The sequence below is a fragment of the Gopherus flavomarginatus genome, chromosome 6, assembly GCF_025201925.1.
Source record: "Gopherus flavomarginatus isolate rGopFla2 chromosome 6, rGopFla2.mat.asm, whole genome shotgun sequence".
Lineage (NCBI taxonomy): Eukaryota > Metazoa > Chordata > Testudines > Testudinidae > Gopherus > Gopherus flavomarginatus.
In genome coordinates, this window is record NC_066622.1 from 95609548 (window position 1) to 95669652 (window position 60105).

General features: G+C 41.6%; 2 protein-coding genes across 7 annotated transcripts; both read left to right on the plus strand.

The window, feature by feature from the left end:
• The first annotated feature begins 7748 nt into the window (after positions 1–7748).
• STOX1 (storkhead box 1) lies at positions 7749–50039 on the plus strand. Of its 6 annotated transcripts, none has more exons than XR_007775143.1 (5): positions 7749–8052; positions 33696–33848; positions 42348–44727; positions 44964–45085; positions 46348–46440. XR_007775143.1 is itself a non-coding variant. In XM_050959324.1 (4 exons), exons 1-4 carry the CDS (start codon positions 7749–7751, stop codon positions 46505–46507), a joined length of 2997 nt encoding a protein of 998 aa, XP_050815281.1. In that variant the 3' UTR covers positions 46508–50039. The 6 variants fall into 6 exon arrangements, 4 of the variants coding, with proteins under 4 accessions (XP_050815281.1, XP_050815282.1, XP_050815283.1 ...); XR_007775144.1 differs by having other exon boundaries at positions 46390–46429; XM_050959324.1 differs by lacking the exon at positions 44964–45085 and having other exon boundaries at positions 46348–50039.
• LOC127054014 (uncharacterized) lies at positions 37765–39815 on the plus strand. Its single transcript, XM_050959630.1, has 2 exons — positions 37765–38497; positions 39118–39815. The coding sequence occupies exons 1-2, from the start codon at positions 37948–37950 to the stop codon at positions 39609–39611; spliced, it is 1044 nt and encodes a 347-aa protein (XP_050815587.1). The 5' UTR covers positions 37765–37947; the 3' UTR covers positions 39612–39815.
• Positions 50040–60105: the final 10066 nt, after the last annotated feature.

Consider the following 60105-nt stretch of genomic DNA (forward strand, 5'->3'; position numbering starts at 1 on the left):
TAACTTTTTAAATATTGGTAACATTTAGATGGAAGTGTTTTTCAGATTTCACTCCTGGCATCAGTATCTAATGTCTTAAGAACAGACGCGTTCTTAATTCAACATCTGCAACCACCACGTGTCCTAGGAGAGTAACTTCAAAGCATGCAATAAAAGTTTTAATTTTCCTCTTTATTGGGCTACTGCAATTTCATTATTATTAACACATGGATTTTTTTATTAACAAATTTCCTTTCCACTTCAATGCTTTTTGAGTGCTGAAATTGTTTTGGATTAATTTAGGTTTTATTACAATTGAAAGTTCCCTTATTGGTTATTTTAAGTGAATATTTTCAATCAGTAAGACTATGCCAGAGGAGCCGTACTAAAAGATAGTGTTCTGTTGCATAAAGAAGTCTGTAGAAACTAAATTCTCATTATCTTGAAGAATTAATATATTCATTAGAAAAGTTAGTTTTACAAGTATCCTTTCCTTATTGATATCTTATAGCACAGTCACCATGTTTGGGGCTGTACAGAACATATGAGTCAGTCCCTGTTCTGAGAAACTTTCGTTCTAAAGTAGTTAGTGTTCATCCAGGCCAGTTAAGTGATTCGGTCACCATCTACCACATATCTTGTGTAGCTGTGGTCCAGAGCTCTGACTCTAGCAGCCTATCAGCAGTCCACAAGCCTCATCCTGTCTTTGAACACCTGGTTACTCCTTGCGGGCTGACCTTAGTACCCTTCCAGGCCTGAATTCACCCCAAAATTGTCCTACTGCAAGAACCACCAGTCCCTCTCACTGGACCTTCAGAGAGCGGGTGTTAGGTTCTCTGCCTTTACGGAAACTGTAAAACACTCCAGTCTGTTAACTTTCTAGAAGCAGACATTTTACTGAATCTACACAGCACTGATGCTTTATAATGAAAGCAAAACAAGTTTATGAAAAAAGAGTATGGGTTAAATTATACCAATTAAAAGATAAAGGAAAGTGCATAAGTTACTGCAGCCTCAGGATATGTTTGACCTTAGGGATACTTAACCTAGTATTTGATAAGCCCTTTATAGGGAACTGCTCTTTCAGAGCTCAATTTCACACACAGATAATTTACCTTTTTTTTTTTTTTTTTTCTGATCAAGTGTTACATGATTTAGCAATTTGATATTTTTAAACTTGTGAAAGGTTTTTTTTATTTTTAGAAATTGAATATTTGGTTTAAGATTACCCCAAAAAATCTGCAGATTAATCGCTGACTGACCATTACTCTAGTCCTAAAGTTACAGAGCGAAAAGTTGCAATAAATTAGTTTTTACAGTTTTAGAGCTGGGGAGGCAGAGGATAATCCCTCAAATGTCCTGTTCAAGCTGCCTGGATAGAAGTTACACAACCTTCATAGCAAAATAGAGTATTTTTTAGAGAGTCCACCGATATCAAGCACAATGAGGGTACTGGACTGGAAGCTCAGTGCTAGTGCTGCAGTTGAAAGTGTGTTGAAAGCTACCTGTCATAGCTGCTAGAAAAAAAACATTTATGGCACTAAAACAAAATCATGCCAAGATTCTGCCATAGGAGACAACTCACAAAGTTTCTTCAAGCCAGTACTGTACAGCCAGCGGGTATATGATGAATTATCATTCCTGGACAGATATGGTAGAAGCATAAACTGTTTGTGGTAAATGCTGAGAGATCATCATTTAGATTAATGATGACAACAAAAAGTGAACAATAGCATCTGCGAAGCTGCATGTTCTGTATGAAGACTGACTTTTTGTGAAACAATTTCTGCTCCGTGTTTTGTTTGTTATTATGGAGGAACTGGGGGGGGGGGGCGGAAAGCACTCCAGCTAAAACAGGAAGTAGCACTGGTGAGATCATAGCAAAAGCTCTGTTATGCTATAGGCAAGTGTCATAACTATAAAGGGAAGGGTAACAACCTTCCTGTATACAGTACTATAAAATCCATCCTGGCCAGAGGCACAAAATCCTTTTACCTGTAAAGGGTTAAGATTCTCAGGTAACCTAGCTGGCACCTAACCAAAAGGACCAATAAGGGGACAAGATACTTTCAAATCGAGGGGTGGGGGACGGGGAGAGAAGGCTTAGTTTTGTCTGTCCTTTGTCTGTCTGTTCTGTGTGCTTGCCGGAAACAGATCAAGAAAGCAAGCAATCCGACTCCATTAGGATTAGTAAGTACTAGCAAGGGAATGTGTTAGCTTACTTTTATTTTGGCTTGTAATTTTCTCTGTGCTGAGAGGGAGGTGTATTCCTGGTTTTCTTTTTGTAACTTTAAAGTTTTGCCCAGAGGGAAATCCTCTGTTTTAAATCTGACTGCCCTGTGAGATTATCTTCCATTCTAATTTGACAGAGGTGCTTCTTTTAACTTTTTTCTTTCTAATAAAGTTGTTGTTTTTTTAATCTGATTGGGGTTTTCTTTTAGTGGTCTAAAAAAACTCAAGCCTGGTTTGTGCTCATCTTGTTTATTCTCAAGCCTCCCCAGGAAAGGAGGTGTAGGGCTTGGGGGAATATTAGGGGAAAGTAGGAACTCTTAAGTGGTCCTTTTCCTGAGTTTTTTGTTTAATCACTTGGTGGTGGCAGTGTTACCTAATCCAAGGTAAAAGGGAAAATTTGTCTACTGGGGATTTTTTAACCTAAGCTGCTAGAAATAAGCTTAGGGGGTCTTTCATGTGTACCCTAGGTGCTGAATTTCTAATCTTCTGGGGGTATGTGTGTGTGTGTGCTCTGCTCAGTCCCTGCCCCCACTCCATCCTTTCTCCCACCTCTGATCCACCCCACCCTGCTCCTTCCCTGCCCAGTTCTGCCCCCTCCACCATGCACACTGCTCCCTCACTCCTCCCCCCTGCCCCTCCTAACACCATGAAACAGCTGATCTACAGCAGGCAGTAGGCACTGGGAAGGATGGGGGGGCAGGAGGCACTGTGGGGAGAGGGAGGTTCTGGTAGGGGGCTGCTGGTGAGTGCTCAGCACCCACCATTTTTTCCCCCATGGATACTCCAGCCCTGGAGCACCCATGGAGTCGGCACCTATGGCACCCATAGAGAGAGACATCTTGAAGAACCTCAGTTACTGCACAGGGTGAGTAACCTTCTCTGTAAGTGACAGTATTTTATGTGTAGGCTCTTACTTTACTTACAAAAGAAGCATTACACAGTTGGAATGTAAAACAGTTAAGCAAGTAGTCTGCTGCTGCATGTTCTGAATAAAGAACTGAGATGGGAATAGGGTACAAAGAATCTTAGCTCTGAACAACTCCATTGTTTGCTAAAATTGAAAAATGTTTTCTAAAATGTAATTTTTGTATATATTCACCTCTCAAATCAAACAGAGCAACACTCCCTTATCTCTGCTGTGTAGAAGGATTTGTTTATGTGGGTGGTTTTTGTTCAATATGCTCTTTGTTCCTTTCATTCATATTAACAGAAGGTCACGTGGGTAAAAATTCCTGCTCTGCTCATCACGCACTAAGGGCAGAAAGGACTAGAGAACAGTGACCTTGTTTTCTTAGTTTCTTTGAGAGAGTTTAGATGAGAGCCAGCCATATTTGCATGTAAAAAAAGCAGGAATTGCTGCCACATGTCACACCTGAGGGATGTACAATTGGAAACTAAAGAGATGTATTACAGTCTCAATGAACTAAATTGCAATCTCCATCTGACTTGATTTATGTGTGAATTTACAATTTTGCCCGTAACGGGGATGGGAGGAGGGAGAGATTAACAGGCAATTCTATTATATATTCCTTTTAGTACATCAGTACATTTAGTACTGAAATGTTGACTGTAATTGGGAAAGATGATTGAACTGTCCAAACCCAGACAAAAGGTGGAACTACATTAGTTTTGAGCTTAGTTTTTCTCAAAAACAGAGAAAACAACTGAAGGCATAATTTCTTATTAGATCACTGCAAAGAGACCCATTTACTTCAACAGGCATTAGACTAGGCCTCTAGTGAGTAATACATTCCCTTCTGACCCGTCTATGGTATCTCTTATGTTAATACAATTCAACAAGTTGGATATTTTCTTAGCAAAATTAGTATTCTACCACCCACAAATTCATAAATATCTTGGGAATGTGTCCAGGTATACAAGATTGAGCAAATACCTTAACAATGTCATATTATCTGAAAAAGATATATATTTGTGGTGTGTTTTTATATCAATTTGATATTTGTCAATTACTGTGTCTTAAAAAAGAGGCATTTCTTTGAGAGAAAACCCATGGACCATAATGTTTCCTCACCCTAATATCCTTCCTGAAATAAACTTAGTAAACTTTTATGCTTGGATTGGAAGCTTTCAGTTGTCCTTTAGCATCTGTTTGGTTTTTTTTTTTTCAAACATACATTCTGTACTGAGGAAAGAAAAGATTACTGTCAGAAAACATGCTGATAAAGTTGCTGGGATAGGGTGGTTATAAATCTGTCTGTCTGTTGCTACATTCTCTGATTCTCCACTGTATTCAATTTTATGTCTGCAAGCAGCATACCATTCACTTTTTTTCTTCTTCCTTGGTGATGGATAGCCTAATGAAAGTACATGCTATGTAATTATGATCCACTGACAAAAAGAGAAGTTGCCTTGTAGTGAGTAGTGTGACCCTTGGGGTTGCAAGAGATTGGGGGTTAATGAGAGATGGCAATATTTGTTCTCTGTGCAATAAATGTATCCTTGCATTTACTTAACATAAATGGAGTCAGTTAATCCTTTTTTTCATGAATCCACTTCAAAGTAAATGTAGATTTTGTTCACAAAGAGGGTAGTTTTGTGGAGAGCGGATTAATTTAATGGAAGCTACAACTTAATGTACAACCCCCCCATACTCCCACAGTGCACTTTACTCAGAATTTAAAACAAAACAAACTTTTTTAACACTACTTTCTAAAATGAACAGTGTCATTATCACTGCCTACAATAATAAACTGCTAGTAAGATGCACTGAATAAACAATTTACTGCAAAATGTTCAAACAAATTTAAGAGCTTCCTTAAACCATCAACAGCCATGAAATTCATGATTAAGGCTGGGACAATGTTGTTAGCTCATAGTTTGGCTAGGTCTAACAACACTTAGGCCCTGATTCAGCTCAGCACTCAGTCCCATCCATAGCCACAAGCACTCCTCTCTCCCCAAACTGCATTTTCTTCCATTTCTTCACAGATAAAAGGAACCTCAAAATACCACAAAGGGCCAGCTCTCCCAGAATAGTAATCTCAGTAAGGGAGGTTGCTCTTCACCATTTCTTGGCCCTTTCATGCTTAATCCATTTTATTACACTTTAGATTCAACTCATTAAACCAAATTCTTCTGAAGTCATTTAAGATTAGATTCAGCCCTGACCTGAACCAGTTTTCCATGCGCTGCTCCTCAATGAGGGCTAGGTGGATGCCCAGTTGGACCATTCAAGAGTGCTTTTAAAAGTGCAGCTAGAATACTGTACCAGTTTAAACAATGGCTGGATGATTTTCTGCTCAGACTTTCCAAAATTTGTTTTTGGACAGACACACAGTGTGGGAAATTGCCACTTCACAAGTGATTAGCTTCACAAAAGCTAGGAACATAAGAACAGCCATACTGGAGCAGACCAAAGGTCCATCCAGCCCAGTATCCTGTCTACCGACAGTGACCAATGCCAGGTGTTCCAGAGGGAGTGAACCTAACATGTAGTGATCAAGTGGTCTCTCTCTTGCTATCCATCTCCACCCTCTGACAAACAGAGGCTAGGGACACCATTCCTTACCCATCCTGACTAATAGCCATTAATGGACTTAACCACCATGAATTTATCCAGTTCTCTTTTAAATGCTCTTATAGTTCTAGCCTTCACAACCTCTTCAGGTAAGGAGTTCTACAAGCTGACTGTGTGCTGTGTGAAGAAGAACTTCTTTCTATTTGTTTTAAACCTGCTGCCTATTAATTTCATTTGGTGACCCCCTAGTTCTTGTATTATGGGAATAAGTAAATAACTTTTCCTTATCCACTTTCTCCACATCACTCATGATTTTATATCTCTCTCATATCTCCCCTTAGTCTCCTCTTTTCCAAGCTGAAGAGTCCTAGCCTCTTTAATCTCTCCTCATATGGGACCCTCTCCAAATCCCTAATCATTTTAGTTGCCCTTTTCTGAACCTTTTCTAGTGCCAGTATATCTTTTTTGAGATGAGGAGACCACATCTGTAAGCAGATTCGAGATGTGGGTGTACCATCGATTTATATAAGGTCAATAGTATATTCTCAGTCTTATTCTCCATCCCCTTTTTAATGATTCTTATCATCCTGTTTGCTTTTTTGACCGTCTCTGCACACTGCATGGACATCTTCAGAGAACTATCCACAATGACTCCAAGATCTTTTTCCTAACTCATGGTAGCTAAATTAGCCCCCATCATATTGTATGTATAGTTGGGGTTATTTTTTCCAATGTGCATTACTTTACATTTATCCACATGAAATTTCATTTGCCATTTTGTTGCCCACTCGCTTAGTTTTGTGAGATTGTTTTGAAGTTCTTCACAGTCTGCTTTGGTCTTAACTATCTTGAGCAGTTTAGTATCATCTGCAAACTTTGCCACCTCACTGTTTACCCCTTTCTCCAGATCATTTATGAATAAGTTGAATACAATTGGTCCTAGACAGGGGCAGCTCTAGCCCCCAGCACGCCAAGCGCGTGCTTGGGGTAGCAAGCCACTGGGGCCACTCTGCCAGGGCGCCAGGCAGGCTTCCTTCGGTGGCTTGCCTGCAGAGGGTCCACTGGTCCCGCGGCTTCGGAGACCTCCCACAGGCATGCCTGCAGCGGGTCCCACGGCTTCAGATGACCTCCCGAAGCCAGCCTGCCTCCTGTGCTTGGGGTAGCAAAATGCCTAGAGCCACCCCTGGTCCTAGCACTGACCCTGAGGGAAGACCACTAGTTACCCTTTTCCATTCTGAAAATTTACCATTTATTCCTACCCTTTGTTCTCTGCCTTTTAACCAGTTCTCAATCCATGAAAGGATCTTCCCTCTTATCCCATGACAACTTAATTTACATAAAATCCTTTGGTGAGGGGCCTTGTCAAAGGCTTTCTGGAAAGCTCTGCAAGCAAAGCTTTGATTCAGGTTGTGTGCTGCAAGCCTCCCTCCTCCTATTTGTATCAAGGACTGGCTGGTGGGGCTGGGGGTAAGCAGACTCCATAATAAACAAAACTTTCTCTGATGGGGGAAAACATCCACCAAGGTGCCTGCCCAAGAAAGTAGCCTGTTTGTCTTCCCCGGATTCCCAGGACGGGTCGGTAGGGTGAGCTACTAGCAAGTGGAACTCACTTCGGGGGACAGCGAGGAAGAGGCTACAGCTGCATTTATAAGGCAAGGTCCCAAATATCAGGCTGTCTGGTCACCCTAGTGCTCAGGGAGTGATCTCAACCTGGGACTGTCTGGGCAGGTGAAGCCCCGCTCCCCCCTGCAAAGCGTTATCAGCAGGGTGGGCGCCATCTCTTTCCTCGCGGGGCCTCGCCTCGGGGAAGGATGTGGGGTGCCTGCGAGGCTCCCGTGGGACAAGCGAGGCGCTGACCCCCCGGCGGCTCTGGGTCGCGGACACCCCGCACTCATGGGGGCACAGAACCGCCTCGGTCACGGGCCGAGGCCGGGGCTCCCGCAGGTGCCTTCCCCGCCGTTCCCGCCCCCGCGGCGCTGTCCCCGCCCCCTGCCCGCAGCCCGGCTCCCTCGGCGCCTCGGCTGCAGCCGGACAATGCGTAGCCGGAGCCCGCCCGAGCATGCCGCGTCCGCGCCGCGCGGTGCAGCTGGCGCCCGGCTCGCTGGCCCTGGTGCTGCGCCGGCGGCGGGAGGCGGCCGAGGAGCCGAGCGGCGCGGCGCTGTTCCGGGCCTTTCGCCGGGCCAACGCCAGGTGCCACTGGGACGCCGGGCTGGCGCGCGCCGTGTCCCGCGTCTCGCTGCAGGGCTGGCTGCGGGGCGGCGTGCTGCTCCTGCAGGGCCCCGCCGCCCCTCTGCAGCTGCTGCGGGACGCCTGGCTCCGCAGGGCGCTGCGCCCGCCCCAGGGGTTCCTCATCCGGGCAGTGGGTGAGTCTGAGGGGAGCGCTGGGCACCCCCAGTGCCAACTTCTCGGAGGGGAGGCGGGTCCCCAGGTCGGGCTGCCCTGTTAGGAGGTGACCCCAAAGGGGCAGGAAGGGGGCTGGCCCCAGCGCACGTTGAGGGGTGAGTGTGGCTGCTCACCAAGCAAACCTCGTAAGAGGGCACCTGGAGAGAGAGCAGCTAGGCTGGCAGGAGGGTGCCCCTGCCCTGTGGCTTAATCCCACTTGTGTGCGGAGGGGAGGGGTAGTTCTTCCTGGGGCTGGGGAGCCTTCCCTAGGCTTTCTGCGCACCCTTCTTTGTGGCCAGAGGCTACTGGCCTGGCAGTGCAGTCTAGTGCTAAACTCGTAATAGGGACACACACCAAAATATTGTAAGTTAAAATGAATCACTTTCCCCGGGTAGAAGACGTCTGGTGTGAGGCGTGACTTGCCTGTGTTGCTGGAAAACAGCAGCCGGGTATTAACGAGGTCAGAGAGATGCTGGTGTTTTTTTATTGAAATGAAGTTGGGGTTGAGAGAGAGAGAGAGAGAGAGAGAGGGTGCTTCACAGGGAGCAGCAAAATGTTCTCAGATTCCTGGAGAATAATTTGTGGTTGTTTAAAATAATTTTCATGCAGGTAACATTGATGGACTGACCCTTTCTGGGCTAGTAATCTGTTTGTAGATTGAGTAAATCTCCCCTTAAGTAATTTCCAGTGTGGACTCTTGATCTTGTTAATATGCATGTGTGTAGCCCCAACCTGAGAGTCTGTTATTCACCAGCATAGGAGTTTGCAGGATCAGGGTTTTCTACAGATTCTGTGATGCCTGGACAAACCAGTACATATGGGCATTAATTTTTATAAAGAAAGAAAACTGGCTATTTGTTTGTTTGATTTTCACTGAGTGGAAAAGATGTGACTTTGTGTAGTACTTTTAGCTCCATATCTGATACTAATGGATACAACTAGGTTTAACATAAAGGAAACTTTGACAGTACTAAAGTACCAATATTTGCTGTAAGTTTTAGATGAAAGTACTATCATCCTGATCCTTCACTTGGATCCATGTGGGTAGACTCCTGCACCTGTGGAGAGCCCCATTGAAGTTCACTACTGAAGTGTTGGTGGGAAAATTATTTAAAGATACCCTGAGCAATCTGTTAGCCAATGTGGTGGGAAACCATTAAAAATAAAATGACTTGGAGATCTGAGAGTAGTCATATCTTCATGCAATGAAATTGACCTGAAAATATTAGTTTAAATAATTTAAAGCTACTCTACTTTTTTTTCCCACTGGTGTAGTCCTCTTAATTTAAATAGGGGTGGTTGTTTTTTTGTTTTGTTTTTTTGCTTGGTGGCTTTATTGGCTTTCACTTCTATTTTGTTGCATGTATTTGCTATATTTTTAAGAAATAAATAAACTACCTGAAAAGTGACATGTTATCTCTATTTAATGAAGCCAGTGGCTTTTTCAGAAGAGCATGGTAAAATGCTGTGAAGAACATCAACAAGTTTAAATAACAAATTCAGATCCTCTCTCTCCCCGCCCTTTCTGCTATGCTTAATTAAACCATTTTGTAGTTTGTGATTAGAATTTCTGACTTGTGGGACCTAGTACTAGGGTGGGTGTAAATAAGCAAGGAAAGACTGTAGTATTAAGCATGAAATCAATGGGAATTTTGCTACTGACTTCAGTGAAGCCAGGATTTCACCTCATCTGTATAAACTAGGGCACGGGTGGGCAAACTTTTTGGCCTGAGGGCCACATCTGGGTATGGAAATTGTATGGCGGGCCATGAAAGCTCATGAAATTTAGGGTGCAGGAGGGCTCCAGCTGCGGGTATGGGCTCTGGGGTGGGACGGGGGATAAGGGGTTTGGAGGGCGAGAGAGGGATCATGGCTGGGACAGGAGGTTGGGGAATGAGAGGGGATCAGCGGGGCAGGCTCCAGGTAGTGCTTACCTAAAGCAACTCCCAGAAACAGCAGCATGTCCCCCCTCTGGCTCCTATGTGGAGGTTTGGCCAGGCATCTCTGCATGCTGCCTGGTCTGCAGGTGCCACCCCTGCAGCTCCCATTCGCTCTGGTTCCCAGCTAATGGAAGCTGCGGGGGCAGTGTGCTGAGCCCCCTGGCTACCCCTACACTGCGGGGGGAACGTGCAGCTGCTTCGGGGAGCCGTGCAGAGTGGGGTAGGACCCCACTCGGCTCCCCAGCTGGAGCACCAGAGCAGGGCAAACCCTAGACCTTGACAGGAACTCAAGGGCCAGATTAAAAAGCCTGGAGGGCCGGATGTGGCCTCCAGGCTGTAGTTTGCCAACCCCTGAACTAAGGGAACTACATACACGTCAAAGGTGATATATCTATTGTATGCAGCACTGGTTTGACTTTAAATTGTAATTAATAGTGTCCACAATGTTTTAGTTAAACGAAGATATCCAAGATTTAGGGAAGACTTAAAAGCTATCAAATGGACTTGAGACTTTTTATTTTAGTTTGAGTTAAGAAGGATTCTGGAGGAGCTGTTTGTTTATTTATGGATTTATGGTGTGTTTTGGGAGAGAGTGATAGTCCAATGTGGGAGGTGCACTCAGCAAATTTAGGGTGAACTTGTTTTCATTATTGGATAATAGTAAACATCTACTTAGATCGTAAACTCTATGGGCAAGGACTGTCTGTTATTCTGTATTTGTACAGCATCTTGTACAATGGAATCCTGGTCCATGACTGGAGCTCCCAGCTGTTTAAAAAAAGTGGACAGAAACAACTGAATATTCTAATCAGATTGCATTATAGAGAGCAGCATGTAGACCTCAATACCGTTTGACTTATGCAATTAATTGATATCCAATTAATTAAACTAGTGGCCCACGCGATCTAATGAGGCCAGATTGCAATCATGATTATTATGCATGAAAGTATTGTAGCCTGATTATGGGAGTGCTCTTTTTCATTGAAGACCATTCAGAAATATGAGCAAATGCAGAATATGGCAGCCCATTTGTTTAATTGTGATTCACAAATGGAGCAAATTACACTTATGCTCCAGAGACTGCACTGGCTCATGGTTTTTCAGGTTGAATTCAAGGTGTTGATTTTCATCAATGAAGTCCTTTATGGTTTGCATCCTGTGTATTTCAAAAAGTTCTTTGTGCTTTAACCTGACAATAGAGAGAAACTGGGACGATGGAGATGCTAATCCCTACATTTGTATATCTATAGTTGGAAGGCAGGACTTTCTCAGGGGGGTACCCTCAGTTCTAGAATTTGCTTTGCCCTTGCACCAATAGAACCTAAAGTTTGTTTGACCTACAGAACATGTTACAAGGCCTATCTATTAGGCTTTTTCTCAGTTGGGGGAAAAGGATTTTTTTTTTTAAGGTAGATTGTGGAGTTCTTTAGGTCATTTTTGAGATGGTTAATTAGGATAATTTTTGGGTCTGTGTGTGCTTATAGAGAGCAGCAAATTTGCAAAATGAATATATAAATATCCAAGTATGTGATAAGTGAGATACTTAAGTGTAGTCCTTGCTCTGTGTCAAAATCTACATGTTTGCTTGTTTAATTTGAGTTATTTGCATTTAACCTAATGTCTGCATTTTATATGTGTCCCCACAAGAACTGTTGTTAATAGAAAAATGAGCTCAACATGCTAATTCCTATTTTAAAATCATGGGTTTTTTTTGTTTTTGTTTTTAAGGACCTAGTAAATTTGTTTACTTTTTCACTTTGGTAAACTATCCTCGGTTATGCTTCCCTTAGCTGTCCTATTATCTGTTTTAACACACATTGGGGGGGAGGTGGGGAATAATTTTCTTAAGTCTACATTTACCACGATAATCAGTTTTTGCTGCTTTCTCACAGGGACTTTGTGTGTAAGCAAAGTTGGCTCGAGATCTGTTAACGGATTCACTGACCAGTATAAATAGGACCTTATTCAATTAAACGTGATTTGTTTAGCACTGATAGAAAAAGGTACTTTATATTCTTATAAATTAGGTTCTTATTTTGTTATTGAGGGAAATATTCATCAAGTGGGTTACTCTCTGCAGGTAGACTGACTGGTTTCTGTAAGCTAAACTTTTTTGCTCCTGCTAATATCATCCCTGGCTTTCTATCATTAGCATAAGTATTTAAAGTGACTCTAAAAATTGCGTTGTGAGATGGGAATTTGAAATTTTTCTGATCTCAAATTAAATGTGTTTTTATGAGTTAAATTGTTATATCATCAGCCCTGCAAATTCATCTGGCTTCTTTTAAATATCGGATGTTTTGATGGTAGCCAACAGTCAGGGCTGGCTCCAGCATTTTTGCTGCCCCAAGTGGTGGCGGGGAGCTGCGATTGGCAGCACTTCGGCAGCTCTGCAGCCGCCACCGCTTCATAATTCAGCAACAGGTCCTTCCTGCCAGGAGGGATTGAGGGACTTGCCCACTGAATTGCTGCCAAAGAGACCGGACGTGCCGCCCCTCTCCATTGGCCACCCCAAGCAGCTGCTTGCTGCGCTGGTGCCTGGAGCCGTCCCTGCCAACAGTACACAAAGGATCGATGTGGCCAGTATCACATCTGACTGCCTTTGACTTCTGTAAACCCAGTGGATCAGGTACCCAGTTTGGAGCCAGAGGAATTTTGGCAATTGATTATAGAACCAGAATAAAATCCAATTCACTGTCCCAGAGCTGTGTTAGTACTGCAGTGCCAACAGTAGTAAAACCTTTCTTCAGGGAGTAAAGCAGGGCTTGGGTTGTACTTAAAAAATATGTTGGCATAGCTATGTCTGGCATACAATGCAGACAAAAGCCCTACTATACACTCAGACAAAAGCCCCAGTATACACTCTTAGAGTATACACTCACTCTAAGAGAAGAGGGACATTTATGGGGAGTTCCAGGACTAAGGGGCAGCATGGGAGGAAGCATGTAGCTGTTTGTGGGTTGTGAAGATTATGCATTGCTATTGATGTTGTGGCAGACATAGGTTTTTAGGGAAAGGTTGAACTCATCCACATGGACTGTCCTCAGTTAAATTGCACAGGGGAGCAGCATGAAAGAAAGCAGAGTTGTTTGTGAACAGACGTCAAAGATAGGAACCATCATCAGCAGAGGGGAGGGGTTGATTCAAAGTAACAGTTGATTAGGTTGGAAGGAGCAGAGTTGTCTAGAACAGTGGTTCTCAACAAGGGGTGTGAGGCCCCCTTGGGGACCACAAGCAGGTTTCGGGGGGGGCCACCAAGCAGGGCCAGCATTAGACTTACTGGAGCCCAGGGCAGAAAGCTGAAGCCCTGCCACATGGGGTTGAAGCCTGGGCCCTGAGCCCTGCCACCTGAGGCTGAAGCCGAAGTCTGAGCGATGTAGCTTTGTGGGGGTTCCTGTGGCATGAGGCCCCAGGCAATTGCCCTGTTGCTACCCCTTAATGCTGGCCTTGGATTTTATATGGAGAAAACCGTTATTGTGACACAGGAGGGCTGTGGAATTTTTATAGCATATTGGGGAGGGCCCTCAGAAAGAAAAAGTTTGAGAACCCCTGGTCTAGAACCTTGAAGGAGGAAACCTGCTTGAGTTTGATGCACAGTGGAAGGGGAGTATTCAAAAAGGGGTTTATGTGATCTAAACAAAGGACAAGGAAGATAGCTGTTTGATAGTGCAAGACTATTAGTATTGCAGTATCACCTAATGGTCCCAGTTCAATCTGGGCTCTATTGTGGAGAAACTGCACTTTTTACTTGGACATTTCTTTGTAAACATGCTGGACTGGAAATGCACAAGCTTAATGGTAAGAGCATATAAAAGCGCTACAGAGGAAAAAGCCATTTGGCCTAATAAATGTATTCTCTCTCGTTAAATCTATTATTAGATGTTAATCTACCTCCCAACTTTCATTCAATTCTCTCTTGCTCCATAAAAATGTCTAGTTTCCTGTAAGTTATATCTAGGGCCCTACCAAATTCACACCCATGAAAAACACATCATGGACCTTGAAATCTGGTCTCTCCCCATGAAATCTGGTCTTTTGAGTGCTTTTACCTTATACTTTACAGATTTCACAGGGGAGACCAGCGTTTCTCAAACTGGGGGGTCCTGACCCAAAAGAGAGTTGCAAGGTTATTTTAGGAGGGTTGCAGTATTGGCACCTGTATTTCTGCACTGCCTTCAGAGCTGGGCGGCTGGAGAGTTGCAGCTGTTGGCCGGGCACCCAATTCTAAAGGCAGCGCCCGGCCAACAGCAGTGCAGAAGTAAGGGTGGCAATACCATCCCATGCCACCCTTATTTCTGAGCTTCTACCTTCAGAGCTGGGCATCTAGAGTGTGGCAGCTGCTGACTGAGGTCCCAGCTCTGCAGGGAGCACCACAGAAGTAAGGGTGGCAATATCATACCATGCCATGCTTCTGTGCTACTGCTGGCATGGCTCTGCCTTCAGAGCTAGGATCTGGGCCAGCAAGCTCATCTCTCCTTCTGCCTAGCTCTGAAGGCAGTGCCGTCGCCAGCAACAACGCAGAAGCAAGGGTAGCAGTACCCCAGTCTCCCTTACAATAACCATGCGACACCCCTACCCTCCCCCACACAGAGCTTCTTTTTGGGTCAGGATCCCAACAATTACAACATCATGACATTTCAGATTTAAATAGCTGAAATCATGAAATTTTTGATTTTTAAAATCCTATGACTGTGAAATTGACCAAAATGGACATGAATTTGGTAGAATATTTGGTAGAAATATTGAATGTTCTTATACATTGACTTGCACAACCATAAAATATCTGATTTTATAATATGTTTAATGTTTAAAAATATATTTTATACTTTGGTTGAGGCACCCTAATTTTTTTAATTCCAACTCTGTATAGGGTTTATAGAATAGTAGAGCCAGTTGCAAATTTTTGTGACAAAATGTTTTTTCATCAGAAAATGCGTTGATCAAAACTGAAACGGTACATAGGAAAGGATCAGTGTTGACTATTTTTCTCATTTCAAAATAAAGTTGGAAAAATTATTGAAATGTTGCCACTGGCATTTTTTGATGACAGATGGCGTTGGTTGCAATTTTGTTACTCTGTCATGCTTCCATTGAGAGAGATGAGGAAAATAGTCCCCATGGGAAGAGTTGAATTAATTATAAGTTCATTTTCATCACTGCATGGTAACTGTGAATTGTAGAGGTAGGGATAACATCTTGGTGAAGGACACAGAAGTAAAAGTATATATTCAGTCCCTCTTAAAGAAAAAAAGCTGCAGCTATATTGAGAGTATTTTAATAAATGAAGGGGAGAAAATTCAGTGGTTCTTGCCAGCTCATATTTAAAATTGCATAGATTTCTTCAACAAGTGGGCCATCCAGAAATAGGTTGCCAATGCTGTTGTTCTGCTAGAGTGATTATTTTGGTAGCCCATTGTCCATCTTCTCTGGCTGTTAATTAGAGGTTGCCTCCACACCATCCAAGCCTGTTGTCTCTCCTCTGATCATCCTATCCAAATATAGTTTGTTGAAAGTGCCTTCTAGATGCCAAAAGTCAGCCCCCTCTTGATTGCTAATCTCAGATGGAAGAGGATGATGGAAAGCCTTTGTCAGCCCCTCTTGCTTGTTCCTTGTCATCTGCAATGGCAGATCCAGGGAATTACAAGCAGTCCTTCCAATGATAGCAGTAACTTCCTGTCAGAAAGGAAGTAAAGTTGGAAAGCTGCAGACAAAACAGAAGTTTTAAAAAGTGGCTTTTTTAAAGACCAAGATTAGTTGTCTGTCTTATGTTCTCTTTTTTAAAAAATGCAGATTTTAAAACAATATATTTTGTCAACATAGGATATCACTTTCTAATGAGAATAAGATGGTGTATTTGCAAGTTCCTTCAGAAGGCGATTCAGTAATGTGGAAAACAAGTAGAATGAACAGTTTTTATGCTGCTTCTGTACTATCAATTTGATACCAGCAAACTTCTCACCTGGTGAGTCAGGTACATGGTGAGAAATTTGAGAGAAAATGTAGCCTTTTTTTAACTAGAAGGTGGAGGTTAGGAGTATTTGAATACACCTCCACTGTGATCTAACGCGACCCAATATAACATGAATTCGAATATAACGCAGTAAAGCAGCTCTCCAGGAGGGAGGGGCTGCACGCTCCGATGGGTCAAAGCAAGTTTGATATGTGGTTTCACCTATAATGCGGTAAGAGGACAGCGTTATATGGGGGTAGAGATGTACTTGAATTAGAGAACCTGCTAATTATACAGCAGTGGACCTGAAATGTTGAAATTCTTCCCAAGCAGCCCATTTAGAACACCTAATATAAGTGCCCTGCACTCTTCATTTAGACCCTGATCCTGCAATCAGATTCACACAGGTGGACCCTTACTGAAGTCAGTGGGACTCCACATAGATGCATGGGTCCATCCACTTGCAGAACTGGGGCCTTGATTTGACCTGAAGCCTGGTTGTAAGACTAGCTGAATGTAAGAAGTTCATCCCACCTGAACTATATCTGATAGGATAAATGTGTAGACATATTAAATAATTACAAGGTCACTTTACAGGCATAGGAACACAGGCATAGGAACACAGAGGAGGGCCAGGGCTTTACTATACCAGTACAAAGCACAGCTCTGCCATTATAAGCTGTGGCCACACTAGGCATGCTTTGCTGGTATAGTATACCAGGCCTGGTCCACACTACGCTGTTAAACCGATTTTAACAGCGTTAAATCGATTTAACGCTGCACCCATCCACAATACACTGCTCTTTATATCGATTTAAAGGGCTCTTTAAATCGATTTCTGTACTCCTACAAAACGAGAAGAGTAACGCTAAAATCGATATTACTATATCGATTTAGGGTTAGTGTGGACGCAAATCGACGTTATTGGCCTCATTGTTTTACAGTAGCTACCCACAGTGCACCGCTCCAGAAATCGACGCTAGCCTCGGACCACGGACGCACACCACCAAATTAATGTGCCTAGTGTGGACGCGCACAATCGACTTTATAATATCTGTTTTATAAAATCGGTTTAAGCTAATTCGAATTTATCCTGTAATCGACTTTATAATATCTGTTTTATAAAATCGGTTTAAGCTAATTCGAATTTATCCTGTACGTCTACACTACAGGATAAATTCGAATTAGCTTAAACCGATTTTATAAAACAGATATTATAAAGTCGATTGTGCGCGTCCACACTAGGCACATTAATTTGGTGGTGTGCGTCCGTGGTCCGAGGCTAGCGTCGATTTCTGGAGCGGTGCACTGTGGGTAGCTACTGTAAAACAATGAGGCCAATAACGTCGATTTGCGTCCACACTAACCCTAAATCGATATAGTAATATCGATTTTAGCGTTACTCTTCTCGTTTTGTAGGAGTACAGAAATCGATTTAAAGAGCCCTTTAAATCGATATAAAGAGCAGTGTATTGTGGATGAGTGCAGCGTTAAATCGATTTAACGCTGTTAAAATCGGTTTAACAGCGTAGTGTGGACCAGGCCTGGTATACTATACCAGCAAAGCATGCCTAGTGTGGCCACAGCTTATAATGGCAGAGCTGTGCTTTGTACTGGTATAGTAAAGCCCTGGCCCTCCTCTCCCCGAGTGAGCCTTGTGAGTCAAAGTACAGCTGTATAGCTGTGTCTGCACTAGGGGCTTCTGCTGTCACAGTGTGTTGGTCTTCATACCCTGACTGACATAGCTATTCTGACAAAAGTCTCTAGTGTAGACCTGGCCTAAACAGAAGTGCTGGTATTTGAGAATTGGCATTGTTATATTGGCTGTACATTGTACAGTTTATTTGGCAACTCATGCATGATAGTATTGACAAACAATTCTACAAATACTAGCAACCCAGTAACATGAGTGTTTGACTACCTGACATTTCTGTACCAGTTGCTTATATTTGTATTATTAATATTGAAATTAAACTTTAATTTGTGTAACTGCAAATTTCTACTCAAAATCAACTTTGATATTTTAATCTTTTAAAACTGATTTACAGATGATATATTTTTTCAAAGCATCATAAACTGAGAAAAAGAGCTTCTAAATAATGTAAACTGTGTGTACAGTAATTAATATCAATATTAGCAGCATAATATTACAACATATCATTAAGGAAAACCTAGGTGAAATTATTGCTTTTTGAGCAACACACTAATATTTTGAGACTTTTAGGAAAGCTCATGATTCTTGAGACCTTCCATTTGCTGAGTTGCTCTGTAATGTTACACATGGGAACACACAAACTTAATGAGGATAGCAACTCAGCAGGAGATTGTTTATGTGCTTCTTAGATTCCTTTCTCTTGGATTTCCTTACTGTGCACTTCTTTCATGTCTGTTCCAGACTTTGATCTGCTCTGGTAAACAAGGTTACAGGTTTAAAAATCAAGGTTGATTAGTTTTGTAACCAAGTAAGTTACTGTGTTTTTTTCTCTCTGTGTGCTGACTTGAAAAGTTTTGGTGGCCTAAGAAACATGTTGTACATGTTGTATTTTATACAACTGTGTATAGGTAATCAGAATATAAAGAATATTTTCTAAATAATCTCAATTTTTTAAACTGTTACACCCAAATTTATTAGCTCTAGTGCTATTTCCAGTAGTACCCTGAGTCTGAAACTGTCAACTTGTGTGTTCTGTTGTTTTGATCTCTGATTATACTGCTAAATCTCAGGAAGAATGTCTTGTGTTTTTTGAAAGATGACTTATCCTGAAGCAAGATGGCTTTGAAAACGTATCTGTTTATTACTTATTCATCTGATGTTCCTAATACAATGACTATGAGAGCCTGGTTTTGATTTCAAAGACTCAGTAGCTCAGAGCACTCACAATTCCGTTTGAAGTCAATGGCAGCTCCAATGCTCGGCACATTTGAAAATCTGGCTCTTCATTTAAAAAACCAAATCAAACCAATAGAAATGTTACCATATGCAATAGATGGCCCATAGCAAAGCTTGTCTGTGAAATACATAATTATCCCTGTTCATGAACATCTGTGCTTGATGTGTAGTATTGTCTTAAAATTAATTTGTCTTGAAATTAAAACAAACCGTTCTACAAAAATGATTAGGTATGGAAAAATTAAAGTGTATGGTCAGTCTTTCTTTTGCTGGAAACATCTAGCCCCTAGAAAATGTTTCCTTTGTTTAAAGATTCTTCTGATTTTTTAAAAAAGAAAATGAAATATTGCTTGAATTTTGTTCTTGGTCTTTTTTGTTTTTACATTGCCATTCAGAAGTTCCTGATTCAGACTTTAGCAATATTAATCCCCAACTCAGAATAAAAACTACGGTTTGTACTCAAACTTTATTTTGGGCAAGTCTGTTTCATTTCCTGGCATGCAAATAAGATTATAGTATGTGGGTTGCAGAAAACTGATTTTTAAGAAGTACATATTTCCATTATCTTGTGTAAATAAGGAAGCGATGATTGCATTAACTAGTGTTACTTTAAACTTTAACTATCAACAGATTCCTAAATCACAGCATCTCATTTCAGCATTTATTTAGCTAGTCTTACCATGTCTGACTCACGTTATACTGGAGGATGCTGACTTTCATGACCAGTATGAACAGATGCATTTCAGTTGTGAAAATTGTGAATGTTTGTTGAAGGCCCCTGGGAAATCCAATAGCTTTTTCAGATGGCTGTTGTTTTGCATGGCCTCATTAACAACGAGTTGTAAATGTAACCATGTCCTTTCTTTTTTAAATTGGTGTAATCCAAGGGAGCTTCACAGCTAACATAGGTCAGAGGTGGTAGTCGTGGTTGGAGTTGTGCAAGCAGGGTACTCATAGCTAGAAATACGATTGCCTGCATTACCTTGGTGTGTAAAGATATCTAACAAGATCAACAGGCAATCTTAGACACTTCAGAAGCTAACATTAGGGTTGGTGTACTATATTCCTAACAGATTTGGTTTATGAAGACACAAGCAAAACCAGTATTCCTAAAGCAGTGTCATCTACGCAGACAGGCATGATTTTTTGTTAAACCTATTTTTTTAAACTGTATTTTATTTTGTTGTTGTGGATGTGACACACTGACAGTATCCTGAAGAAAACATGTGGAATTAACTTTCCTGAATTAAATTAAGCCTTCTTGAATTAGATTAATAACTTTGGGATACATTGTGTTAAAATGCAATTGTGTATGTGTTGTTGTGGAATTGTGTGTTTTTATGGGAAGGAAGAGACTAGCAGAGGGTGATTAGGTAAATTCACTCAGGTTGTAACATCTCCAGAGAAATCACCTTTCTGGAAAGAGAGAAGAGGGAGTTTTAAAAAAAAAAAACAAAAAATTACTCCTCCTCTTGAGCATGTTCAGTGGACCCCTGAAATTTTTACCAGAGCCCAAACGAAGCCCTGTTCCCTTTGACATCGCAACACGCATGTTCTACAATTGGATTGATCAGGTAGGTTTAGGCAGGAACGGGGGCCACTACTGGGACAGGTTACAGTTTTGGAGACTGAGCCCACGTCCAGACTAACCCGCGGCATCGGCGGGTTAAAATCGATTGCTCGGGGATCGATATATCGCGTCTAGTCTAGACGCAATGTATCGATCCCCGAGCGCGCTTACATCGATTCCGGAACTCCATCAACCCGAACGGAGTTCCGGAATCAACACGGAGAGCCGCGGACATCGATGCCGCGCCGTCTGGACGGGTGAGTACCTCGATTTTAGAAATTCGACTTCAGCTATGTTATTCACGTAGCTGAAGTTGCAGATCTAAAATCGATTTTAATACCCTAGTCTGGACGTGGCCTGATATAGGTATACAACAAAATCCTTCTTGAAATGACATTTATATCAGGAACAGAAGAAGATTGGAGGCACAAAACTGCTCTGTAATTTTTTTTTCTTTTTGAAGAGATCCTCTTCAAATTTGTATCTTTCATTTATAAAAGAAAACTACACTCTTTCTCTGTTGGGAATGTTAACAGATATGCTGTTGCCTGATTAACTGAGTGCAACAGAAAATTATCTCCAATTATTAACCAACAGGAGCAGCAAATTTGGGAAACTGTGCCTCTCTCATACTTCAATGCATGAAATTCAGCATCTGAGATTTGAATTTTTTTTTTTACAAAGGGAAACTAAACGCAAAAATATCCTTTTTTTTTTAATGCAATGTGATGTTTAAATTATACTTTTGCTCACATGTAATCCATTTAATGGATTGTGTCCTTAGTGTGCAAAATTAAATTACCATCAGTGTGCCCTGATTAAAGTAATTAACAGCTATTACTTGGCCCTTGAACATAATAGAAGAAAAATTTATACTTAAGATAAATGGTTTTTATAGAACATGTTCTCTCAAGCCCATCTGATGATAAGTTTTGAGTTAAATCAGGTTATTTTTAATAGGTATTGAGCTGCAGAATATGAATTACAAAGAGATTCAAACCCATTTCAGAATGAAGTTGAATCCCCAATAAAGAGTGGGGAATTATTTTTAAAATGGAACTGGCTTTAGTCATTATCTGCTTTTTTAAATCCTGTGTTAATCCTATACTGATGTTAATGGATGATACTGATTTATTTGCTCCTTTTGACAGGCTTCCTTTTAAAACAGAAGAAAGCCATTCTAATCTATTGAAATGAAGTGTCTGAGTATCATACCTGGCATGTAAAAGCATAAAATTAACTGTGTAAATGTATATCTTTGTATCAGTTTTTGTCACTAATATTGTAACTGGAGATGTTGGTGAAGCTTCACTTTCCTACTTCAGTGTAGACTAGAATAGAGAAATGATACATACAGACCAGTCTAACTGATTGTGCTGTCATCAGGCTGTGGAATTTGATGTATTTAATTTGTTTGAATAATTTGGCACTGAACTGGAGTTTTACCATCATTGATGTAACAGCTGCTCAGACTTTACGTTACATAAAAGTACTTACAATTAAAGAGAAGATAATTCTCAAACCAGAAGTCTAACCTAAGTTCATAACGTAGGCCTCTTTGCTCAGTTCACATTTTTACTCTGACACTCCCTTACTACATTGTATGTGATGGTTAATTTGGAAATATTTAACTTTGCAAAACCACTAAATAAAGCTCAAGATAAAAATAGCAAATATATCAGACTGCTGGTGAGTGAGTGGCCTTATTAAAATAATTTTACCAGCTATTTTGGTCTGAGGGAACTGTGGTGGTTATGTGGCTTATATACTTCACCAGCTAAAAATTTACAGAGGAGTTGAACTGTGACAACTACGAAGAAGCTGGACGTCAGTACCTTAATCTGCATAAATATGTCAATGGTTTTTAAAGAGAGATTTTTCTGTATCTTTTTTTCAAGAACAGTCATGTTAGAAGAATGTTTGCCATCTATATGATCAAGACAGAGAACACTTAGGGATGATTTGCACCAAACCCTCAATAATTTTCATAGAACTTGTCATGGGGAAACTGTCTGAATAGTGTGTGCTCTTATTTAATGTAGGTGATGCAATGCTTTCTTAGATTTAGAGTATTACTAATGCAAGAGCAAAGCTTAATAAAAGCCAAGATTCAGAAAATTATTTAGCAGGAATGAAAGTCTGTTGAAATGTTATGGAGTAGGTGATGATGAATAAAATAGAATTTATTTTATTCTAAGTTGGCTTCTTGTATATTGATCTATTACTTGGAGTATAGATTACAGTACAGGTAGAGTATGTAGTTAGCTGTAAGCATCAGGACATGTATCAGACTCTGGAGCAGAAGGTTAGGGAAAAAGGCATATGAAATAGAAATTGTAATTCAACAAGTTCACCCCCATTTTAAAATCATTACAACACCAAATAAAACCATGTTGCTAATTTTGCTTTGCAAAGTTGTATTTCTTTTGCAATATCTGGTCTTTATCTGCAGCATTTGTATTCTAGTACTGGACTGCTCCTTCTCAGACTTACTTTTGCTATATTATGGCTCTTTGAGATGTACAAGCATATTGAAATTCCATTAAATCACAAAATTGTTTAGTTATTACCAGGAGAACATTGCAGTAAATTTAGCTGATCCTGCAGAACATTTGGTAGGTACCACATTTACCGAGTAGTGTAGTTGATCTTTCTGATATACGACAAAGCTACCACTATGTATGCAAAAACTGGCCAGTTCTGCTGAAGGTGTCACCTAAAACTGAGAGATTCTGCAGACCTGTAACTCTGTATCACAAGCTCTAATAGACTGTTTGTTTGTTGCAAAGATGTTTACTGGGTCTCCAGAAATTTAGTGGAGAACTTGTCACACATTTTCCCATTTTACACACCCACCAACCAAACAGCAGGAAATGTTATGTCCTTCTGGCTAAAATAAGTAAACTGAAACTGCCCTGCGGAATAGGAGAGAGAAGATGGGTGCGATCATATCTTTTATTGGACCAATATCTGTTGGTGAGGGAGACAAGCTTTCTTCAGACCTGAAGAAGAGCTGTGTGGCTTGACAGATTCTCTCTCTCCAACTGAAGTTGGTCCAATAAATGATATAATCTCAACCATCTTGTCTCTCTAATATCCTGGGATCAACATGACTACAACTACAGTGTGTACAGCTGTGGAATAGGAGACTAATAGGTGCTGATTAAGGAGGAAGAGACAAGAAAATCTCACCTAGGGTTCTGCAGTCTAAACTAGGGGTTCTAAGTCTGTAGGTTGTGATGTGAAAATAATTTCCTCAATGAACTTTTGTGTGGTGGTTATGATGCTGCTTGTCTTCCAGCAGTGCTTTCTAGCCAAAGACTAGAATAGAACTTTGAGTTTCAAAAATAGACTACTAGGTCCTCAGAGGCCCCATTTATGCTGGGTCCTACACCATGTGACCTGATGGGTTTTTAAACACCAAGGTTTACCTTAATTATCCTTTTTTAAACACTTTAATTCTGTCCACGTTGACTAGCTGTACTTTAAAAACACTCTAGACTATGCAGTTTATAAACCACCCAGTGTTTAGAAGCTTAAACCCCTAGAGTATCTTTGTATTCAAATGTGGACCCATTGCCAGGTTCAGCAACAGGTAAATGAAGAGGTCACTTCTGTATGTTCCTGACCAGTGGTAAGATGCCAATTTAGAACTGTTCCCTTCCTGGTGGGGTTTTCACTAGGTAGACTGTGCTTCCTGGGCCCAAAAAGGGGAGCTGTCAACCCCTACCTAAGCTGAGATTGGAGAGGGAGATGAATCAGTTACATTTGGGTAAAGGTGTGTACTGCCAGCAAAGCCTGGCAGGTTTTGTTGGACAGAGTAGCCAATATAAGAGGTGGTACATGAGCCCATTATGTCACTGCAGGGCCAAAACTCCCTTCGGCCAAAGCTGGTGAAGGCTCAGTTGTTGAAACACAGTGTAGATGAAATGAAAATTTTAACCCTTATGTTGGCTAGAGCTCTCAAGGCAAATCTGGATACTAGCCTCTTTAAGAACTCAAATCTACATCTGCATTTGATTGTGGCTCACTTGTCACCCACAAAGAGGAGGCCAGCTTATTGGAAAACTTATCCCATAAACTTTGCAGCACAAATGCCAATTCTATAATTACTCCAGTTTAATGGTGTGAAGGTGATGTCTTGGTGGAAATAGTTAATACTTATATACCCAGTGAAAGAAGGGTGATATTTATCTACATCCAAAAAAGAGGGTGAAATAGTTGGAAATAATTCTAACCCTTAGATTCTTTACTGTATATTAGGTATATTAAAGGAGCTAGAACCTAGGTTATCTATGGACACTAAACAACCTTGGTAGTCAATTTACTGGGAAAGATAAATCTTCTTCTATTGAAAGTGACAGCATTGTCCCTTCTCTTTTTCTCCACCTGGATCCCTTGTACACTCCTTCTGATGCTTTCTATTAAGAACGTTAGACTCTCACTGTCACATGCTTTTATTTTTCTGTAAATGAGAAAAAACAGGTGTGACCCAAATTAGGTCTTTACCGTTGGGTTTGTCAAAAAGGTTTGGGGTTTAGCTCCTTTGCTGAGGTATGCAGAGCTTGTGGAATTAGAAGCAGAATTCTTCATGCTATTTTGCATGCTAATTATCTTGTCAGCTATTGTAGGTGGAACACAGAACCTTGAGCCTCTGTCTTAGTAGGTAAACATGCAAACGAAAAAAAGCTTCATTTTCTTTTATAATGTTCTTATCTGTATTTGGAAGTCTATCAAGTGTTCTGTTAAAGCTTTAGGCACTTGAAACCAGCTTTGTGATAATTTTTAAAGTATTGTTGCCCATTGCCATATGTGGTCCTTAGAACATATTTAACAGACTCATGCTCTGAAAGCCAGAAATGTTTCAGCATGAAATAGTTCTTCTCCTCTTTTTGCACTTTTGACAGCCATGCCATACAAATCAATTTGTATTTCTCACATCACTTGGGTTCCTCTTTTGGAGCCTGATCCAAGCCCATTGGAAAGACTCCAGTTGATTTCCTTGATCATGCCCTTTAGATGCTGTGTTGATATCTTGCTTCATTTTCATCATATGTGTCTGTACATTCCAGATGATTTGTAATGAAACTAAGCAGGCTGAGGTTGCTATTATGCGCTAACATTAGAGTAAGAATTCCATGGTAACTCTAAGGACTAGGTTTTCCAAAAGTTCTCAGCACTGCAGTTGGCACCAGACTTTCAGGAACTGCTGATGCTGAGAACTTCTGAAAAATCTGGCCCTAAAAGTATAGCACTAGGTCACTGGTTTTAAAATTTTTACATAACAGATTAACCTAAAAGGGGCTATTGTTTTGCATATTGTGTCACAATTTGGGAATATTTATTCTTGAAATAATCAGTAGTTGAAATATAATGTTTGTTTAATATGCAATCTTCTGTTTTAGCACAGATTAATAAATATGTCCCCAGAAGTCAGTCAGATGTGTTGAATCGCCACATTAACAAGAAGTTTTTTAAACTTTTAGGTATTGTACACAAATATAATTTCAGTGCTAAAATGCTGAAAATTATTAGTATTTTTGTTCTTGAAGCTCGTACGCTCAAAGTTTTGTATGCATATTGATCTTTTTTTCCACCAGTCATCAGGTATACAAATTCTTTAATGCAGCAGTACATAAAAGAACTACTTATACAAGACTAAACTGTTACTGTTTATATCAACAAAAACTTGGACATTTCTTAAACCTGGTGTGGCACGTATGGGTTTTTTATATGACAAATACACTTAAGCACATTAATTGAATAATTAAATTTATCATTACAATCCCTTCCACATAATGCTCGCCCTGTCTCTGAAATACATAGAACTTTTATACTTAAATGCATCTTTTAAAAATCTTTCAAATCAGTGATTTTTTTGTTACATTTTGCACAAGTTTCGATGTTCATTCTTCACCAACACTTTTTTTCCTCTTAAAAAGTTTCCTATTACTTTTACCTGTAAATATTGTTGCTCCTTGATTGTGCATAAAGGCATGTCTCTTTGCTGACATGTTACATTACAGTATACAGTGTTTCTCGGTCTGCAGGCCGCTTGCAGCCCAGTCAGCACACAGCAGTGGCCCATGTGAGTGTGTGTGTATATAATATGGATGCGGACCACATAACACACACAGAGATGCATGTGCGGCCCACAAGGGTAAATAGATTGAGAACCACATGTCTACAGAAAGGCACAAAACTTGCATGTTAATGGAGTTGTGCCTGTTTATGCTAGGACTAAACTTAGTCTTTTATATAAAGATGCAGCAAACAGAGAACATCGACAGTAGTAGGGTTATCATGCAAATGTTTATGGGATTCATGGAATGTTTAGCATGGTCAGTTTGTTTAACTCTGCATGGTTACTTTTGACTAAGGATAATTGAAATGTTGATCTTGCATTTCACTTGGCTTACAACATTCATTTTGTGTCATATAACAGATATCAATATATTCAGAGATGTGGATAACTTAGTTGTGTTTTGGTTCTCTTCAGAATGAATTACTTGTTATCCTAATACACCAGGTTTTTGAAATCTAAGGGCTAAATTGAGCTCTGGTGTAAGAAGATACAACTTCATTAACTTCACTGGAATTATGCTGGCTTACACCAGAACTAAAGGTGGACATAAGTATTTCTTTTTAATGCCTAAACAGGCAGAAAAGCTCCCACTTGTTACGTACTATTAAAACCCAGTAAACCTCCCAAGTTACAGAGATGGAACAAAAAATCCTTTTACATTGGTCAAGAGTATCTGGAGGCTTTTCTGTTCATTTAGTACTGTTATCTAAGGCTTGTATTACAGATGACTTTCCCACATTGTGAGTCAGTACATACTCCAAAAAGGTACTCTCAGGTTTCATGTAGCCAGGTAATTAGCTGAGTTTGAGTAGACTGGTAAAACCACTTGAAGGTCAGTACAAGACTTTCTGGCAGACTGCCTAGTTTGGAGTCAGTAAACATGCTTATGTCGAAGTGTTAATCTGTGCAACATGTTTCAGAGTGGTAGCCGTGTTAATCTGTATCAGCAAAAATAATGAGGAGTCCTTGTGGCACCTTAGAGACAAACAAATTTATTTGGGCATAAGCTTTCGTGGGCTAAAACCCATTTCATCAGATACATGGAGTGAAAAGTGTGTATGTATGTATGTATGTATGTATTTATATATTACAGCACATGAAAAGATGGGAGTTGCCTTACCAAGTGGGGGGAGTCAGTTTAATGAGAAGTAGATCAGTATTTTTATATTGTTATACATGAACACCTCCATGCTTGCTTTCAAAGTATTTTGTTTTTCTTCATATTTTAAATAATGTTTTTATTTCAGAGGTAGAGGAGCACTATGATCTACACTGAATTAAAATGTGTGTGTTTTCTGGTAATATCAATCTGTAAATTGCATTATAAATGTGCTAAAAATTCTGCTGCTGTTTCAAACAGTTTGAATATGTACATTTACATCAGAGTGGGGTGTTCTCTCATGGGTGTCTGTGGATTGAGGCAGTAATGCACATGAAAATAGTTATCAGAAGGCAATCACCACATTACATGTGTTTTGCTATGTTGCCTGCCTCTTGCATGGCAACCTGATTGTTCATGGAAAAAAATTGTAAACAGAGAAAGGCAAAACAGAAAACTCCAACATAGAAATGAGTTGCAAAAAGAATCTTGTAACCGGAGGGCTAATTATACACTAAAGAACTGAAATGGCTAGCTATTCTAAAAGGCTGTTATTGAAGGTTTATTTTCCTTTCCTACACAAAGAAAGCTTCCAATGATTTATGCACCTGCAAGTAGTATCTTAGCAACATCACTGAGGAAATAATGCTCAGTTTTTTCTAAACACTTTTTGTTGAACATAATCATAAGTTGTAAAACAAAGGTCCAGAGCAATTTAATAAAAGTTCTTCAAAGTGCTGCTCCTTATTCCTTTTATGTAAGAGACATATTCAATGCTGAGTGTTTTTCTGGCTACAGTATGATAAGGGTCAGATTACATAGTCATCCAACTATCTATCCGGTTTAGTTAAATTAAACCTGAATTATTGCTTAACCTGATCTACACAAACTTAGCATGTAAAGTCACACTTCTTCCTCTATAAAAGAAAATTAACCTCTTTGGCTCTGGAATCAACTTTCTATCTCATAAAGTACCCAATGGGGATTTGCTGTTACATTATGCATGCCTTAGCAGTTGATGGTACTATGGGGTGTATATGCACTACCAGCGGATGACAGAAGAGAATAATTTATCTAATCAAAAACATACAGTTTTGCTCGGGGAAATAATGTGCTGTTAATCTTACCATGTGTCAAACCTCTGCTGTATAGTCTTTTGGCTACTTGTCACAGTGATGGAAGTATAGGATAGTCTTTGTTGGTTTAGGGATTGATTATGGTGATAGTTGTTGTTTATAGGCTTTTATATCCCGCTTATCACTATAGTATCAGAACTCCTGACAAATGTTAATGTGTTTGGCCTTATCCCTGTCAGGGAAGGGGGAAAGGATTATCATCCCCAGTTTACGATAGGGAAACTGAGGCTAACTAATTTGACTTGACCAATGTAGAACCATGAATAAGACCCAAATCTGCTGGTTCACAGCCCAAGGTTTTGCCTACAAGATCATCGTTCCTTGGGCTGCAATCCTGTAAATATTGATGCACATGCTTGACGCACATATGAGTAGTGCCATTTAATTCAACCCTAAAGCAGTTTAATTAATTGAGACTACTCATGTGTGAAGCATGTACATAAGTGTTTGCAGTACTAGGGCCTAAATCTCCATATAGGTGCTTAGCCGGGCTGTACAAAATAGCAAAAGAAAATCCCTTTTGTGGCTTTTAATGCCATTTTACTGAATGCTGTGATGTCCTCTGACTTATTTCCAGAATTTTGAGAGCCCAGAAACTTTTAAGGTGGAATCATGACTGTAAACCTCTTTGGGTCATGGAATATCTTGTAAAGGGCTGAGTAATTTGATGATGCTGTATATATGTTTTGTGCTGATGATAAACAACTTTTCTGTTTTTATTTCTCTTTATCTATAAAGTGCCTTTTCTGAACAGGAACTGAGATCCACTTGATGGGGATGGGCCTGAGAGTCTGGATACCTGGGTCTTGACCCAGACTTCCTGTGTGACCTTGGACATGTCACTTCGGCTCCCTGAGCATCCATTTTCTGTTTGTAAAATGGGGCTAATATTTACCTACACTCTAGGGTGTGTTTTGAGGAATAGCATAAATTATACAATGCTGTATAAGTACAAAATTATTGTTGCAACCGGATGGTGGCAGAGATAACAGAACTGAGAAGTTTTCTGGCTCCCTGTTTTATGCTCAGTCAACTAGATAATCCTGTTTCTTGGGCTTTGTCTACACATGGGAAACTTAACAATATTTTTCTACCAGTTCTAGCAGTGGTTCAGATGAACTGGTCTTAAAATTTGTGAGAGCAAAGATGTTATCTTTTGGTATGTCTCTTTTCTCTTCCATCCCAATTTTTTGAAAACTTTGATATACAACTCACCTATTCAGAGAATCAGAGGGGTAGCCGTGTTAGTCTGGATCTGTAAAAGCAGCAAAGAGTCCTGTGGCACCTTATAGACTAACAGACGTTTTGGAGCATGAGCTTTCGTGGGTGAATACCCACTTCGTCAGATGCATGTAGTGGAAATTTCCAGGGGCAGGTATATATATATGCAGGCAAGCTAGAGATAATGAGGTAGTTCAATCAGGGAGGATGAGGCCCTGTTCTAGCAGTTGAGGTGTGAAAACCAAGAGAGGAGAAACTGGTTTTGTAATTGGCAAGCCATTCACAGTCTTTGTTTAATCCTGAGCTGATGGTGTCAAATTTGCAGATGAACTGAAGCTCAGCAGTTTCTCTTTGAAATCTGGTCCTGAAGTTCTTTTGCTGCAGGATGGCCACCTTAAGGTCTGCTATAGTGTGGCCAGGGAGGTTGAAGTGTTCTCCTACAGGTTTTTGTATATTGCCATTCCTAATATCTGATTTGTGTCCATTTATCCTTTTTCGTAGCGACTGTCCAGTTTGGCCGATGTACATAGCAGAGGGGCATTGCTGGCATATGATAGCGTATATTAAATTGGTGGAGGTGCAGGTGAATGAACCGGTGATGGTGTGGCTGATCTGGTTAGGCCATACTCTATCAAAAAAACTGAGGAACCACCTGATCAGCATCCTATACAGCAAACAGGAAAACATCAAAAAAGAGCTCTCCAACCTGGAGACTCTCATCAATAACCAAACTTCCATACAAACGGACTTCACTAAAATAAGACAGGAGATCTACATTACTCACTTCACCTCTCTACAAAGGAAAAAGGACTGTAAGCTGTCTAAACTCCTACCTGCCTCATGGGGCCACAACCGTGGTACCCCCAACCCACCCAGCAATATCGTCAATCTATCCAACTACACACTCAGCCCAGAAGAAAAGTCTGTCCTATCTCGGGGACTCTCTTTCTGCCCTGCCACCCCCACCAACATGATACAGTTCTGTGGCGATCTGGAAGCCTACTTTCGCCATCTCCGACTCAAAGAATACTTTCAGGACAACACTGAAGGGCACACTGATACACAGGTACCCTCCCATCAACAGCACAAGAAGAACTCCACATGGACTCCTCCTGAGGGTCGAAATGACAGCCTGGACCTCTACATTGAATGCTTCCGCCGACGTGCACAGGCAGAGATTGTGGAAAAACAGCATTGTTTACCTCATAACCTAAGTCGTGCAGAACGCAGTGCCATCCACAGCCTCAGAAACCACCCAGACATTATCATCAAAAGAGGCTGACAAAGGAGGTGCTGTTGTCATCATGAACAGATCTGACTACCAAAAGGAGGCTGCCAGACAACTTTCCAACACCAAATTCTACAGGCCACTTCCCTCAGATCCCACTGAGGAATACACTAAGAAACTACAACATCTACTCAGGACACTCCCTACACTAACACCGGAACAAATCAACATACTCTTAGAGCCCCGACCAGGGTTATTCTATCTACTACCCAAGATCCACAAACCCGGAAATCCTGGACGCCCCATCATTTCGGGCATTGGCACTCTCACTGAAGGACTGTCTGGATATGTGGACTCTCTACTCAGACCCTATGCCACCAGCACTCCCAGCTATCTCCGTGACACCACTGATTTCCTGAGGAAACTACAAAGCATTGGTGACCTTCCAGAAAACACCATCCTAGCCACCATGGATGTAGAGGCTCTCTACACGAACATCCCACACACAGATGGAATACAAGCTGTCAGGAACACTATCCCTGATGATGCCACAGCACAATTGGCTGCTGAGCTCTGTGCCTTTATCCTCACACACAACTATTTCAAATTTGATGACAATATATATCTCCAGATCAGTGGCACCGCTATGGGCACCCGCATGGCCCCACAATATGCCAATATTTTTATGGCCGACCTGGAACAACGCTTCCTCAGCTCTCGTCCACTCATGCCCCTTCTCTACCTACGCTACATTGATGACATCTTCATCATCCGGACCCATGGGAAGGAGTCTCTGGAAAAATTCCACCACGATTTCAACAGCTTCCACCCCACCATCAACCTCAGCCTGGACCAGTCTACACAGGAGGTCCACTTCCTAGACACCACAGTGCAAATAAGTGATGGTCACATTACCACCACCCTATACCGAAAACCTACGGACCGCTATGCCTACCTTCATGTCTCCGGCTTCCATCCCGGGCACATCACACGATCCATTGTCTACAGCCAAGCACTGAGGTACAACCGCATCTGCTCTAACCCCTCAGACAGAGACCAACACCTACAAAATCTCCACCAAGCATTCTCAAAACTACAATACCCGCAAGAGGAAATAAGGAAATAGATCAACAAAGCCAGACGTGTACCCAGAAGCCTCCTACTGCAAGACAAACCCAAGAAAGAAACCAACAGGACTCCACTGGCCATCACATACAGTCCCCAGCTAAAACCTCTCCAATGCATCATCAGGGATCTACAACCCATCCTGGACAATGATCCCACACTTTCACAGGCCTTGGGTGGCAGGCCAGTCCTTGCCCACAGACAACCTGACAACCTGAAACATATTCTCACCAGCAACTGCACACTGCACCATAATAACTCTAGCTCAGGAACCAATCCATGCAACAAACCTCGATGCCAACTCTGCCCACATATCTACACCAGCAACACCATCACAGGACCTAACCAGATCAGCCACACCATCACCGGTTCATTCACCTGCACCTCCACCAATTTAATATACGCTATCATATGCCAGCAATGCCCCTCTGCTATGTACATCGGCCAAACTGGACAGTCGCTACGAAAAAGGATAAGTGGACACAAATCAGATATTAGGAATGGCAATATACAAAAACCTGTAGGAGAGCACTTCAACCTCCCTGGCCACACTATAGCAGACCTTAAGGTGGCCATCCTGCAGCAAAAAAACTTCAGGACCAGACTTCAAAGAGAAACTGCTGAGCTTCAGTTCATCTGCAAATTTGACACCATCAGCTCAGGATTAAACAAAGACTGTGAATGGCTTGCCAATTACAAAACCAGTTTCTCCTCCCTTGGTTTTCACACCTCAACTGCTAGAACAGGGCCTCATGCTCCCTGATTGAACTACCTCATTATCTCTAGCTTGCCTGCATGTATATATACCTGCCCCTGGAAATTTCCACTACATGCATCTGACGAAGTGGGTATTCACCCACGAAAGCTCATGCTCCAAAACGTCTGTTAGTCTATAAGGTGCCACAGGACTCTTTGCTGCTATTCAGAGAAGTTGCTGGGTATTTTGCTTTTTGCTTAGCTTTTCAGAGAAATATAGATTCTACATTTTATGTAAGCTGTCATTCAAGTAAGCCAGAAATAGTCAAACATCCTTTTCTCTATTTTTAACTCCCTTCTTAACTCGGCTTATACACAACTTTTACATTGAATTAAAAACACCTATGGTAAATCTCATTTTACGTAAAAACCTTTATTCTCTAGTTGCAAACATCAGTGCATTACCGTCAGCTTGCCAGGAGTCCTATTTTTATTCCTTGAACAATATTCTTATTAATTAGTTTATAAAAGAGTAGGGAAGGGGAGACTGGAGGATGAGGGGGCTAATTCTGAGACAACACAAAAGTATAAAGGGGAGGTAGCGGCAGCTTAAGTGTCTATCACATGAATAATAGTAAACTAAACAATATCCCAAATAAGCAATTTTTTTTTTTTACATTTTAGGTGATGTATCTCCAATTCACATGAATCCTATTTCTCAATCCCAGTTTGTACCTTTGGCAGAAATTCTTTGCTGTGCTATATCTGATATGAATGCAGCTCATGTTGTTGTTACCCAGGAAACGTTAATGGATCAGTTGGTGAAACATTATCCAGGTAATATGTTGCTAATTTTTTCCTTCAGAAGCTAATAGATTGTAATTCGTATGTTGCTGACAGTGCGTGTAAACATTCATTAACAATTTGTCTGAATTTGGCAAAATGGAAGAATATAAATGAACAGGTAATCACACAGTAATTTATACATCCACCTGCACTATCTTTGTAAATCTGCGTACAGTTTAGTAAAATGTATTTTATTTTTGTATAGAATTCTTCCTACAAAGTATCACTTTACATTGAGAAATAGAAAGAATATAAGAATGCTATGAAAGTATATCTGTGGCTAAAGAGGGAGAGCACATGAAATTGAAAGAGGTACTAAAAGAGGCCAAAAGGTAGAGGTATGTGAAAGTGTGGGGCTCCTAACTGGAGAACCTAAAGCTTTTAGTCACCCTCTTGAATGGATGGAAACGTGATATTTGACTTATGGATAGGGTGTGGGATTGGCAAAGAAGAATCCATGTGAATGGTGTGTGGCCACAGATAAGATTGGCCTCAGCTTCAGGTTTGATGGCCAAATTTTTCTTTGCCCCAAAAAGGAAATTCTAAATTCATCACTCACTCTAAGACCTGGTCTACACTGGGAAGTGGTCAATCTAAGTTATGCAACTTCAGCTACATGAATAACGTAGCTGAAGCCAACGTACTTGGATCTACTCACCACGGTGTCTTCACTGCAGTGAGTCGACTGCTGACGCTCCCCAGTCGACTCTGCCTGCGCCTCTTGCCCTGGTGGAGTACCGGAGTCAACGGGAAAGTACTCGAGGATCGATTTATCGCATCTAGACTAGACATGATAAATTGACCCCTGCTGGATTGATTGCTGCCCGCCAATCCGGCAGGTAGTATAGACATACTTTTTATCCTGAAATGCTCATTTAGGGTATGTCTAACAAGAGAGCAGCAATTTCTCCTGAGCTCGCAGGGTCAGGAGCACCTAATTACAATTTATTTTTTTAAAGCCCCAGGTGTTGGGCTTCTCCTGAGACCTTGTCCACTTAGTTCCCCCAAGAGTTCAGTCTGAATCCAGTCTCATCACTCAGGTTTCTTTATCTGGCATACAGCAAAGCTACGCTGAGTTGATCAGACTCCAGCATAGGAAGTGGGTATAGAGTGTACCACACATCCAAAGTTACACAGAAAACCTCTTCCTCTATATACATTTACACATTACATTGCATTTATTATACATTGTATCACCCATTTTGGGATTGTCTTGGTCATTTTGTGGAACAAATCCCTGTACAGCATGTTCTCTCCACCTGCTGCCCGTGTTCGACTTTATTCTTTACCGTATCCTTACACTCCTGACTTTTGTTGTCCATGGTTATCTTGTTCTCAGTAAATGGTTCCCTGGGTGTTTCCCCTCTTATATGAGCTAGTTCAAATCTTTTGTCTTTTATCTTACTGACCCATTTATTTATGTTAGCCAAAATATTCCATTTTCAGCCTGCTGATCTAGTTACTTCCCTAATCCTGTCTTCCAAAGTCTTGCCAATACTACAGGGGAAAGTCAATCTAAGCTATGCAATTTTGGTTACATGAATATCGTAACTCAAATCAATGTAGCTTGGACCTACTTACTGCAGGGTCCACACTATGTGACATCGACAGGAGAGACTCTCCCATCAACTCCCCTTTCACATCTCAATCCGGTGGAGTACAGGAGTGGACGGGAGAGCGATCTGCAGTTGATTTAGCAGGTCTTCACGAGACCCGCTAAATTGACCACCGATGTATGGATCACCATGTATTGATCTCCTGGTAAATGTAGACAAGCTCCAAGAAAGGAGGCCTCCCCCATGTTTAATTACTCATGTCCAGCCAGGTCTACATCTGGTACTCCATGAAAGTTGTTTGGTCTGATACTTGTCATCTCTCCTGACCCTTAGTGCTCCTCTAGTCCTGCTTAGTATACAGACTACTCTGGTAAGCAGATATCCATCCTGCTTGTTTGCTTGTAATACAAAAATTAGAGGTTTCTAACTATAGGCTTTTAGTGTGTCACCACAGATTGGGCTAGAGTCCTGCCAAGAACTTTAAATAATTTTAAATTGCATCACAACAGCCCCAGATGTGACCTTAGCTCAGATGGAAATGACACACTAAATCAGGGGTCGGCAATCTTTCAGAAGTGGTGTGCCAAGTCTTCATTTATTCATTCTAATCTAAGGTTTTGCATGCCAGTAATACACATTTTAATGTTTTTAGAAGGCCTTTTTCTATAAGTCTATAATATATAACTAAAATATTGTTGTATGTAAAGTAAATAAGGTTTTTTAAATGTTTAAGAAGCTTCAATTAAAATTAAATTAAAATGCAGAGCCCCCCAGACCGGTGGCCAAGACCTGGCAGTGTGAGTGCCACTGAAAATCAGCTCGCGTGCTGCCTTCAGCACGCGTGCCATAGGTTGTCTACCCTTGCTCTAAATACTTGTATTAGATGAAGGGATATCTCACTCTACAGACTGCCATAGATGGTACCGTTTTACTAGAAACTGTCAGTCACACTAAATAGGACTGCAGTGGCATGGAATTTTGAAAAACCGAGGACAGCCCCCCAGTTTTCAGTAGATTGTCAGGGATTGTGACCCATGATTGAAAAACATTGATGGAAATGGTAATCAGCAAGGTAAATCCCAGCGGCAGTTGAAAACTTGGGTTTATTCATATTTGATGAATTGAAGAAGAGAATTGCTATATCGGATTTAGTTGGGCATCCTATCTCCAACAATAGCCAGTACTATATTCGTCAGAGGAAGATCAAACAGTTCCTATAATGTACCATTGTGTAATAAGGTGTCCATAGGGAACTCTTCATAATTGCTGTCAATTATTGGGTGACTGCAGAGTTTGTATCTCTTACAAATATTTTATCCTATTTAATGTAATGAGAATATCCTCAGTTACCTATACAAATGTTTAATCCTTTAAAAACAACAGCAGCAAAATGTCCTAAATTCTGTAGGTAGGATCTAGAATCCCATTACAATACTGATTTCTATGAGCATAGCTTGAGGGGTCAAATGTTGCGGTTCCTAACACTTTAAAAGTTCCACGTCATCAGTGCCCCCCCATGTGTTCCTACTAAATACTGGAACAAATTCAACCGAGATGTGGCTGACCCCTTTCCTTCCTCCTTTTCAAAAGTTGGCTTATCTCATTACTCAGGAGTTGGGGTTGATGAAGATGACCTGTTGTCTGCCACTTGCATCTGTTAGTGGTGAATTCAAAAGACTTGCTAGTGTATCTTTTTCACTGCCCTCTATTGGAGAGAATTGATAATTGCTGTCCTTTACTGGATGGCCTATAAATAAGCCCCTTCATTTTCAATTTAAACCAGTTTTTACCAAAAAAAATTCCCAGGTTTTACAAAAGGTATTATTGATTTTTTCTGATTTTCACCTTACTTTTGTATCATTCAAATATATAAAAAATAACTTGTTTTATTAGAAAAATACAGTACATTGCATGAGAGATCTGATACGATAATACATTAGTCTGTGTACATGCAAAGCTGCCTGTTGAAGTAAGGCTACGTATTAGTTTACAAGATACACACAATAAACAAACAGGCATGCATGCAAACTCTAAAGAATATGAGCATCTGAACATACTGATGAATCTCATGCCCACCACAAGAGGATTTCTGCTAGTTCTAAGCATAAACTCTATTTACTAAGCACCAGGTAATGAGTTCTGTTCATAATTCTGCATCTGTGAAGTTTAGCTCTAAGGTCAGGTCCAGACTAGAGCTTTAAATCGATTTTAAGAGCTCTAAATCGATTTAAAGCTGTAACCGTCCACACTACAGAGTGCATAAAATCGATTTTAAGGGTCCCTAAAATCGATTTTGGAACTCCATCTAAACGAGAGGAGTAACCCCAAAATCGATTTCTTAAAATCGATTTTATGATAGTGTGGACAGACATCGAAGTTAATGGCCTCCGGGACGTATCCCACAGTGCTCTAGTGGCCGCTCTACACAGGTAAAGGTACTCTTCTGCTGGCCAGGTAAACAGGAAAAGCCCCGGGAACTTTGAAATTCCATTTCCTGCTTGCACAGCGTGGAGCTCTCAGCAGCAGAGAGTAGAATGCAGTCTCCTGAAAATAGGAAAAGAGCTCCAGCATGGAGCACACAGGAGTTACTCGATCTGATAGCTGTATGGGGAGAAGAGTCAGTGCTTTCAGAACTGCGCTCGAGCAGACGAAATGAGAAAATCTTTGAAAAAATTTCTAATGCCATGCGGGAGAGGGGACATACCAGGGACTCGTTACAGTGCCGAGTGAAAGAGCTCAGACAGGCGTATCAGAAGACCAAAGCAGCAAAGGGCAGGTCAGGCTCTGCCCCCAAAACATGCCAGTTCTACGACGAGCTTAACGCAATATTGGGGAACAGCGCAACGACGAACCCCCCCTTGTCTGTGGATTCAGAGGTGGGCGTCGTGATTCCTGCCACTACGGAAGATTTATTTGATGGCGATGATCAGTATGATGAGGACCAAGAGGAGGAGGCTCCAGCAGAGAGCACAGAGCATTTTATCCCCCCAAACAGCCAGGATCTTTTCCTCACCCTTACTGAGGTTCCCTGCCAGCCATCTCAAGGCAGTACTCCAGAAAATGAAGCTGAGGGACCGTCCTCTGGTGAGTGTAATTTCTTTTAATAAAAGCTTCGGTTTAATGTAAGCCTTTTTTACTGGGTGCTTCAAATCACTACCTGTACTTAGAGTCACTGACCAAGTAGATTAAAAACCTTTCCTAAAACAGTGACCCATGAGGTGGTTTTTAGAAAAGTCTCCATTGTAACAGGGCGGATTCATCCTGCTTGTTCGGGGAACGCGAGAGCAAACCGGGGAAGGAGACCAGCTTCGCCGCGGTTTGCTCTCGCGTTCCCTGAACCACCCAGCAAACCGCAGGGAAGGAGACCTGCTTGTTCGGGGAACGCGAGAGCAAACCGGGGAAGGAGACCAGCTTGATTACCAGTACAATCTACTACAGGGATTACTAGCCATTATTAACTTACCATTTTCTCCGGACACGGTCTGTGTGCTCCCCTGACCTGCGTCTGAGCAGAAATCTCTGTCCTCAGCCACAAGCAATAAGTATTAAAGGAATCCTAAGGTGACCTTGTGGTAAAGTAACATGTTCAAGGTTCGGTAACAGGCACAGGTCAGTGAGGAGAAAGACTGTATGCATTGTTGTGTGAAATGTGTCTCTTATGATTCTTTTATCACTCTTTCCAATCCCCACCCCCCCACACACAGCTGCACATTTCTCCAGCCTCCCTCTCGCTTCTCCTCTACGTGGGAGGGGTATCATAAGAAGACTGAGGAAAAGGAGGACGCGTGAGGACATGTTCACCGAAATTATGGCAGTAACCCGTACAGAGAGAGCTCAGCAGGGGGACTGGAAACAATTGGTCGCAAAGTACAGGGAGGCTGCCAGTCAACGCGAAGACAGGAGGGACCAACGCGAAGACAGGAGGGATGCCAAAAATGATGTCAGGTGGCAGGAAGATCAGCGCTGGCGAGCAGCAACTCTGGATCTTCTTCGTGATCAGACTGACATCCTCCACGATATGCTGCAAGAGCTCCGTGGTTTCAGAATGCCCCTACAGCCCGTGTATAACCTCCCTCAGTACTCACCCTGTCCCACACCTTCCAGAACCAGGCGTGTAAGAACGCGCGGGGGAAGGCTCTCTGCACCAGCCCCCTCCACCGCTGCGGACACTCCAACCAGAAGGCTTTCATTAAATTGAAAAGCCCTTTGTGTCCTGTTTTTTCCCTCCTCTAATGATCCAAACTTCTCCCATGGCACCTTTGCCTACTTTTACTCTCAGGTCATGCTATTAAGGCAGTGTGACTGTAGTTTGGTAATGAAGTAAAGCAAGCAGCTTTGGAAAGCTGCACGGAAGCTAGTTATCAGCATCAGGATTTGACAATTGGGGATATGGGCAATAAAGGGAAAACAAAGAAAGCAGCCATACCGTAACCTGGTCCATGAGAATTCTTGTTCTGTCTTCTCTGATGCACTTTCTTCTTTCAAGCCTCCCTCCCCCTTCCTCCAAACCTCCCTCGCTCCGTCCCCCATAGAACGCTGAGTTATGAAATTTCATGCACAGTATTGTAACAACAAGCATGATGCTTGATTGATGAAAGGGTCTGATTTTAAATAAAGAACACAATTTTTGTAACAAATAGTAGTAACTTTATTTTCAATAAAAAAGCAGTTAAGGAAGGTTGCAGGTACAGTGCCTAGCAGCAGATGGAAGCAGCTAATGGTGGAGGTAGGTAATAATTGGGAAATACAGAATTATATGTTTTCCAATGGACAGCTCTCGCAAGTAACCTAAGCAAGCAATTGAGGAATGGTGCAGGCAAAGTATCTTGCAGCAGCAACACCGCATAGACGGGGAGGGCAGCAATCAATTGAAAGGAAAATCAGCATTCAAACTGTACCCTGGCCCATGAGGAAGCTACTTTTCAGTGCTTCTCTGATGCACACAGCATCCTGGTGAGATCTTCTAATTGCCCTGGTGTCTGGCTGCGCATAATCAGCGGCCAGGTGGTTTACCTCAGTCTCCCACCCCGCTATAAAGGCCTCCCCCTTGCTCTCACAGAGATTGTGGAGCACACAGCAAGCAGCAATGACAAAGGGGATATTGGTTTGGCTAAGATCTGAGCGAGTAAGAAGCGTTCGCCATCTCGCCTTAAGCCTGCCAAATGCACATTCTACCACCATTCTGCACTTGCTCAGCCTGTAATTAAACAACTCCTGAGCACTGTCAAGGCTGCCTGTGTATGGCTTCATTAGCCAGGGCATCAAGAGGTAGGCTGGGTCCCCAAGGATAACTATAGGCATTTGGACATCTCCAACTGTTATTCTCTGGTCAGGGAGGTAGGTCCCTTGCTGCAGCCGTTTAAACAGTGTAGTGCTCCTGAAGACACGTGCGTCGTGAACCCTTCCTGGCCATCCCACGTGGATGTTGGTGAAACGTCCCTTGTGATCCACCAGGGCTTGCAGAACCATCGAAAAGTACCCCTTGCGGTTTATGTACTGGGCACCCTGGTGTTCCAGTGCCAAAATAGGGATATGGGTTCCATCTATGGCCCCCCCACAGTTAGGGAATCCCATTGCAGCAAAGCCATCCACAATGGCCTGCACGTTTCCCAGAGTCACAACCTTTCGAAGCAGCAGCTTAATGATTGCTTTGGATACTTCCAGCACAGCAGCCCCCACAGTAGATTTGCCCACTCCAAATTGATTACCGACTGACTGGTAGCTGTCTGGCGTTGCAAGCTTCCATATGGCTATTGCCACTCGCTTTTCCACTGTGAGGGCTGGTCTCATCCTGGTATTATGCCGCTTCAGGACAGGAGAAAGCGAGTCACAAAGTTCAAAGAAAGTGCTCTTACGCATGCGAAAGTTCCGCAGCCACTGCGAATCGTCCCACACCTGCAGGACTATGCGGTCCCACCAGTCAGTGCTTGTTTCCCGTGCCCAAAAGCGGCGCGGAACGGGTAGAACCTCACCCATAACCGTCAGGAGCTCCAACATGCAAGGGCCCGGGGTGTCAGAAAACTCGTTCACCAGTTCTTCATCGCTGTCGTCCCCGCATTCAAGCATTCTCTCTTGCATTTCTGCATCATGGGTCAGCAGTGATAGAACGAGAATGCGTGAATTATTTACAGTATTCGCGATCAAGGACAAGAGCAGACCTGGATCCATGCTTGCTGCAAAATGGCGTTTCCCTCACTGCAGCCAGTAAAAACAGCGCGAACTGACTGTGTGCCGTTTACAGGAAGGGGGGGGGGGGTGAAGCTGTACCCAGAACCACCCAGGACGGGGACTTTGATCCCATCATGCACTGGGCTAGTAACCCATAATTCCAAAGGGCAGGGACCCGTGCAGGAACTGTGGGATAGGTACCCAGAGTGCAACGCTCAAGCAAAAGATGGACGCCAGGGAAAATGGACGCTCAACATCGATGTAAGTACCTCTAGTGTGGATGCACAAAATCGATTTTATAAAACCTGCTTTATAAAATCGATTTTAAGCACATCGATTTTAGGCTGTAGTCTGGACGTGGGCACAGTCTTGACATCTCTGTCCTGTATGCTGCTATAGGGTTTTGTTTAGGGTATTTTTTTGCTGTTTGACAACTGACCGTGTATTTTGTTTTGTTTTTATTCTGGCTCTTAAAGCTGAACACTGTGATGTGTCTTTAACCATCCGGTTAAGAATAGCATCACGTGATAGAAACTGTAGGAGTTTTTATTAAGATTGATTTTTATACTACTCAAATTCTTAATACGTGAGTCATCTTAGACTATTTTGTAAACCCTTCATACTTAATCAATATGCTTCTTGTATGTCTTAGTCACTTCCAAATTTGTTACATTTCAGTAAATTACTGTTCACATCTAACTTTTCATGATTTTATATATTAACTTATTTCTGATTGAAATATTTATATACTGTGTCTTTACTATAGGTATAGCAACTCCCTCACAAGAAATTCTATATAGTGTGCTTGGAACTTTAATTAGAGAAAGGAAGATATATCACACTGGAGAAGGCTACTTCATAGTGACCCCTCACACCTACTTTATCACAGATAATGTCATGAAAGACAATAAGAAGTTCCTCTTAGAGGATAATTGCCCTCTACTGCCGTCCACCTCTTATCTTGTAAACATGGAGAGCTCTGCAGATCTAACAAAAGAAAATGTTCCTCTGGTGTCTCATTGCAGATCCTGTCATTGTTTCCCTGCTCAGGCTATATTCAGTGAACAAAGACATCAGCAATTAATTAACCATGAACCTAATGGAATTTGTCAGAAAGGCTCTGGTGAGTTGAAGCCCTCAGTTCAGAATCAGCCTCTCTCTAAATCAGTTGAGACTCAGTCATGTGACATAACCAAGTCCTTAACTTCAATGAAAGAAAAAGAAAAATGTAAAAAGTTTGGGCTTAGCCTTTTCTGGCGTAGCACATCTAAAAAAGAAAAACCTAAAAAAAAGTATTCTTCTTTTTCTGCCCAATTTCCTCCTGAAGAATGGCCAGTCAGGGATGAAGATCATTTAGATAACATTCCACGTGACATTGAACATGAAATCATCAAGCGTATTAACCCTGTGCTAACAGTAGATAACTTAGTTAAACACACAGTACTAATGAAGAAATTTGAGGAACAGAAAAAATATATTAGTAAAGGCACCTCAACCGAAATGTTGACAGTTAAGCAAAAGCACATTTCAAAAGGGTGTGTTCTTAAAAAGCAAAGTAAAAGGGCAGAGCATCACAGGAAAGTTCAATCCAACAAAGAAAAGCAAATAAGAAAAACCCAGAGAAAATCTCAAGTTAATGAGGTAATGTCAGAAAATGACAAACAGGAAAAATTTGCAGAGCGTGTATCACATATTACAAATGAAGTCATAGCTCATGAACAGCTATATGAGGATGCAACAGGTGTTAAATCCCATTTTATATATAAAAAGCAAATTAAGAATCCTTTTCAAGGTCTACCATGTAGAGATAAACTTTCTACAAAAGGGCATAAAGGTCAGAAAAACAGTCAATTTAAGTCCAGGATTCAAAAGCAAGAATGGAATTTTCAAAGGTCAAGGTCTTTGGATTCCTCAGGAACCTTTGACCATGAAGCCATACAATCAAATGCTGAAAAATGCAGTGACAAAGCCAAGCAAAACAAATCATCCCACGCTGATAGGTTGGCGGGAAGAATTGTTAAAGGCCATTTCAGTGAATTCTCTAATTATCCACAATGCAGTACTGTACAAATAGATGATATATGTCATTATTCCAGAGAGAGTAGCCTTTCTGACTATATCTATAGAGGGGCAAACAACGTTATTGGAGATGTTCCAAAAACTTGTTTCTCTTACGCTGAAGATATGTTTGAGTTTAAGGAAGAAATAAAGTATCCACTGAGTTCAAAAGATACCCATCAGTGTGACAAACCTGCCATAATATGTGAGCTACTAGATCAAACATCAAATCAGTTTCAGAATTTCAGTCTTTCTAATGATCCTGCTGACGCTAACCGGTTTCAACAGTCTGAAAATGGTGCAACTCAAAGACTAAGTATTGACAAAAAGAACGAACTAATGTTTAACAATACTACTAACTGGCCTGAGTCTGTTAACCCAGAAAAAAAAGGATTTACTGATGATCAGACTTTGTATCAAAAAGTAGATGATGATGATGATGATGATGCTTGCAGCTTATTATATCCTGAGGAGGATGATTACCCTAAATCGTATGAGCAGCAACTCAGCCACACCATTTCAGAAACAGGAGAATGGAGTAAGGGAATACAACAAATAGGAACTGAACTCTCTCTCAGAAACTGGGGTCTTAGTATTCATCCAGCTGAGTGCAATACTGATGTAAATCAATTAGATTCTTGTGGGCATGAAGAAAATGAAAGTCATAGTCATAGTGGGTCAATGGATAGCTCACAAGAGTGCCAGAAAATGCATCTTGCAAGAGAAAATTGTTTCTATGAGCGGCTATCTCAGTTTGCTTACACTCATCATGAAGAGGAAGTTGACCTTGCTGAACATGTTCAGGCTTCAGATATTGGTGTCAATATACTTGATTTCTGCAAAACAAACAAGGGTGATTCAGATGCTGAAACTTTGCCAAACACTCCCAATGAAATGAGAGAGAAATTAGCATGCTGGACACTGGGACTGCAGACCATGGAAATGAGAAAAAAAAATGGAAAAAAGCAGCAGCTTTTTAGTAGTACACATACTACGATTTCAGGGACAAATGTCCAAAAAGAATTAAATAATGTAGAAGTAACAGAAAACCAGAGCATTACAGGAGACAGCGGAATTGATTCTCCAAGGTAACACGTGAGTTATGTTTTGTAATAATAATAATAATTAATCAGATTTAGGAAGAATTGCTGGAATAGATACAATTGTATTGTCATGAAGAACTCCATTGGTAAAATGCACTACAGAAATACCTCCAACAAGATTGTGCTTCTCTGGTATAAAACTTTCATACGCTTAACAAATATAATATGTAACAATTATGTTTCTCTGAGGCAGAAAAATATCATTAATTCTGTGTTTACAGATGGGGGAACCAAGACACAGAGAGGTTAAGCACTTTGGTAGGAGACACTGTGGCTTAGTGGTTAAAGCATGGGCCTGGTAATCTGGAGGCTTGGGTTTTGACATTGACCTTGCTATGTGATGGTATGTATGTCACTTAACCTCTGTGTGCCACAGTTACTCTATCTGAAAACTAGGGATAATAGTTACTTACTTAAAATAGGTGTTTTGAGGTCTAATTAAATGTGCAAAATATTATTCAGGCCATTCGGAGTTGCAAATAGATTTTACATATTCTGGGCTCTCGGCCCTGTGCTTGTTCCTTTATTGAGGTTGTGATGAACTGGGAATGTTCTTAATGTGTTCTTTGAATGCTGAGTGGGTAGTGTTGGCCTGGGAAGGTTGCAGGCAAGTTTTGCTGGGACTGTCTGCATTGGGAATGAGAGACTTTCCTTGAGGGGGATACTTGAGCACATAACATGAGAACCCAGGAGGGGGGTTGGAGGCCAGGTGACACCTCTGCCCAGGAAACTGGACGAAGGCTGGGGAAGGAGCCGGCTGAGTGAGACAGCTGGAGGGAGTTTGTTTGGAGCTGGCTGGGAGAATGGAGGGGAGCCCAGATAAGGCTCTGGTCTCCTAATGTGGCTCTGGCCTCCCTGAGCTCCCAGATGGACCTGACTGAGGGGGTCCTGTTGTCTGTACTGGCAAGGCCTGTCTTGGAGTGTGTTCCTGTCTTCTAAATAAACCTTCTGTTTTACTGGCTGGCTGAGAGTCATGGTGAATCGCAGGAAACCGGGGGTGCAGGGCCTTGACTCCCCCCACACTCCATAACAGAGGCATCTGTAAGCTTTAAGAGACTACCCTCAATTTTCATATTTTTTCGCAAATTCACCTAATCGGAAAACAAGCTTGAGTTTCACATGCTTGCCTGCAAAAACAAAAATTAAAAAAAACAGATGTCCAAATTTTCACAAAAATTTGAAGTTTTTGGAAGTTTGAAATTGGCAGAAACTAATAAAGTGGCAATACACTAGTGTACATTTTTGAGAAGAAAATTCCACCCCGCTCTATTAGTAATATCAAGGTGTCATATGAGTCATGACTCTTGACATGATAGCACTTGAATGTAGAGAAGACTTTTTCTGCCCCCCCTTCATATCCACTATCATTTTGAAAAGCTATTACACACTAAGGACCAAATCCTACAGTTCTTATTTATGCAAAATTCCTAATGAAACCAGCATGTGTTTTGCCTGAGTAGAGACTATAGCATTTGGCCCTGTGTTCTTTTGGCACATTTGTGACTTATTTGCTGAGTATTGATAGTTTTAATTCTTAGATGTATCTGGGTTATCAGTGTATCCACTATATGGCACTAAAAACTAAATAAACTGTTTTATTTTTAGAACACAAAGTCTTACATCTAATAATTCAGCCATTTTGGATAGGTTGAAAAGAAGACGAAGTTTCCTGCAGAACTTTGAAGGCATAAATAACAGTGCAAGGAGTGGAAGGATGCTTACAGAAAATACATTGCTGCAGTTAACTCCAGTCATGAATGTTTAAGTTTTTTCTCTTACAGAGCTTTGTGAATTCTTTCTTTTGTATAATAGCATTAATGTAAATTTTTTAAACAATCAGATATGTAAAGATGCATCTAAATCCATGTCTATACTTTCAACTTGTTTGAACTAGGGCTGTCAAGTGATTACAAAAATCATGATTAATTGCACGATCGTGGTGTTAATAACAGAATACCATTTATTTAAATATTTTTGGATGTTTTCTACATTTTCAAATATATTGATTTCAGTTACAACACAGAATACAGTGTGCTGTGCTCACTTTATTTTTATTACAAATATTTGCACTGTAAAAAAACAAAATAAATAGTATTTTTCAGTTCACCTCATACAAGTACTGTAGTGCAATCTCTTGTGAAAGCGTAACTTACAAATGTAGATTTTTGTTTGTTTCATAACTGCACTCCAAAACAGTGTAAAACTTGAGCCTATAAATCCACTCAGTCCTACTTCTTGTTCAGTCAATCGCTAAAACAAACAAGTTTGTTTACATTTAAGGGAGATAATGCTGCCTGTTTCTTGTTTACAATGTCACCTGAAAGTGAGAACAGGCATTGGCAGTGCACTTTTGTAGCCAGCATTCCAAGGTATTTACATGTCAGATACGCTAAACATTCGTATGCCCCTTCGTGCGTCAGCCACCATTCCAGAGGACATGCATCCATGCTGATGATCATTTTTACAGTGCAAATATCTGTAATAATTATATAAAGTGAGCACTGCACACTTTGTATTGTGTATTGTAATATAAATCAATATATTTGAAAAACATCCAAAAATATTTAATAAATTTCAATTGGTATTCTATTGTTTAACAGTGTGATTAATCGTTGAATTAATCACGAGTTAACTGCAATTAATCAACAGCCCTAGTTTGAACATTTCACTTTAGATTCTTGACTTTTAATTAACATTTTAATAATAGAGTTACTTTTGTTATAGCTATGTGATCATGTCTGTAATAAAAATATGTAAAGCAAAACTATGGACTAAGACTGTACTTCATTCAGGTCAAATTACTAGCCTGACATGATTGTAGGTGGAGCTCCAATAGGAACCGTACAACTACAATAAGTTGATACAAGTTGCACTTCCTAAAGGTACTTCCTGTGTGCACCACTGGGGCAACAGAACCCACTAGATACCAGCATACACAAAATAAATAAGCAGCAAAAAAGACTTAATGTCCTGCCTCACCCTGAAAAAGCCACTTGAGACTGAAAACTTGCTATCGCTAGATGAGAACTAACACTAATACTCTGCTGACTAAAGCCAGTGGACCTACTTGTATAAGGCGCACAGGAGTTAGCGTTTCTAAATACAAGTACAGTAACTCCTCACTTAATGTTGTAGTTATGTTCCTGAAAAATGCAACTTTAAGGGAAACAATGTTAACGAATCCAATTGTCCCATAAGATTTAATGTAAATGCGGGGGAGTTAGGTTCCAGGGATATTTTTGGGAGGCAGACAAAAGGCATTGTAGTAAGACGAGGCCCTGAAACATAACCTCTTGTGTCAGAGGCCCGGTCTGAAGCCTGAACCAAAGTACTTCCAAGCATTGCTAAGCAAAGCTGGGCTGTGAGCCAGAGGCAGGCCCCACTCACAGAAGTTGGCAAGAAGAGGGTTGCTAGAAGCAGATGCATCCACACATAAGTGCTAATAAGAGGAGCTTGTGCCAAGATAGCATCAGAACACTCCACAGAGATAACGAGGAACAGGCAGGTGCATATTAAAGACAGAATTAAAAGGACAACATGATGGATAGATTTGTTTGAAACAACACGATCAAAGAGGGAGACAGCCCCCAATAAGTCAAGGGGCTGTACCTCAATACGTCAATAGGGATGAGTAATCTGACCTGTAACTGTATAAAAGTAGGTCCCAGAGTGCACATCTTTGTCTGGCCTAGGGACTTTCCACTGCCTCCGCCACTGACTGAACCGGTCCATTGCCAGGGGGCACAAACTCGTAGTATGACTTGTAGAGTCTACTGGAAACTATTACTGTGCTTCATTTGACAATAAACCTGGATCAGGTTCCTTTGTACCTTACTGGAGTCTGTGGTCTTTGGAGGTTCTCTCGGCTGTGTCAGCTATCTGCGCAGAGCTGGGGCAGCACACAGAGGGAACACGCACGCAGCTACTTGTTATCATCGAACAAGAGCGGAGCACCACACAGGTAGTTACTGACAACAGGCATTATACTGTATAGTACTGTACAGTACTGTGGTTGGGAAGTGCCCCTGGCTTATCCCACACAGGCACAGCCTGCTGCAGGCAAAGACGCTAGGAAGCACCTTTGCAGCGGCAGCAGCTTCCCTGGAGAACAGGCTTGGATTTTGCTGGGAATGCTCCAGGTCTGCCTCTTTCTGTCCCTGCTCCACTCCAGGCCCGCTTCTTCCCACCCCCACTCCACCTCCTCTCCAGAGCAACCACATCCCTTCCCCCCAGCTGTTTGGCGGTGCTTAGGACTTTCTAGGAGGAAGGGGGAGGAGCAGAGATGCAGGGCTTCCCTGCTCCTCCCTCTCTCTCCAAGCACTTCGTGAAGGGGCAGGAGCGGGGAAGCCCTGCGTCTCCACTCCTCCCTCTCCCTCCCAGAAAGTCCTAAGTGTCACCAAACAGCTGTTTCGTGGTGGGGAAAGCGCAGGGAGGGAGGGGAAGGAGGCAGAGAAGCGGAGCATGTGCAATGCTCCCTTGTAAAGTCGCTGCTCTTCCATCAAATCTTACAAGCAGGCAGCCAAATCACATAATAAGGGAACATTGCACAACTTTAAACAAACATGTTCCCTAATTGAGCTGGGATGTAACACTGAAACAGCGTTAAGTGGGACAACTTTAAATGAGGAGTTACTGTAAAGACAATCTTTTACTGATATAGGATGCACGGGAGAATATAGACTATACTAGTGCTACTAACTAAAAAGTTTCACTTAGGTCACACCTTACTGAATGTTAAATGAGACTCTCTGAAAGAGGACCTTTTCCACTCTAAGTGCAGAATGGTAGTGACTTAATCTCCTAATTCTAAGGTGGCTAAAAATCAATTACTTTTTAAAAAATTGGATTTTTAAATTTAAATTAAATACAGATTTATGTAAAATAAACCTATTAAAATTAAATTTGAAACTGACAACCTATATTAAGGCTTAACTTACTACAATTTATTAATATATTCTGAATTTATATAAAAAAAAAATTCAAGCAGTACATATTTGCTGCCAAAGTTTTAAAAGAAGTCAGACCACTGATCTGATGGAAGTCACTGTCCAAGCAGCTAGAACCATAGTCTAAAGTACTAAACCAGTTTTTGACAGCAGTAGCCTCTTCTGCAGGTTTATTCAGCTAGGTCAGTTCAATTACTAGTTTTATTCAAAGTTGAGAAATGGATTCAGAGTTGTAAAAGCAAGAAAGTTTGTTTGTTCTTCCACTGTGTATAAAAGTGAGGCGAGAGGATGAGAGAGACTAGTTATTAAAAACTTGGATTTGGTGACAAGAAACAATCAGTTCAGTATACTAACAACAGATAGTACTTCCTTTGTTTAATAAATCAGTTTTAAATGCAAAACATTTTAATACTCCTCCCCACCCACCCCCACTGTTGTGTCCAACACATTTAACTAATAAAAATACAATTTCAAAATGTTTTTTTTAACTTGAATTCCAGTTTTCATCCAAATGGAGTCTGACACAAATCAGAAGTAAAATTTAATCTACTAAATAAGAAATACATCATTCACCATTTTACATTCTATATTATGTCAGAAAAATTAAGAATCTGAATAAGAGTATGTTAAGATACATAATTTAAATAAATCCTCCTCATTAGCAAATGCACCAAACTTGGTGAAAAGGCTATATTTAGTTGCAAATCAACATGTTTTTGCACAGCTAAAGTTGTTTCCTTATTCCCAGATCTTTATTCTCGGCACCAGGTTTTTATTCGTGGTTCCCTGATTCTTATTCAAAGGCCTAAATTATTTTAAAATACATCAACGTAAGATTAATTGTTTAGAGATTTCATCAAATTAATTATTAAAATTTAAATTAATTATTAATTAATCAAGGAGCTGGGTTTTGACTGGCTATACGTGACAAAATGTGCTTCATGTCCCCTGGAATGACACGTCCCCATGACTGTGGGACTATTCTGAAGGAGCTGGGACATGCCACCTGCTGCCCCAAAGTTTCATTCCCACAGAGTGTGCGGTCATGTCACAGTCCCATCCCACTTCCATTTTGTGAATAGTGATTGAATAAGGAGCTGGGTTTTGTCAGACTGTACATGACAATGTGTCTCAAGTCACCTCAAGTGATATGTCCCTATAACAGTTACACTCTTTTGAAGGAGCTGGGACATGCCACTCCCTGATCTGAAGCTTCGTACTTGAACAGCATGTTGCCATGTTACATCCCTACCCCTCTGGTGCTGGGATATGCTACTCTTCAACCTGAAGCTTTATTCTTGAGTTATGTACTGCCACGTGGCATGCCCCTATCCCACTTCCATAGTGTAAATGTTGCTTGAATAAGGAACTTGGTTTTATCTGGCTGTTTGTGACAAAATGCATCTGCCACCATTTGACTATTCTGAAGGAGCTGTGACATGCAATTTTGGAAGTGCTAACCGATATTGTACCTTTTCTTCTATATTGTCTATTTCAGTTGGTAAACATGCATAAGGTATGTAAAAATCAACACAGCAATATTCAATATTTGTAAATCCATCTGTAATGTTTTCACAAATTGTATGGACAGCTAGAAATTAGGAAGCCTGTAAGAATCCTTGTTTGTTCTTAGACAACTTTAGAACAGAAAAATGGCTATCAAATTTTAATTGTGTTAGAAATAGAAATACATTTGTTATTAGTGACTTTCTTTTGCTTGTTACACAATGGAAGTAAGATGAAGAAAGTATGGTTTGGGTTTCTGGAGCTGCTGTTGAGGCGCCTAAAAATATTTGCTTTGTTTCTTGGGTATTGAATGTGGATTTTTATTCCAAATCTTACCTTGAGTGGGAGGCTCTGGAATATCTAAATCAGCAACCTTGTCAGCTACTATATTCTTAGACTCCTGTTTCTTGTTACAGACATGCAAGATACCTATTGCAGTTGCCCTATAGTTTAGCTTTAATTGTCAACTTAATAATTTCCACAAACTCTGAAGCTCTATAATGGAATATGTTATATTTCACAATTCTGAACAAGTTTTCAACAATGGTATTATTGTCCCTGGTTAATGGCCATTTTATTGCTTGTAGCATAATGCCACTCCATAATAGTACAGTAATATTGGGACATACTTGAACAGGACTTCACACAGTTCAGTACTGTTAATATACGTTTGGAGGAGAATTTACATTCTCTAAATCATCTTTTTCCAGATGTGTGTGGTGGAATCAGTTTAATAAAAGTTGATTTCTGCAAATTGCTCTTTGTTTATTCTCAGTCACCATTTTCTGGTCAAATCCAAGAATGCCTTCAGTGATGGATATCTGTTGTTTCCATACAGGTTGTCTTACCTCTCTTATTAAGTCCCTGCACTGTCTGTTTAAATGTGCTGTACTGAAAAATCTTGCTGAGTCTGTTAATCATTTTACTACATTCATGCATTGTTTTCCCATTTTGCAATTGTGTACAAGCATACAAGAAAAACTTCTTGACATCAGTGGGAACTTACTTTAGCTACATGTCCACAAGTATTTAAATGAGAGGTCTGTACTAGCTCCTATTATGAACTGTTCAGGTAGGGATGAAACTGGAAAAAACTACACGCACTAGTGACTGAGAGTGAACACTGGGTTTTTAATCACTTGGGACACAATGCTGTTTCTAGAGGATAGGTAGGGGACCTTTATACTACTGTATAATTTTTTTCTGTCCCATGCGAGTATGCTGAAACTTGACCATACAAAGCAAGCCCAGCCTGGTTGGAGAGGCATAGGCCTGCTTTCTGCTTTCTTGTCCTACTCACTTAACATGGAGGTTGGCTGGGATATAAAGGGTTGAGATGCCTGTTACATGGCATTGATCCCTAACCCCTGAGTAGGGCTACCACCTCTAAGGTACAAAAAAATAGGACAACACCGATGAGCCTGAACTCATCAAACTGGACAGCTGCCTGCATGGGGTGAGTACCTGGAGAGAGGGCAGGCCGCACCATGCACCCTTACAACTTCTTGACATTAGTGAAACTTTTACTTTAGCTACATGTCCACAGACAAATATGTAATATTATAAAATCAACTTGCCTAACTCGCTATAAGGATCTGAGATTGTGTTTGTTTACAAGGCTCTGAAATACTTGGAAGAGAACTGAGATGCTGTTATTCTTCTCAAACTTTGTGAAGAATCCAGACAACACACACTGATGTATTTTTAAATAGTTTGACCCCTTAAATAAGGAGCAGATACCACCAATAAGGAACCAGATTCAGCCTTGACATATTTTAGGGATCACCAACCAATGACACTCAACTTTTTTTAGGAAAATAACTGAAAACAAGTATAAAACAAAATTAAAACTGATTATTTAAGCTAAAGCTGTTCAGATTGCATGCATGGAGCAGTAATGATGACCTCTAGTGGTGAACATTTTGTCTGTTTTCATGGCTGTTACATCCTAGTGATTAGACTCTCACTTATTGTGGTCAGATGGCTTCTCTAATAAAGAAGTAATATGGGAAGGAAGGGGAGGTTATCAGAAAAGGTTATGCTTAAATAAATCCTGTCTCCTGGGACAGACGGCCGGCCAGCTGCCCTGGGGACCCTTACAGCTCGTCCAGGACAGCTATCTCAAACAGGCCCATCCTGGGAAAGCCCAGCCAGGTGGCAGCCCAACACTGAGAGCACTGCTCTGACTGCAGCGGGGCCCAAGGCATCGGTGCTGAAAGCCATTAAACAAAACTATAAAGCCTGTAAATGGTGGAAAGGACTTCAAATGAGGGGGGGCTCACGCATCCCAGCACCAGTGCCGGGTTTACAATGCGAACAGGGGCTGCTAACGGAGTTTCGCAAGGGAGTTTGGCAGGGGAGTGGGAAGGGTGCAGGGGTCCATTGCCGGTTCTATCTGTGTCCCTTTAGTCCCCTTAAAACCTATAAACCAAACTACATTCAAAACCTCTTTCTTTAAACCACCCTTTCATTAACTAGGAGACAATGTAGGCAGAAGCCCAGCTGCAGAATGGGGGCTATCCAGTTTATTTCGCTGAGTGTAGCATGTATGATTACTTGCCCTGTGGGTGGGTGGCATATGTGTGCAGTCAGTGTAGGGAGCTCCTGGCCCTCAGAGACCACGTACGGACTTTGGAGGGCAGGGAGGCAGAACTGGAGGAGCTAAGAGAGGCAGAGAGGTATGTTGATGAGGCTTTCTGGGATACCGTAGAATTGTCCCACCTCTGGTCTGACAGCTCCTGTGCTATTGAGGAGGAAGAAAGGCCCAGGGAAGCAGAGCAGTCAATGGGAGCAGAGGGAAACCTTCCCATAGTTGGGCCCCTCCTTCCAGATGGTGCTGGGGTTGCCTCTTGCACTAAGGTTACTTCTCCAGGGGAGGGAACTCCAGTTGCTAGGAAAAGGCAGGTGTTAGTAATGGTAGATTCAATCAATAGAAACGTAGATAGCTGGGTTTGTGATGACCGGGAGAACTGTATGGTGACTTGTCTGCCTGGTGCGAAGGTTGCAGATCTCTTGAGGCATCTAGACAGACTTATGTGTAGTGCTGGGGAGAAGCCAGTGGTCGTGGTACATGTAGGGACCAATGACATAGGGAAGGGTAGGAGAGATGTCCTGGAAGCCAAATGTAGGCTGCTAGGGAAGAGACTGAAATCCAGGACCTCTATGGTGGCATTCTCAGAAATGCTCCCAGTTCCACGCGCAGGGCCAGGTAGGCAGGCAAAGCTTCAGAGTCTCAATGTGTGGATGAGACGATGGTGTAGAGAGGAGGGGTTTACATTCATTAGGAACTGGCAAATATTTTGGGATGGGGGGAGCCTATACAGGAGAGATAGGCTCCACCTAAACCAAAGTGGAACCAGACTGCTGGCACTAAACATTAAAAAGGTCGTAGAGCAGTTTTTAAACTAGGAGATGGGGGAAAGCCAACTGCTGCAGAGCAGCATGTGGATTGGACACAGACTTCTCTTAGGGGAAAGTGTGATGATAGAGAATCTCCAGGTTATAGTCAGGAGCAGAGGACGGAACAGGATAATGTAAGGGCCAGATCAGATGATAAACAGTCACATAAAAAAGAATCTGGCACATCAGAAAAGGGCAGACAAATAAACAGGGACAAGTTTTTAAAGTGCTTATACACAAATGCTAGAAGTCTAAATAATAAGATGGGTGAACTAGAGTGCCTTGTGATAAACAAGGATATTGATATAATAGGCATCACAGAAACCTGGTGGACTGAGAGCAATCAATGGGACACAATCATTCCGGGGTACAAAATTATCGGAAGGACAGAACAGGTCGTGCAGGGGGAGGAGTGGCACTATATGTGAAAGAAAATGTAGATTCAAATGAAGTAAAAATCTTAAGCGAATCCACATGTTCCATAGAATCTCTATGGATAGAAATGTCATGCTCTAATAAAAATATAACATTAGGGATCTATTATTGATCACCTGACCAGGACAGTAATAGTGATGATAAAATGCTAAGGGAAATTAGAGAGACTATCAAAATTAAGAACCCAATAATAGTGAGGGATTTCAATTATCCCCATATTGACTGGGAACATTTCACTTCAGGACGAAATGCAGAGATAAAATTTCTCGATACTTTAAATGACTGCTTCATGGAGCAGCTGGTACGGGAACTCACAAGGGGAGAGGCAACTCTAGATTTAATCCTGAGTGGAACGCAGCAGCTAGTCCAAGAGGTAACTATAGCAGGACTTGGTGTCACTAGGCATAACCCTAGGTAACTCGGGAGGGTGGTAGACCACAAGTGTCAATGAAGCCCTCCTGTTGTAGGCCTCAATGAACCAATGTTCCTCCATGTTAAACACTTTGTGTAACCTAATATGTTAGGAGCTGTAAAATGTAATGTCAGCAGTTAGTTTTCTGATTGTAACAACCAGTTCCCTGCTGTAACACACTGGAGCTAAATTGAAGCAAGTTTCAAGGTCGCTTTTAGATACAGTATACATGTCTCAGCAGCGGAGGGGGAGAAGGAAGGGGGAAGACAAAAGATTGAGTGAGAAAAGATACTGCAGCTGGATGGGAAAGGATGGGGGAGTGAGAGATCAACTAGTCAGCAAGAAATAGTTCTCAGAAAGCAACTGGGATATAAAAGGAGGAAGCCGCTTGTGTAGGGGTGCTGGATCTGAGGCATGCTAAGTCTCCCAGCACCGCTTTGAGATCTCAAATAAACTTTGCTTGCTTCTCCACCCTGGTGTGTTATTGGCGCTAAGCACTCCGGGCACGAACCACTGTTGCTTGCCTTGGGCACCCTCTGTGCCTGCAACAGTTTTGGTGTCCCTGAGTGGGCGGAGGTGAAAATTAGCCTTGCCCGGATCCCTCCTGGAGGTCAATGGATCGCGGTGACAACCGACGCACAGTGCACACCGGTGACTTCACCGGGGGCCTCGGCGGAGACGCGGTGTGAGCGACCCCAGAGGGCACAACGGTGCAACGCGCTCGAGTAGTGGAGAAGCAGTTGAGGGCGACGGTGAGGAACCGGTCCCTTGGATAAGGTAGGAACAGTCCAGTGGTCTGGATTTTTGCCTGTTAGGACCTGGGGACGCCCAGTGTCACCCTAGGATATGGGGCAGGAACAGAGTACAGGCAGGGCACGGTGTACACCCTTAGAATACATTCTAGCAAATTGGGAAGTGCTTGGATCAGATCCACTAACTAAAAGCAAACTAAAAAGTTCTGTATAGTAGACTGGCCTCAATATCAACTAGAGAACCAGAAAGGTGGCCACCAGAAGGATCACTTAATTATAACACGATCCTCCAATTACTCCTGTTTTGTCAGCGAACGGGTAGCTTCTGAAGCTGTTTGTATGGAGAGCTCTTGTAAAAATCCTCCACCATAGCTCCTGTTCTTCCCCCTGTCTGGCGGAGTGCAGGGATTCAAAAGCAGGTTAGGGATAGTTCAGGGACAAAGGAGGGACCTGTCTAGAAAGGGGAGACCCTATGTCCTAGTGCACTCTCTCCCTGTTGTAGCTAAAAAGGCAAGATCAGATGCAGAATGGTACTGGGGGCCAGTGTGAGTGACTGTTACCGGAAGACGCCCAGAGTACCCTGTGAAGCAAAAGCTCGTGACCAGGACTACTCTAATGCAAGCCCGGTAACTAGTGGATCTTTAGGAGGTCCGACTCATGGTGGGCTGACTCGGCCTGGCATCGTCCCGTGAGGAAGCTGCCTGGGTCTAGGAGTGTGTGTACCCATCTTCCCTTCCCCTTTCCGTTCCATGTGGGCTACTGACTGTCTGATCATCTCACTGGATGCAATCAGAGTAAGCGGCGCCGTCTCCCAGAGACTAGCCGACGCTCTTTGCTGAAGGGAGGTGTAGGAGGGTCGTGGCCATCCTCGTTAGCCTCTCCTGTGTGAGTACCCTGTAGGGAAAAATCCTTAGTTTATGAGCTGCTAGCGCGGACAGGGCATCCTCCGTGTGTGTGTAAGTGGAAAATGGGGGGGGGGGACAGTCTAAACATTTCACCTCACCCCCTACGGTACCCCAGCATATTACATGTACGTACATTATGGTTCATCAACCTGCAGGTATTTAGAGAACTGGAATATTTACACGCATGAAAATCGATCTAAACAATGCCCACTAGAAGGTACTTCAAACTAGATAAGATCATACATCTAAGAGGAGCGTTTAATCTCCAAAAAGCCCTGACACAGCGTGAGCAAATTTGTCTATTGAGGAAAGGAACAGGTTAATTTAAAAATCATCTTGGCCCAGGGGTGGGTTGCTCTGCGTTCAGGGTCAGGAATCGGCGCGGACTGTGCTTGGTGCAGGGAGGGGCTGCTTTCAGCTCCAGCTGGCTGTGAGAAAATATATAGACAGAGGCGAACCAAAGGAAATACAAGTTACAGAACTGAGATTACATTTGCAAAGCTTAACTGTCCAGTAAGATCCAACAGTGTGCCTTTGTGACCCTGGAGTCGGTGTGGCTTGGTGACACCAAAGAAGCCACAGGCAGCTGACCTGGACTGGAATCTCTGAAAGAGATGCCGCAGGAGATTCCAGAGTGTAAAAGAACAGCCCTCCCAAAAGTGGAAGCATGTTGAAAATTCTGGACAAGTTGTATACAGGATAATCTCCCGTCCACCTCTCCCCCTTCTCTGAACATTATACACAGAAGTGACCAGTCTGGACGTACGTGTGTGAGTATGAAAGGGGCTTAGGGCTTGGGGCATTAATATTTTCCTGAGTAATGAGGGAGCGTTCCCAACACTCTCCGTTGTTGTTTTATTATTTTATTAATGAAGCTTTAAAATTCAGTTATATGGTGTGTTTTCTTTATCTTCCCCCAACGATCCTGTAGTGTCAGCCTGATCACCTGACACGAGGGATAGATTGGTAACAGAAATTTGTCACAGTTTGGTGAGCAATTAAGAAGGGTGGAGCCCTGCAGAATTTACACCATCTATTTGTTTTACCCTTGTTATTTTATGTTTGCTTTGCTTGGTACTGTTGGTGTTATATGTTGAGAACTGCATGAGTAAAAGTGAGTCCTAATAGGATAAGGAAACGCTATTTGGTTCTGGTTCTGTTCTGTTTAACCGGTTACTGTTGTTTTTCTGCTCTGTTCATTTGGGCGTTAGGAGTGTAGGCGGAACTGAACCTCTCGTTCGTAATTCCTCGGAGTGGAAGCCATGCGTGCGAGGAAGCTCTGAGGTCGAATTGAGATCCTTCTGTCCCGTCCCCTGTAGCGGTCAGTGTATAGAAGCGGGAAAGTCTGGCTTAGACTGTAAGTTCCTCTGCTCTGTGTAATTCTCTTTTCTGTTTAAGTGTCAGCAGACAGATGGATGGGTCTCTGGGTAAACTCTCTAAAGGGGTTTGGATTATATGTTAAGTAAATGGCCTTTGCCCAATGGGCCATGTGTTTTTGTCCAGGTGACAAGCCTCATGAGGGAGGACTTGAGTAGTCTTGTGAGTTAGAATGTTTAAGACAAAAGACCAGGAGGGGTGGGGGCTAGTTGAGAAGCCCACCCTCCTAGCTAAACTGGTAGTGGAACAAGTTGGTGCCCATGGAAGGGACGGTTCAGCAAGAAAAGTAGGATCGGGCCCAGGCAGGCAGGCAACAGACAGAGAGATTGGAAAGCAGGTTGGAAAACTTTAAGGGTGTAGTGGAAGGAAGGAGTCAGTAAGTGTAAGCATGGAGATTTCAAATACCCAGGACTTACTTGGAATGGTGATTTAAGCTGGTAAAAGTGGCTGTTGGGAGACAAGCAAGTGATTTAAGGGAGAGTGAAAAGTTAACTCTGTAGTTGCTGGAGGAAACAGCAGTTGAACTTTGTAAAAATGCTAAAGAAAAAAGTTCTTGGTGTCTGTGAAATGTTTGTAAATAAATTCAGGCAAAGAAATTATTGGATTGCAATCATTTGGTTTGGCTATGAACAATTTAGTTAAATTAGCTGAAGAATGTATACAGTGTTATGTAATTAAAAACCTGGGCTGCCTATGAAACAAATACAAGAAAATATGGGGTAATTCCTCTGTTTTGCCTGAAGTCAGCAAGGGTATTTGTATATTTCAAGTGATGATTGTCTGCCTAGAAGGGGCAGACCTCTGTTTTTTTGTCTTTCAGATAATCAGAGAAAACTGATGCCAGCTGAACAGCATTCAACGTACTATGCATTTACTGGCACAATAGGAATTATGTTTTGTGTTCTATGTTCTGTCTTGCGGTGTTTGTCTTGTGGCCGGAATTGTTGTGTTTAATATTTTCATAGAATAGTCTATTTTAAAATCAAACAAAAAGATTAAATTAAAATGCAAATACTTGTTTTGTTCAACTTGGAATACAAAGTGTTTGAATAAATCAGGAGAATGTGATATACTAAGGTCTAATGCATTTCCTTAAAAAACAGAAATTTCATTGGCCAAATTGTTAATTGCAAAATTTGTTGTTAAAATTTGCATACCAACAGTCTTTGGAAGCAAAGACATGAAAAGTTAACCCACTCCCCATATTGTACATGGGATCTTTCTAGCTACCTCAGATTTCTAGCCAGACGGCTGGGGATGGTGGAAGGCTATTGGACTAGAGGTTGAACTGAATGAACTCCTCAAAGTGGGTGTGCTTGTTCTAGCTTGTTGCTCCAAAGTTCTGTAATAAGGTTATTTTAGTAAAAGGGTTTGTGTGGCATATATTGAATAATAAGACTAATGTACTGTATAATGACAATGTATAGGTGTTCATTGTTGGGAAAAAGGTGTATAAGTGAAGAGTGGAAGTTTCCTTTGCAGGTTAAAAGAAGCCAAGAAGAGAAAAAGGACAAAGAAAAAAATGAGTTAACTGGAAAAAAAATAAAATAAAATAGCAAGCTCAGGCTGTAGATAAGACACTGACTCCATTCAAGGACACTGCTCACAGTTAAGACTTGGCTAACAACCAG

Bases quoted from the DNA above. Each gene is read 5' to 3' on its own strand.
- LOC127054014 (XM_050959630.1), top strand. From the start codon at position 37,948: ATGCAGTCTCCTGAAAATAGGAAAAGAGCTCCAGCATGGAGCACACAG. The intron at 38,498-39,117 runs GTGAGTGTAATT...CCCCACACACAG, and splicing joins AGCTGAGGGACCGTCCTCTG to CTGCACATTTCTCCAGCCTC.
- STOX1 (XM_050959324.1), top strand. From the start codon at position 7,749: ATGCCGCGTCCGCGCCGCGCGGTGCAGCTGGCGCCCGGCTCGCTGGCC. The intron at 33,849-42,347 runs GTAATATGTTGC...TCTTTACTATAG, and splicing joins GTTGGTGAAACATTATCCAG to GTATAGCAACTCCCTCACAA. The intron at 44,728-46,347 runs GTAACACGTGAG...TTTTATTTTTAG, and splicing joins AGCGGAATTGATTCTCCAAG to AACACAAAGTCTTACATCTA.